At 44.7% G+C, this 72,089-nt stretch overlaps 2 long non-coding RNA genes across 2 annotated transcripts in view; both read right to left on the bottom strand.

Moving 5' to 3' along the window:
* Nucleotides 1-113, bottom strand: part of LOC122928981 — an 18,843-nt gene extending 18,730 nt beyond the window's left edge. Inside the window, exon 1 of the long non-coding RNA XR_006387941.1 lies at nucleotides 66-113. This is a non-coding gene — a long non-coding RNA (uncharacterized LOC122928981). The remainder of the gene's footprint in view (nucleotides 1-65) is intronic.
* A 28,217-nt stretch (nucleotides 114-28,330) lies between these two features.
* Nucleotides 28,331-49,351, bottom strand: LOC122928980. Its single transcript, XR_006387940.1, has 5 exons — nucleotides 49,294-49,351; nucleotides 49,137-49,198; nucleotides 48,926-48,958; nucleotides 30,065-30,240; nucleotides 28,331-28,502 (listed from the first exon to the last, which is right to left on the bottom strand). It is a non-coding gene; the product is annotated as an uncharacterized LOC122928980 (long non-coding RNA).
* Between the last annotated feature and the right edge of the window lie 22,738 nt (nucleotides 49,352-72,089).

Raw genomic sequence — 72,089 nt, 5'->3', positions numbered from 1 at the left:
GATATTAAGATTTAATATTTCAAATAGATTATACACCAAACAAATTTAAAGGATATGCACGCTACCTGTCAGTGAATGATCTTCAGGAGATGATTAAGATGAGAAGATGATCCTTCAGAATTTATAGCTCTGCTCTTCTGACCAGGAGCCAATCAGAATGTTTTTGGAGGCTTCCTCAAGGTGTAGTCCCAACAATTAAACATTTTGTCTGTTTGGATCATCTTATTCCAAGATTTCTCACCAATCAGTAATAAATGCCGATTTTTATGGGCAATTTAGTTAGGCAATCCATATTCAGTTAGGCAATGCATTACCAATTAGGTGTAATTGGACTCTGAGACAAATATTTGCCAAAACAGAATGTGCAAATTCTGTCTCTTCCCTGTACATCAGTAATTACATCAACAAGGATGTGAGAAGGCTGTAGTGCCATTGTTTTCCCCATGCCATTGATACATGATAGTTAGAAGGCTGACACAAATTGACTCCCTCATAAATGTCTTTTGACTTTGCTGGCTTGTTTAGGTCTGCCCTACAAATACCCTGCTGCTGCAGCAAAGTGATGGTTAAAATTTTACGCAATGTTGTTTGTAATCTACTGAAGATTTGGTATAAATATCCGGTCAGTTCCCTCATTCAGGGCCTGACGATCAATGTACATTTCACAAGTGTGTTATTCATCTTTAATGGAGCTGTCTGGCCGTTTGCTCAGGTGGATTTTGCATCAAGCAAAAAAAGTTTCCTGTTTCCAAACCACAAATTGGTCTTTTATAAGACTTAACATTTGTTATTTAACTAAAGTTTAGAGTTGAGCGAACACCTGGATGTTCGGGTTCGAGAATTTCGGCCGAACTTCCCGGAAATGTTCGGGTTCGGGATCCGTACCCGACCCGAACTTCGTCCCGAACCCTATTGAAGTCAATGGGGACCCGAACTTTTCGGCACTAAAAAGGCTGGAAAACAGCCCAGGAAAGGGCTAAAGGGCTGCAAAAGGCAGCAACATGTAGGCAAATCCCCTGCAAACAAATGTGGATAGGGAAAATAATTAAAATAAAAATAAAATAAATAAAAATCATGCTTCACGTCACCCACCACTGGAACAGTCCATTGTCAGATATTTAGGCCCCGGCATCCGGGCAGAGGAGAGAGGTCCCGTAACAGAGAATCTGGCTTCATGTCAGCAGAGAATCAGTCTTCATGTCATAGCAGAGAATCATGCTTCACGTCACCCACCACTGCAACAGTCCATTGTCAGATATTTAGGCCCCGGCATCTAGGCAGAGGAGAGAGGTCCCGTAAAAGAGAATCTGGCTTCATGTCAGCAGATAATCAGTCTTCATGTCATAGCAGAGAATCATGCTTTACGTCACCCAACACTGGAACAGTGCATTGTCAGATATTTAGGCCCAGGCAGCCAGGCAGAGGAGAGAGGTCCCGTAACAGAGAATCTGGCTTCATGTCAGCAGAGAATCAGTCTTCATGTCATAGCAGAGAATCATGCTTCACGTCACCCACCACTGGAACAGTCCATTGTCAGATATTTAGGCCCGGCATCTAGGCAGAGGAGAGAGGTCCCGTAAAAGAGAATCTGGCTTCATGTCAGCAGATAATCAGTCTTCATGTCATAGCAGAGAATCATGCTTTACCTCACCCAACACTCGAACAGTCCATTGTCAGATATTTAGGCCCAGGCAGCCAGGCAGAGGAGAGAGGTCCAGTAACAGAGAATCTGGCTTCATGTCAGCAGAGAATCAGTCTTCATGTCATAGCAGAGAATCATGCTTCACGTCACCCAACATTGGAACAGTCCATTGTCATATATTTAGGCCCCGGCACCCAGACAGAGGAGAGGTTCATTCAACTTTGGGTTGCCCAGCATTATAAGGGTAAAATGAAAATAAAAATAGGATTGAATGAGGAAGTGCCCTGGAGTACAATAATATATGGCTGAGGGGAGGTAGTTAATGTCTAATCTGCACAAGGGATAGACAGGTCCTGTGGGATCCATGCCTGGTTCATTTTTATGAATGTCAGTTTGTCCACATTGGCTGTAGACAGGCGGCTGCGTTTGTCTGTAATGACGCCCCCTGCCGTGCTGAATACACGTTCAGACAAAACGCTGGCCTCCGGGCAGGCCAGCACCTCCAAGGCATAAAAGGCTAGCTCTGGCCACGTGGACAATTTAGAGACTCAGAAGTTGAATGGGGCCGAACTATCAGTCAGTACGTGGAGGGGTGTGCACACGTACTGTTCCACTGTGTTAGTGAAATGTTGCCTCCTGCTAACACGTTGCGTATCAGGTGGTGGTGCAGTTAGCTGTGGCGTGTTGACAAAACTTTTCCACATCTCTGCCATGCTAACCCAGCCCTCAGAGGAGCTGGCCATGACACAGCTGCCTTGGCGACCTCTTGCTCCTCCTCTGCCTTGGCCTTCCACTTGTTCCCCTGTGACATTTGGGAATGCTCTCAGTAGCGCGTCTACCAACGTGTGCTTGTACTCGCGCATCTTCCTATCACGCTCCAGTGCAGGAAGTAAGGTGGGCACATTGTCTTTGTACCGTGGATCCAGCAGGGTGGCAACCCAGTAGTCCGCACACGTTAAAATGTGGGCAACTCTGCTGTCGTTGCGCAAGCACTAAAGCATGTAGTCGCTCACGTGTGCCAGGCTGCCCAGAGGTAAGGACAAGCTGTCCTCTGTGGGAGGCGTATCGTCATCATCCTGCGTTTCCCCCTAGCCACGCACCAGTGATGGGCCCGAGCTGCATTGGGTGCCACCCCGCTGTGACCATGCTTCATCCTCATCCTCCTCCACCTCCTCCTCATCCTCGTCCTCCTCATCCTCCAGTAGTGGGCCCTGGCTGGCCACATTTTTACCTGGCCTCTGCTGTTGCAAAAAACCTCCCTCTGAGTCACTTCGAAGAGACTGACCTGAAAGTGCTAAAAATGACCACTCTTCCTCCTCCTTCTCCTCCTGGGCCACCTCCTCTTCCATCATCACCCTAATTGTTTTCTCAAGGAGACATAGAAGTGGTATTGTAATGCTGATAACGGCGTCATCGCCACTGGCCATGTTGGTGGAGTACTCAAAACAGCGCAACAGGGCACACAGGTCTCGCATGGAGGCCCAGTCATTGGTGGTGAAGTGGTGCTGTTCCGCAGTGCGACTGACCCGTGCGTGCTGCAGCTGAAACTCCACTATGGCCTGCTGCTGCTCGCACAGTCTGTACAGCATGTGCAAGGTGGAGTTCCACCTGGTGGGCACGTCGCATATGAGGCGGTGAGCGGGAATTCCGAAGTTCCGAAGCGCAGACAGGCGAGCAGCGTCAGGATGTGAACGCCAGAAGCGCGAACAGACGGCTCGCACTTTATGCAGCAGCTCTGACATGTCAGGGAAGTTGTGAATGAACTTCTGCACCACCAAATTCAGCACATGTGCCAGGCAAGGGATGTGCGTCAAACCGGCTAGTCCCAGAGCTGCAACGAGATTTCGCCCATTATCGCACACCACCAGGCCGGGCTTGAAGCTCACCGGCAGCAGCCACTCGTCGGTCTGTTGTTCTATACCCCGCCACAACTCCTGTGCGGTGTGGGGCCTGTCCCCCAAACATATGAGTTTCAGAATGGCCTGCTGACGTTTACCCTGGGCTGTGCTGAAGTTGGTGGTGAAGGTGTGTGGCTGACTGGATGAGCAGGTGGAAGAAGAAGAGGAGGAGGAAGCCGAGTAGGAGGAGGAGGCAACAGGAGGCAAAGAATGTTGCCCTGCAATCCTTGGCGGCGAAAGGACGTGCGCCAAACAGCTCTCCGCCTGGGGTCCAGCCGCCACTACATTTACCCAGTGTGCAGTTAGGGAGATATAGCGTCCCTGGCCGTGTTTACTGGTCCACGTATCTGTGGTCAGGTGGACCTTGCCACAGATGGCGTTGCGCAGTGCACACTTGATTTTATCGGATACTTGGTTGTGCAGGGAAGGCACGACTCTCTTGGAGAAGTAGTGCCGGCTGGGAACAACATACTGTGGGACAGCAAGCGACATGAGCTGTTTGAAGCTGTCTGTGTCCACCAGCCTAAATGACAGCATTTCATAGGCCAGTAGTTTAGAAATGCTGGCATTCAGGGCCAGGGATCGAGGGTGGCTAGGTGGGAATTTACGCTTTCTCTCAAATGTTTGTGAGATGGAGAGCTGAACACTGGAGTGTGACATGGTTGAGATGCTTGGTGACGGAGGTGGTGTTGGTGGTACATCCTCTGTTTGCTGGGCGGAAGGTTCCAACGTTCCTCCAGAGGCGGAGGAAGAGGCCGAGGCGGCAGCAGCAGAAGAGGTAGCAGGGGGAGCCTGAGTGACTTCCTTGTTTTTAAGGTGTTTACTCCACTGCAGTTTATGCTTTGCATGCAGGTGCCTGGTCATGCAGGTTGTGCTAAGGTTCAGAACGTTAATGCCTCACTTCAGGCTCTGATGGCACAGCGTGCAAACCACTCGGGTCTTGTCGTCAGCACATTCTTTGAAGAAGTGTCATGCCAGGGAACTCCTTGAAGCTGCCTATGGGGTGCTCGGTCCCAGATGGCGGCGGTCAGTAACAGGCAGAGTTTCTTGGCGGCGGGTGTTCTGCTTTTGCCCACTGCTCCCTCTTTTGCTACGCTGTTGGCTCGGTCTCACCACTGCCTCTTCCTCCGAACTGTGAAAGTCAGTGGCACGACCTTCATTCCATGTGGGGTCTAGGACCTCATCATCCCCTGCATCGTCTTCCACCCAGTCTTGATCCCTGACCTCCTGTTCAGTCTGCACACTGCAGAAAGACGCAGCAGTTGGCACCTGTGTTTCGTCATCATCAGAGACGTGCTGAGGTGGTCTTCCCATGTCCTCATCATCAGGAAACATAAGTGGTTGTGCGTCAGTGCATTCTATGTCTTTCACCACTGGGGAAGGGCTAGGTGGATGCCCTTGGGAAACCCTGCCAGCGGAGTCTTCAAACAGCATTAGAGACTGCTGCATAACTTACGGCTCAGACAGTTTCCCTGGATGCATGGGGGTGATGTGACAGACTGATGGGGTTGGTTTTCAGGCGCCATCTGTGCGCTTTCTGCAGAAGACTGGGTGGGAGATAATGTGAATGTGCTGGATCCACTGTCGGCCACCCAATTGACTAATGCCTGTACCTGCTCAGGCCTTACCATCCTTAGAACGGCATTGGACCCCACCAAGTATCGCTGTAAATTTTGGCGGCTACTTGGACCTGAGGTAGTTGGTACACTAGGACGTGTGGATGTGGCAGAACGGCCACGTCCTCTCCCAGCACCAGAGGGTCCACTAACACCACCACAACTATGTCCGCGTCCGCGTCCTTTACTAGATGTTTTCCTCATTGTTACCGTTCACCACAATAAGAAAAATATTATTTGGCCCAATGTATTGAATTCAAATTCAGGCTTTTTTTTACAGACACCTAACACTATCTGGCTATCTATTTAGGTACCGTATTACACTAAAAAAGGCACAGCAGTAACAACAGATTTAGCTAAATATAAATTTGAGGCCTAGTATTTAGGCGCTGGATGACAGGTATATGTTTACGGGCAGAATTAGACTTGGAAATGCACAGTAGCATGTGAAGTTATTGTGGATGACCCTATCTGCACTTTGAATCTAATATACCCTTTTAATGAATAGAGTAGCCCTGATACAGCAGAAACCACTAATTTAGGAAATTGCTAAGTTGGGAATTGTATTTCAACCCAGAACAAAAACTGTGCTTTGACGGACACTAAATAACATGACCAGCCACAGCAATAACCACAGATTTAGATGAATATAAATTTGAGGCCTATTATTTAGGCGCTGGGTGACAGGTATACGTTTACAGACAGAATTAGACTTGGAATTTCACAGTAGCGTGTGTGTGAAGTTATTGAGAATGACCCTATCTGCACCTTGAATCTAATATACCCTTTTAATGAATAGAGTAGCCCTGATACAGCAGAAACCACTAATTTAGGAAATTGCTAAGTTGGGAATTGTATTTCAACCCTAAACAAAAATATATACTTTGCCAGACAGCAGACAGTATTGCAATTGGCTGGCCACAGCTGAAACACCAGATTTAGGGTACTGCTATTTTGGCAATTGTATTTCACCTCTCCTTAAAATAGCAAGCACAGCCAAGCCCCTGATGTAGGATATAGCCAAAAAATAACCACACTATTGATGGTTAAATGGACTTGGTGACAGCTTGCCCCTGATGTAGAATATAGCCAAAAAATAACCACACTATTGATGGTTAAATGCACTTGGTGACAGCTTGCCCCTGATGTAGGATATAGCCAAAAAATAACCACACTATTGATGGTTAAATGTACATGGTGGCAGCTTGTGCTGGCGCACCACAAGACACAAAATGGCCGCCGATCACCCCAAAAAAGTGACTAAAAAACGCTCTGGGCAGCCTAAAAACAGTGAGCAATTGAATAGCAGCTGTACAATCATCCACAGCTGTAGATCGATCACTGACTTAAGTGTTTTGGACGAGTTAATCACTGCCTTATCTCGCCCTAATAGTCGCAGCTGCAACCTCTCCCTACACTGTTCAGAGCAGAGTGACATACGGCGCTACGTGACTCCAGCTAATATAGAGGCTGGGTCACATGCTGCACTGGCCAATCACAGCCATGATAATAATAGTCATGGCTGTGATGGCCTCTTGAGGCAAGTAGTATGACGCTTGTTGCAGCCATTCAAAAAGCGCCAAGAAAGCGACGAACACCGAACCCAAACCCAGACTTTTACGAAAATGTTCGGGTTCGGGTCCGTGTCACGGACACCACAAAATTCGGTACGAACCCGAACTGTACAGTTCGGGTTCGCTCATCCCTACTTAAGATGAACCCCCCCAATTACAAGTTCATGTAAAATAAAACAGTGTTTGATGCAGTTGTCAAGTAGGATTTTTCCCCCCTGCGTATGTTTTACTGCTATATTTTGTCCTCAAGGGTAAGAGTAAATATGGCAAATTGACACCAGAGCTCAACTCATTTGTAATCTCCCCATTGGCTATAACCTAACATTGGGGACTATTACAGCCAAGCCCCCTGTGTCTATTGATTGATGGTTTCTAGCTCCAGTCCTCCATCATCTTTAGTCTTGACGTCACTAATCACATGATATTTGGTGTATGAGAAGTGTCTCATGCAATGCTTGGATCACTCTCCCGACGTGCACTGCCACTTACGAGTTTTCAGACTTTAAATCTTTACTGCAACTACATTTATACTGATACCCTTGGCTGTCAAGTAATCACTATATAACCATACAAGGGCTTTTTATTTGTTGTTGCTGGAAAAGTGTCAGTTTTTAAGGTACACATAATCCACACATAAAATTAGCATTTTTAATTTTTACAAAAATACAGCTTTTCTTTTTCCAAACCAAAATTTAAGTGTTGGTGTGGCTCAATACAAGTATACAACGTGTGTTTTACAATCCAGAGGGTAGTGTTTTAAATCTGTAAATCTCTGTAAAAACACCTGAAACAATGATTCAGAATCTGGGACAGAACATCTCCAGACAGTTAAAGAATTTTATTTTTGTGGGGGAAGGGAGTAGCAATACAAATATACATCACATGTTTTACATACCAGAGGTAGCATTTTAATTTGCAGTGAAAAAATGACTAAAATAGTAGTCTGAAATCTAGGAGAGAGCATTACCAGGCAGTTTAGTTTTATTCAGTTTTTTTTTTTTCCAGAGGTGTGGGTGTGGCTTGGTAATAGCAATATAAGTGTACAGCGCATGTAGTGGGTTGTGTTTTAAATCACAGAAAAAACACCTAAAATACTTCAAAACATGGGACAGGGCATGTTCATAAAAATAGCAATATATGTGGTCAACATGTGTTTTACAATTCAGAATGTAGCATTTTAAAACTAGGTGAAAACACTGTAAATAGTAGTCTGAAATATTGGACAGAGCATCTCCACATAGTTCCAGTTTTTTGTTTTGTTTTTGGTTGGGGGATAGGAATATAAGTGTATAATGTGAGTTTTACATTTCATAAACTTATTTTTGTTTTGTTTTGCAAAAATTGTAATACATGTGTACAATGAGTGTTTTTCAATTCAGACCTCCTTCTCTCCTCACCTCTTCCCACACTCCTCCAGGATTTCTCCCGTGCATCCCCCACACTTTGGAAATCGCTACCCCAACACATCAGACTCTCGCCAACAGTCAGACTCTTCAGACTAGCCTACAACCAGTGACCCTGCTGCCTCTATACCGCCATGGCCAGCTTCGCCCTCACCTACTGTGTCCTTCTCCTATACCATGTAGATTGTAAGCCCTCACGGGCCAGGGCCCTCTACCTTCTGTACCAGTTTGTAACTAGTCTTGTTTATGATTAGTGCAATTGTCTGTATTATGCACAGTACAGACCAAAAGTTTGGACACACCTTCTCATTCAAAGAGTTTTCTGAATATGAAAATTGTAGATTCACACTGAATTGTAGATTCACACTGTAGATTCACACTGAACTCCTACCTGCATGGGCCGACCTTAAAGGTAGGAGGACCCATGCGCCGGAACCTAGGAGCCCTGACTTACCCTCCGTCCGGTCCCTAGCTAGGAGTCAGGGTAAGACAACCTACTCCTCCTAGGCACGGAGGAGCAGGAGTCTCAATGGCCAAGCTGCTGGAAAAGGGGGAACATAAACAGCTCTATGTATATGGCAGGTGAACAAGGAGTTCCACCTACCTGCCACAGCCTAGCTGACTGGATCCCTGTGCTGGCAAGGAGAAGTTCAGAACGCATCCGCACACAGGGACCCAGATCCATAGCTGCACAAAATCACAAGGAAACATCAAGTAGACATCACACATACCTGGACATAAACTTAAAAGTGACATAATGGTTATGATCACAGGTTTGGCTCTCACTGGCAGGTAGAAAATACAGGAGGCTGCTCCAGCAAAGCATGGCTGAAGCAACCTCCAGACCTGGGAAAACAGTGAGGCTTTATAGGCCAATAAGCCACACCCCACAGTCGGACACACCCAGTGACACAAGCACACACTGGGAAGGGAGTTAACCCTTCCAGCACCAGAGAAGGGAAACACACATTAAAGGGAAAGTGTCCAACTCACTAACACACACTGTGGCTGTTGCCGCAGGCAACGACATGGGTGGCACTCATGTCCTGGGAGTCAGCCCGAAGGCCGGGACACTGGCACCACATGTACAACAACGACCAAACGTTGCCACGGACAACCACAGTGAAGGGAAGGGTCAGTGCACACCACACATAAAACCAAGTGTACACACACACACCTAACAGAAAGGTTGCTAGGTGCAACCGCGTGCCATGCAGCAAGCTGCCCAGCACCGCTTAGGCTGCTCTGCAGAAACCAACTCATACAACAGGTTGCCCGCGGCAACCACAAGTGAGACCACACACCAGCGGCCCTCATCTGTGATTGAACACCAAAAACAAACCGCAGGCAACCGCTTGCGGTTGAGGAGTCACGGTCATGGCCATGGCCGTTACAGTATCACACCTATCGATAGCACACCTATACTAGTGCTTAAAATTACTTTTGTGGCCCTATTAGCGAGCGTTTGGTCTCCCTAACAGCCTGACCCTGATCCACACAGCAACCTCTCCCTACACTGGCAAAACACTGAATGTAAAATGGCGGCCAGATCAGGTTTATTTATAAGGTAGAGGGTATGTCCATGTGCTGAAATGTCTCAATTGGCTGTCCTATACCACCTGATGGATGTGTCATGGGTCAAAGTTTTTCACAATGTAAAAGAATATGGTGGGCGCGAATATCTCCATATGTTCGCATGTTCGGCGAATCGCGAACACGCAAATGTTAAAGATGTGTGAATTTTATTCTATATTTTGTATATCTACGACTGGAGATATGTATATATTATTCACTGCCTATAGAGAAGCACCTCTTTGAAGTGTCACATATGACGTAGGCAGTATTCTTGTTAGAATAAACTCCATTACAAAATGGCGATGGTAACCAGATGTTTACATTAGTTCACATTCCAAAGTAGGACCCAATGCGCAAAAGCCAGGGTGCTATCTCCTCTCTCTTATCTCTTCTTCCTTTTTGACCAATGAAACAATGTTTTAGCCTCAGTGAGGACTGCCCTCTTCTGAAAATGTATATACGCTTACCCCATGTAATTAAAGTTAGAGATTGCCTTGACCAACTTCTGTGTCAGTGTCTAGTCTCTCAGCCACGCGTGGATATTAACCCCTGGGGGAAAACATTGATTTGGAACACAAGAGTGTATCTTAAATGCCCTAATTTAGGGCGGTTTTATCAAAATGGCGACCACGAAGGGACTCCTGAGCGAACGTAGCATCAGACAGCTGAAAAGACGGGCCCCTGAGCTTGACAAACGGCAGAGGAGAGAGGATTGCAACCTCAAAGAAAGGTGAGAAAACTTTTTATCTCATCTGCCTTTCTGATAGTTACTTCGTCATGCTCAGATAGCTCAGTCTGCTGTGAGGTGGTACCCATGTAAGTATAGTAGTCGGCTGTAATGCTGAAAGCTTGGAGTCTATAGAACCAATAGTCTGAAATGATAGATCACTCTGGTGTGTATATGTTTTGTGTGTGTGTGTGTGATTTATGTGAGGAGTGAGTTGAGCACAGACGGTAATACCACAGACAAAGGGAGAGGACAGTAACCTCCTGGTTGGGAAGGGGGCGCTGTAGCGCCGAGGTGTGGGACAAAGTAAACTCTGGCTGACCTGGCAGGGAGACGCGTGGACCGTATGACCCTTAGATCCTTGAGATAAGGGAAGACTGTGGAGATATTCTCCACCTGACCTGACCCCAGGAAGATGCGACGGAGCCCGCCTGACCCCTGGTCTTGGGGAAGACGTGCGGGGAGTCCCAGCTGACTAGTCAGACGTGATAGTCAGATTTGAGCCAACCAGAGGGGAGGGTGAATCCTTTGTCTGCGGAGGAAAGAGTTAAAGGTGCTGATCACTCCTCTGTTTTGAGTGTGTGTCAGTCTGAAATACTGTTATTTTGAGATGGGTCAGTCCCACTCACATGAAGAAGGAAAATTGAAAAGAAAAAAAAATGTGACAAAGACAGTTAAGAACGTGACAAACAAAGTTAAAAATGTGACAAAGAATGTTAGAGAAAGTGTAGACTCGGACAGAGGTCGCTCCCTGGCAACAGAGCTTACAGACTGTGGGCATCAGAACTCCCGTGATTTTGAGGGGGGGGGAGTTCTAATGAGTGAGAAACAGAGCAGTGTCAGGATGTTAATTCATGGCATTAACAAGAAAGAAAGAAAGTGCCCCAGTGTCTGCAATCAGAACGGCGCTTGTGTTAAATGTTCCAAAACAAACCGGTTAAGTTTTGTTACCCTAATAATTTGTGTGTGTTTAAATAGGGAATATCCTAGAGATTACAGCAGTAAAAGATGGTCAGTTAATGGATAGGTGTTGTATCCAGTGTGAGCTACAGAGACTCACTTCCCCCACCTTAACAGAAACATTCCTGAGATGAGGGGAGCAGGTGAAGGAAAAAGGGGGGAGGGAATGAGGGAATGATGCAGAGTAAGTGATGTGTAATATATTATACAAGACAAAGAATTGTTCAATAATTTTCTTTCTTCTTTCTTCTTTCCCAAGCAGGGTACTGTGGGAATCCAGCTTTTAACAAAATGATTGTATGATTATAACATGTATATTGTCTTACAGCGACAGACCATCAGCAATTCTGGGTGTGATGTGGCTATCTGTTTCCAGGAAAGCTGTGTTTGTCTGTGCTGCAAGTTTTGGGATGAAACAATGTGGGTTGGAAGACATAAATGATTCAGTGGAATGTGAATGGGTGTGGCTTTGAGTTGTAGTTGAGGCAAATATGTGTGAAGACTGATGGAGGTTTTTAGCAGAGCTGTGAATGCAATTCATATTTTATGTATGAGGGTGTGGTTATGAGCTGTTTGTGAAAATGAGTACATGAAAATATGAATGCGTATGGAGTACGGTATTTGTTGTTTTTTTTTTTTTTTTAAATAATATACGCATTGAGGATTTTATTTTATTTTATTTTTCTTGGAAGTTTTTGGTTTTTATTGGTGCCAACAGCATTGATCAAGCTGTACATTTTCCTGTGTGGTCAGGTAGTGACGTATACCTTATATTTCGTCCGGTAATTTTGAACTGCGGTTCCCTGATATTTCAGTCTTGCAGGTATCGGAGTACTGTCTGCATGGCCATGCAATTAGAAGAAGTGTAGACAGGTATATGGCGTGAACCCAGACGCGTTTCGGGAGTTGTCACTCTCCCTTCCTCAGTGGTTACGCCATACCTGTCTAAATACGCCTTATATACTTCCCAGGGTTATCTTCAAAGCCTGGATTGGACCTCAGGATTTAATACTTCCGTTTCTACACGGTTAAGTGTCTGGGACTTCCAATTCTCACAGTCTATCTTTACTGTCTGTTTTGTGGTTGGTAATATCCATATAATTTTTCAATTATTCTTCTGTTTCCCTCTTTTATAAAGATCAAAACAGGAGGGAAAAAAGTTATAGGTTGAGTGAAAAAAACTTTTTTCCCTCCTGTTTTGATCTTTATAAAAGAGGGAAACAGAAGAATGATTGAAAAATTATATGGATCGATACCAAAAATGGGATATTACCAACTACAAAACAGACAGTAAAGATAGACTGTGAGAATTGGAAGTCCCAGACACTTAACCGTGTAGAAACTGAAGTATTAAATCCTGAGGTCCGATCCAGGCTTTGAAGATAACCCTGGGAAGTATATAAGGCGTATTTAGACAGGTATGGCGCAACCACTGAGGAAGGGAGAGTGACAACTCCCGAAACGCGTCTGGGTTTCACGCCATATACCTGTCTACACTTCTTCTAATTGCATGGCCATGCAGACAGTACTCCGATACCTGCAAGACTGAAATATCAGGGAACCGCAGTTCGAAATTACCGGACGAAATACAAGATATACGTCACTACCTGACCACACAGGAAGTGACGTAGGTGCTGCTTCGCTAGCATCCAGCGCGGACACCGAGTGGAACAACGTGAGACGCCGGCCTCCTATACCATCTAAGGTGTTCCACGCACTCCGGCTATACTGCAGGATCCAAATATAATACCCTGAAGAGCTCGATCAGAACGCAGGACTAAAGTAACACATGAAGGGGAGGTAAGCGGCTATTAAGTCGGTCATTTCATCTTCACCTCACTTCACTGTATATTACGGGACTATGATCTGACATATGAAACAGTGCTGGAGCCTGTAAAGTCGTACCAACATTATCCCTATGGACTTTTAGGCTACAATCAGAGGACCTTGCATACCACGTGGTCTCAGGATTGTTGGGAAATTGATCATCTCCAATTACAAAAAAGTTACCCCATTGTGGTTATACATATTTTATTGTGTTGTTTTAAGAAGTTTTTATATGCTATATATCATTTTATTTTATTATTTACAATAAATGTGTGCCAAATGGTGCTCGTCCATAAACTTCTGTTCAAATATTTTCTGTTTAACCCTGTTTGTACCATATCATCTGTATTTGCAAATCAGACCGCTATATTCTATGTGTATAGAGTGTATCATCAATTCCCCCCCTAAGGCAACTAAACATATAATTTAATCTTGTGCTGTCCTGTATCTCAATCACGAATCCCAACGTCCATGTTTCAGCATAGTTATACGCTACTGCGGGTTGGTTTCTCACCCTATATAATCCTGTTAGCGGACTGGGCTTATATCAAACGAGGAACTGGTGGCAGTCTACCAGGCTGAGAACGCTCTGTTTCACTGGGGCAGTGAAAAGTAGTGATGAGCGGCAGGGGCAATATTCGAATTTGCAATATTTCGCGAATATTCAAGAATTCGCAAATTCGTGATCTCCAGGCATTATTTTCTTGATTGCAAAAATTAGCATTAAAAAATTGCATTCAAAATTTGCATAAATTGTTTTTAAGAAAATATTTTTTTTTCGCAATTACGAATATATTTAGCGATATTCTAACTATTCGCGAATTCTCGAAATGCCGATATTCGCGATTAAAATTTGCAATTCGAATAATCGTGATCAACACTAGTGAAAAGGCTCTCTCAGCTTGTCAGAGTTGTGAGTGAGTGAAGAGTCATGCTGAAGGGCAGCGTGGACTACCATCGCTCACCCCTCTCTATGCCCGCGTTGACAGAAGGCTTCTGTGCAAACTGTTAACTGTATGTGGAGGGGACTTTACCTTTTCAGTTTCACTTTTTATTTGTTTAATGGAAAAAGTTGGGATACTGACAGGCAGCCTATTAGGCCATACACATACACAGGACAGTTCTGGGGACCTTCAGTGGACCCACAGCTGCTGTGTACAGACATTGTCATCCTGCAATCTCATTTTTGGCGATGCTGATGGCTGATAGAGCCCCCTTAGGCCTCTTTCACATGGGCGTTGCGGGAAAAGGTGCGGTTGCGTTGCGGGAACATGCACGATTTTTCCGCGCGAGTGCAAAACATTGTAATGCGTTTTGCACGCGCGTGATAAAAATCGGCATGTTTGGTACCCAAACCCGCTTGGGATCAGTGTTCTGTAGATTGTATTATTTTCCCTTATAACATGGTTATAAGGGAAAATAATAGCATTCTGAATACAGAATGCATAGTACAATAGCACTGGAGGGGTTAAAAAAAATTAAAATAAAAATTAACTCACCTTAATTCACTTGATCGCGCAGCCCGGCTTCTCTTCTGTCTTCTTTTTTGCTGTGTGCAGGAAAAGGACCTGTGGTGATGTCACTCCAGTTATCACATGGTCCGTCACATGATCTTTTACCATAGTGATGGATCATGTGATGACCGGAGTGACGTCACCACAGTTCCTTCTCCTGCACACAGCAAAGAAGAAGACAGAAATGATGCCGGGCTGCGCGAGCAAGTGGATTAAGGTGAGTTAAATTTTTATTTTTATTTTTTTAACCCCTCCAACCCTATTGTACTATGCATTCTGTATTCAGAATGCGATTATTTTTGCCTTGCATCCGCACTTGCTTGCGAATGCTTGCGATTTTCACACAACCCCATTCATTTCTATGGGGCCTGCGTTACGTGAAAAACGCACAAAGAGGAGCATGCAGCGATTTTCACGCAATGCACAAATGATGCGTAAAAATCACCGCTTGTGTGCACAGCCCCATAGAAATGAATGCGTCAGGATTCAGTGCGGGTGCAATGCATTCTACTCACGCATTGCACCCGTGCGGAATACTCGCCAGTGTGAAAGGGGCCTTACTCTGAAACAAGTTACACACCACAGTTGCTATTGACCACCGCATCTAAGAGGTTAAATAGCAGGGACTGGTGCTTCTGCTGATCATGGCAATTAGAGCAGGAGCTCAGCAGTCATAAGAAAGCTCAGCTCTGACCCTTCCCTTCACAGGAGACCCATGCAGCAGTTAGGGCTGTTTCATATGAGCGAGTCCATTGCGGAAATCATGTTTTCTATGTGAGATCTTGATTCTCCATTCGTGACTTGCAGGAGCAAACGGCCTTATACTGATTTATAATGCTTTGTGCCTCTGCCTTAGCTTACTTCTACAGAATCATACTGACAGCTTCATGTCGCCATAATTCTGTAGAAGAAAGGTCATGCAGCGGCACATGGCATTGTAAATCATGATAATGCTGTGCGCTCCTGCAAGTCCTGAGCAGAGGATCTCGCTCACACACGGAGTGTGATTCCAGCAATGGACTTGCTTGTGTAAAACAGCCCTAAGGCCTCTTTCACACGGGCGTCTTATTTTTGGCCCGGATAAAAGGGGGGTGCGTTGCGGGAAAATGCGCGATTTTTCCACGCGAGTGCAAAACATTGTAATGCGTTTTGCACTCGCGTGAGAAAAATCGCGCATGTTTGGTACCCAAACCAAAACTTCTTCACAGAAGTTCGGGCTTGGGATTGATGTTCTGAAGATTGTATTATTTTCCCTTATAACATGGTTATAAGGGAAAATAATAGCATTCTGAATACACAATGCATGGTATAATAGTGCTGGAGGGGTTAAAAAAAAAAAAAAAGTTAACTCACCTTCTCCTTTTGATCGCGTAGTTCCCATCTCTTTACTTCTTGAATGATGAGCTGTGGGCTAAATGACCTGTGGTGACGTCAGATCACATGCTCCAATCACATGGTCCAGCATGTGATCTGACGTCACCACAGGTCCTTAGCCCACAGCTCATCATTCAAGAAGTAAAGAGACCGGGAACTACGCGATCAAGAGGAGAAGGTGAGTTAACTTTTTTTTTTTTTTTTTAACCCCTCCAGCACTATTATACTATGCATTCTGTATTCAGAATGCTATTATTTTCCCTTATAAACATGTTATAAGGGAATATAATTCAGTGAATAGACTGTCACCTAGCAACCATGCGTGAAAATCGCACCGCATCCGCACTTGCTTGCGGATGCTATGCGATTTTCACGCACCCCATTCACTTCTATGGGGCCTGCATCGCGTGAAAATCGCACAATATAGAGCATGCTGCGATTTTCACTCAACGCACAAGTGATGCGTGAAAATCACCGCTCATGTGCACAGCCCCATAGAAATGAATGGGTCCGGATTCAGTGCGGGTGCTATACGTTCACCGCACGCATCACACCCGCACGGAAAACTCGCCCGTGCGAAAGGGGCCTAAGTGCTGCTTGGGACTACTCGTGTGTAACAGCCTTTAGGCTGGGTCACCTAGTTTAAAAAGTAAACAGCCTAGTCTTCTAGTCTTGCTTAGACTAGGGCTAAGGGCTAATGAAATATCTTTTGATAGATTCTTAAAAAAACTCCACCTGCAACTTTTTGGTAAAGTGTTGTCATAGAATATATTTATAAGCACATTTTTGCTTTTATTTATATTTTGATGGGCAGTTTGTGCACCGGAAATGATAAGGTGGCAATATACTAAGCCATTGTCTCATGGAAATCTCACAGAGAACAGCAATTTTAATTTTCTTCTGATCTCTTTTACATCTGCAGAATGGAGTGGTAGAGTTCAGTGCGCCCGGTATCCTAATGTAGCTGGATCAGTAGGAAGAAAGAGACATAATTTTCACACATGGATTGGCCACCACAAAGTCCAGACCTGAACCCCATTGAGAATATTTGGGATGTGCTGGCGAAAACCTTGCTCAGTAGTCTAAATCTCCCATAAAACATCCTGGGGAAAAATGTATGCAACGCTGGACAGAAATAAATGTTGTGACATTGCAGAAGCTTGTGGAAATGATGCCACAGCAAATGCATGCCATCAACAAAGCTAAAGGCGGTCCAAAGAAAAATTTAAAATATGTGACTTTTTTGGGGGCCGGGCAGTGTAGATTAACAAATTTCCTTCACTTTTTCTTTTCTTAAATGTGTTCTCCAGGCTCTCCTATATTGATGATCTATTTTCAGGATAGGTCATCAATATAAGATGACTAGATGCCGAAGCAGATGTGGCCTTGGCTGTTCTGTGGGAGATACATGGCTTCTGCTCTTTATATCTGCCACCATCGCCCTTCTTCACTGATGTTGCCTCCTCCTCAGCATCCCAATCTGGCTTCCAGGTCCTGTCCAGCACACAATAATCATTGGAGTCCTCACTAGTGGTTGACGAAAATCGACCTGGACGATTCGCGAACGCTAGCACGCAAATGCAATCAAGTGTTTACGGGCCGCGCGTTCGCGGCGAGCCCCATTCATTTTACAGGCAGGCAAACCTGAAAAACCTTCAGGTCATATTTGCAGCCACCAAATTCTTCCTAGAAGTGCACAAATAGTCCCACAACATGGACAGTGACATACCAGAGGGGAATCAATGGCAAAAATTGCCACAAAAAATATGAATTTTAATCAGAGGCCATTTTTATGCGTCTTAAAGGGAAACTCTCAAAAATTTGCTCTGTTGGAGCCTAGAAAAATATATAGCTTAGTTAGATACAGCCTAGTCAGATATAGCCTGGTTAGATATAGCTTAGTTAGGTATAGCTTAGTTAGATACAGCCTAGTCAGATATAGCCTGGTTAGATATAGCTTAGTTAGGTGTAGCTTAGTTAGCTATAGCCTAGTCAGAAATAGCCTGGTTAGATATAGCTCAGTTAGGTATAGCTATATGTAATCGGTATCTGAGCTATATCAATATCATAACTTAGATATAGTGTATATACAGCTTAGATATAGCTATATCTAAGCTATATCACAGACAATGATTTAATTTGTTTTGTTCCTGGGGGTTGCTATTGGTTCTGATGACCAGTGGAAAAGGGCAATGCTAATTTCAGAAGGCTGCCGACACTGGTATGGATCACACAGGAGCCGGCCGTCCAGACGCAGAGGGAGGGGGCGGGCACATCGGTGGATCACAGGGAGGGAGAGGGCACACCAGTGAATATTTTCACAAGGTTGCCGGCACTGGTAAGGATCGTGCATGCGCGATCCCTCACAGGAGCAGCGGCAGCCAGACGCAGAGGGAGGGGCGGGCACACAAGGCTCTGATGTTTCGTGTACAGAGCTGGGCCACTCCCTAAGGCAGGGCTAATCCTTTACACTAAACGTCAGCAGATGGAGCTTGCTGGATGATGTCGCTAGTCACGTTACCCGCATCAGCACAGAAGGAATAAGACATTATAGATAAAGAGAGTGATTTACAAAGTTATTAGTAGATATGTTATAATGCTGATTGGCCTATATTTATATAACTCGGATAACCCCTTTAAGCTTCAAAAAAGCTGGGCCAGGATTACTTAACCCTGGCTGCACCTACTCCATGCATCGACACACTGAGTTCACATTAGCACAGAATAGCATGGAATTACAGTACATTACCAAAGAATTGTACTTACCCCTATACTGAGGAACAGCATTGGCAGCTGCCTAGGGCACCATAGATTGTATGTGTGAAAAGGGATGAGGTGTAGAAAAAATAAGGAATATATAGTAAGCAGTGGGAAAGAGAGGACATGGGGTTGGGAACTAAACTGAACTTCATGGACCAGGGTTGAGGGACGCATCCTGCCTTGGGCACAGAGTTTGTCTCTCTACTGGTGGAAATGATCTGACGGGTGTGTTCCTGGTAAAAGACAGAATGTAAAATGGCTGCTAGATCGGGTTTATTTTTAGGGTAAGGGGTCACTGCCAGGTAGTTTGTTTCCAAAGTGAAGCAGGAAGCCCTCCGCTCTGCCCTCCGCTCCCTGGCTCACTGTTATTCTGAGATCCATATGCAACAGAGGCGCGGTCCGCAAGGGGTCCATTTAAGATGAGATAAGTGTTTTGTTCTGCCAGTTGCAACCAGTTGCAACGAGGCAACAAGGGCACAGGGCGCCTTTTAGTGATATTGTGGATGGTACCCAGGTGTAGGAATGGCCGAATGGTATAGGGTGGCCTATAATGTCCCTTAATGTTTTGTGCACGTGTCACGGTGCTCCTTCCTGGATACACTGGAACCCCAGGCGTTGTCCCTGAAGCAGACAAAGGGGTTAGTTGAATTGTGGGATGAAGAATAAATTGACTGCAGACCTTGTGATGAAGTTGAAAAGCAGCTTTACTTGGCATAAACATTTCTCCAAACGGTTTACAGACTTTGTCTTGGCTCCCAGCAGGCTTTAGCATGTAACCCTAGCAGACAAACAAACTGAACTCTGCTGCATTGGTTTCTCTCTGGCTCTGCTGTGTTGACAGGCTTAAATAGAGTCTCTGCTTCTGCAGGATACTGCAACTTCTCTCTGTAGTCTGACTCTTAAGTTAAACCAGGCAACTTTCTTCCTGGCTTCTGAAGCTTCAAGCTTCTGCCTCCATGTCCAGCTGAGCTAAAGGTGCTCTAGCTGGCTGGCTTGGTTTGGGCATGGGTTCATCCCGAAGAGACGTGGCCCATCACACCTTCACCTAGCTTTGGGTAAGCTAGGACTGACCTTTAACTAACTAGTCTCCACCTTTCCTTAGAGAGAGGGTTAGAATGGAAAGAAGGGTTTAATTCTCTCTAACTGTAGCTCTGCCATGCTTGCTGCCACCTACTGGTGAACCAGGTACATTATAGGAACATATACTGTTGCATAGAAATAGGAAATGCACAATGTAGAGGACTTGGAATAAATGCGTAAGATGACATGAGCTTAGACATTAGAGATTGTAGCAGGGTGTAGGAGTGGTAACACTACTCTGGGGTGTTACACGTATTGCAGCTTTTGTAAACCCTGAAGGACCAAAAGAAGGGGATTTGGCTTATGACTATGTAATACCCCTATGCCAAGCATGTGTATAATTCTGGGCTCCAATGAACAAGACAGACATAGCAGAGCGGGAGTGGTAATAACTGGAATGGGTGGACTATAGTACCCTGAGAGATTATCAAAATTAGGGTTATTAACTTTAGAAAAAAAGACGACTGAGGGGAGATCTAATTACTATGTATAAATATATCAGGGGTCAGTACAGAGATCACTCCCATAATCTATTTATCCCCAGGACTGTGACTGTGACATGGGGACATCCTCTGCGTCTGGAGGAAAGAAGGTTTGTACACAAACATAGAAGAGGATTCTTTACGGTAAGAGCAGTGAGACTATGGAGCTCTCTGCCTGAGGAGGTGGTGATGGTGAGTACAATAAAGGAATTCAAGAGGGGCCTGGATGTATTTCTGGAGTGTAATAATATTACAGGCTATAGCTACTAGAGAGAGATCGTTGATCCAGGGAGTTATTCTGATTAGCTCATTGGAGTCGGGAAGGATTTTTTTTTCCTAACATGAGGAAAATTGGCTTCTACCTCACAAGTTTTTTTTTTTTTTGCTTTCCTCTGGATCAACCTACAGGATACTGTTACTCCTACTTTCCTACTGATGTTGCCTACTGATGTCGCCTCATCACGATGATGCCAGCCTGCACTGAGAGTGAATTAGACCAACGAGTACCTGGGCAGCATGAAAATACTTTAGAAGTGGAAGAGGTTCAGAGAAGTGAGAACAGAGAATTTTATCTTTTTCACTTACTCTGGGCCCGCTGCCACCATTTTTTTTTCCTGCGGGAAAGCCCCTTTAACACTGCAATAGAAGTAATGGGCTTCGGCGGTTACATGGCAGTATGACATGTCATCACCAGTGATGAGCGAGCATGCTCGGCCGAATATCTGTTCGGCTCGAGCATCACTATGCTCGGCAGATGGCGGTACTCGAATGAGTACCACATGTGCTCGAGCACCATGCTTGAGTCTCCACCCTGCACATTTCACCGGTTGTATGCAGCCAATCGAGGTGCAGGTAAGTACTGCCCTCAGTGTAATGCCATAGCCATTAGAGATGTCCCGAAATATTCGCCGGCGAACATCACTTGTTCGCGTTCGCCACGGCGGACGAATATATGCAATGTTTGGTCTGCCCCCTATACATCATCATTGAGCAAACTTTGACGCTGTACCTCACAGTCAGCAGACACATTCCAGACAATCAGCATACCCTCCCTCCCAGACCCTCCCACCTCCTAAAAAAATGCAAGGACGGCATCCATCTTAGATTCATTCTGAAGCTGCAGTGTTAGAGCAGGGAGAGTGCTGCTGCTGCTGAATTAATAGGAAAGCGTTAGCTAGGCCAGTGCTCTGTGTCCACTCCAGTCCTCAAAACTCATCTGCTGTAAGGACAGCATCCTGACAGCACCACAAAAAGTCCTTTTTAGGGTTGATACATCAGTCTGCTTTTATTTTATTTTTTTATATATATATATATATTGCAGTTGCCTGCCCATGTGTGAGAGGCCACAGGCCCACAGACTGTACTGTGTGCACACCACTCATATAGGGTGGCACAGTACCTTGCAGATAAAAAAGTAATTTAATTTTTCCTCTGTAATATAATTGCAGTTGCCTGCCAGTGAGTATCAGGCCCACAGACTGTACTGTGCCCACTGCCCACCATTCATATAGGGTGGCACAGTACCTTGCAGATAAAAAAGTCATTTAATTACCTTCAATGAGATCTGTGAGAACGAGGAATGGGACATGAGTAGCTCGGCATCCAACCTTGTGCAAATGGGGTCTTTCATGCTGTCATGCCTGTTGAGGGACCCTCATATAAAAAGGCTGAAGGAGAACGACCTGTACTGGGTGGCCACGCTACTAGACCCACGGTATAAGCAGAAAGTGGCTTAAATGTTACCAAATTACAGGAAGTCGGAAAGGATGCAGCAATTCCAAAACAAGTTAAAAAGTATGCTTTACACAGCGTATAAGGGGGATGTCACAGCACAACGGGAATCTAACAGGGAAAGAGTTGAAAGTAATCTTCCTCCTACCACGACCACGACGGCAAGGACAGGATGCTTTACAAAAGGGAGAGAAATTAGCAGGTTTTTTGTTCTACCACAACCTTTTCGAAGACCGCAAAGTCCTTTTTAGGACTACTGTGTGTGTTTAACAGCATCAAGATATTTTTATTTTGTACCTATTAGTGAACTATAGTGCACATCATCCACAGACTGTGTATTTAATAATCTGGCCCACATCTAGTGTCCATAGTGTTTGGCTTTGTGTAAAAATACTGTACTACATCAGCAAACAGTGTCTGTAGTGCAATTTCCATTAATCTTGGTCTAATAGTGTCCATATTCTGTGGATTTATGTGACATATACTGTCCGGCATTCCAAAACAGTGTCTGTATTTAAAATTACATTACTCTGGCCATAATAAACTGTCCATTTTGTGGAGTTTTCTGTGACATATAGTGTCCGTCATCCAAAACTGTTTCTGTATTTAAAATTACATTAATATGTGCGGAATATGCCGTCCATTTTCATATATTTTTTTTGGGGGGACATCCGAATACATTGTCTGTATGTAAAATTACTTTAATCTGGCCACAATATACTGTCCATTTCTGGTGGTTTCTGTGACATATAGTGTCCGTCATCCAATTTTTCGGACATTACAGAAATCTGCGCCACATCTTATGACAACACCATTAATATGAAGAAGGCGAGCATTAAGGGACGGGGAAGTGGGCGTTATGCTGATGGTGCACGCAGAGGCCACGGCCCTGCGCAATGAAACTGTGACTCCTTGGGACCCGCAAGCATTTGCCCGCGGTCTGGTATTGTTGTCAACCACAGGTGAGGGCTAGTATCTTGCCCCACGTGTGGTTGCCACTGGCAACTTGTGGTTGTTGGGCAGTGGAGCAGCCTGAGCTGGTTGCTGGGCGGCTCGCTGTCCATGCATGCGGTTGTCTTTGGCAACGTGTGTTTAGGTGTGCACTTTCCTTGTCTGGTGTGCACGGGGTTTATTGTGTGTATTACCCTTTTAGTTGCTGTGTGAGCACTGGGTGTGTCTGCGTGGGTGTGGCTACATGGGCTATTTAACCTCAGTTGAGACCTGAGTTCTGAGGGGTACTCCAGCCTTGCAGTAAGCTGGAGGCACTCTCCTGGTCCCATATACCATCTGCCAGTGAGGTCCACCCTTGTGGTCATAAATTGTCATACAAAATGTTTTTATGTTATGTTAAGTTTATGTCTATGTGGTGTCTGTTATTATTGCAGCTATGGTTCTGGGTTCCTGTGTGTTTATGTGTGCTGTATCCTTTTATGTCTGTGTGTGGACTTCAGCACTTGTGTCCAGGGATCCAGTCAGTGTGTCTGTGGCAGGTAGAGATGGAAGTCTTTCACTCTCCTGCCATATCCACAGTCTGTTTATGTTCATATCCCATTGCAGCTCGGCCAGTTTAGACTCCTGTTTCTCCGCATCCAGGAGGAACAGGTGGTCTACCCAGCTCCTAGTTCAGGGATCGGCGGAGGGTGAGTAGGGATCCGAGGTTCCTGAGCATGGGCCCTCCTACCTTCAAGGTCGGCTCATGCAGCTAGGAGTCAGGGTCGGATTAGGGATGCGTTAGGAGGTGACCTGCTCCCTTATTCTGTTGTCCTGGCCGAGCAGCGACTAACATCTCATGGCATCACACGGCTGAGGGTTTTCCCCATCCTCAGCCGTGACAGCCTGCTGCCAGTGCACCATAAAAAAAAAAAAAATTACCCAGCTTCATGTCCAAATTAGCTGGGCGGCGCAGGACTACGACTACACTGTCAAAGTTGGACCAGTGCGAACAGTTGTTCGGTTGAATTGCTGAAGATAATGCTTCCAGTCGTTTAAGTACCACCCTCTCAGGTCCAGTCTCTGTAGCCAAGAGTCTGGTCAACCCAATCCTTACTCAGATTATCCTTCCTCCCAACATGGAGAGGCCTGCCAAACGAGTGATCCCACACTCGGATATTCAGGACCTCTTTGCAGCCCTACTATTAGAGTTGGCCCTCTCGCCCAGCACGCTTGAAGAGGGAGCTGAGATATTTGTGCCCTGATTCCTAACCTCTTGAGCCTTCACAGTCGCAAGAAGATGATGGTGGTGATCAGCAATCATTCGTTCACGAGGAGGAGGATTATGAGACACAGTTGCCAAACACTCAGGTTGTGGTTAGGTCAAGTCAGGAGGATGAGCAGAGTGAGGAAGTGGAAGAGGAGGTAGTGTATGATGAGGTCACTGACCCAACATGGGAAGGTGAAAAGCCGAGTGAGGACAGCAATACAGAGGGGGGGGGATCCGCAGCACCTCAACAGTCTGGAAGAGGCAGTGGGGTTGCAAAAGAGAGAAGTTGTCCTACACCAAACAGACCCGTAACCATGACACCAAGCACCCCCATGAGTGACTCTACCTTGCCAAGGGGTAGGTGTTCCACAGTATGGTGCTTTTTTGAGGAAAGTGCAGACGACAAAAGAGTGTATTTTTGCAACCTGTGCCGTACTAAAATGAGCCGGGGCGTGAACACTAGCAACCTCACCACCACCAGCATGATCCGCCCCATGGCATCCAAGCACCCTAATAAGTGGGCCAAATGCCTGGATCCACAATCTGGGTCTGCGAGTCACACCACTGCCTTCTTTTCCCCTATGTTACGCACTGCTGGCCAATCCCCTGTCGAAGGCGCCGGCCCGGATGCCCCTCGCCCTGCACCTGGACCTTTAAATGAACCGACAGCAACAACATCCACTTCCCTGTCCCAGTGTAGCGTCCAAATGTCCATAACACAGGCATTTGAACGCAAACGCAAATACCCACCAACTCACCCACAGGCCATTGCTCTAAATGCGCAACTTTCGAAATTACTGGCCCTTGAAATGTTGCCATTTAGGCTTGTGGACACTGAAGCCTTCCGCAGCCTGATGTCGTTGGCCGTCCCTCGGTACGCAGTCCCCAGCCGCCACTATTTTTCACGGTGTGCCGTGCCAGCCTTACACCAGCATGTGTCCCAGAACATCACCCGTGCCCTGACCAACACACTTACTGGGAAGGTCCACCTCACCATGGAAACATGGACAAGTGCTGGTGGCCATGGACGCTACATTTCCCTGACCGCAGACTAGATGAATGTTGTGGAGGCTGGGAATTAGTCGTACCCTGGGATGGCACAGGTGCTACCCACTCCCAGGATTGCGGGTGCTACGTCCATCAGGGTCTCCGCCAGCATCTATGTCACTGGCTCCAACCCCCACTTCTCCTCCTTCACTTCCACTTCCAGCAGCAGTCAGCCATCAGTCGCTAGCTGGAAGCAGTGTAGCACTGCTGTGGGTAAGCGGCAACAGGCTGTGCTAAAGCTGATCTGCTTAGGGGACAAACAGCACACTGCTGCAGAGCTGTGGGAGGGTATAAGGGACCAGACTGAGCTGTGGCTCTCACCACTCAACCTACAACCAGGCATGGATGTGTCTGACAACGGCCGTAACTTGGTGGCGGCTTTGGAGCTCGGAAACCTGACACACATTCCATGCCTAGCCCAGGTCTTAAACTTAGTGGTTTAGAGGTTTATCAAAACCTACCCTAATTTACAAGAGCTACTAGTGAAGGCGCGCTGCTTGTGTGCCCATTTCCAAAAGTCATCCACAGCTTTAGCCGGTCTGTCAACGCTGCAGCAGCGCTTGCGGCTTCCAGCTCACCGGTTGCTGTGCGACGTTAGCACGCGCTGGAACTCTACGTTCTACATGTTGGCCAGGCTTTGTAAGCAGCAGAGTGTAGTTGTGGAATACCAGCTGCAAAATGGTCGTAGCCTTTCGAGTCTACTGCCACTATTTACAAGCGAGGAGTGGGCATTGATGTCATACCTCTGTGAGGTTTTAAAAAACTTTGATGAATTCACAAATATGGTTAGTGACGAAAACGCTATTATCAGCGTAACCATCCCACTGCTGTGTCTACTCAAACGATCGCTGCTCACAATTAAGGAGGACGCTCTGAATGTGGTAGATAAGGAAATTACACAGGGTGATAGCCAGACCACCCACAGTTTTTCTTCTTAGCGCGAATTGGACCATGAAGAGGAGGAGGAGCTGGAGACAGTTGCCTCTGCTACAGAGGGTAGTACCTATGGAACTTTAATTCCATCTGTTCAGCGTGGATGGGCAGAAGAGGAGGAGGTGGATGTGGAGATGGAGAGTCATCCGGATGTCGACATCGACGTCTTACCTGTTGGTACTCTGGCACACATGGCTGACTTAATATTAGGTGCCTTTCCCGTGACCCTCGCGTTATACGCATTTTAGATAACACAGATTACTGGGTGTTCACCCTTCTCCACCCCCGCTACAAAGAGAACTTCTTATCTCTCATTCCTGTGGTGGAGAAAACGAGTAAAACGGTGCAATACCAGAATGTACTTGAGAGATTGTTCCAAAATTTTCTATCTGACAATGCAACTGGCAGAGTCCGTACTTCCATAGGCAACCAAGGAAGGGAGACAAGGAAAACACACAGCAGTTCCAACAAAGGCAGGGCAACACTCTCCAAGGCATCGGGCACTTTCATGACACCCCGCCAGCAACCTCACCCTGAAGCGCGGCCTAGGTGTACAAGGAGGGAAAAGTTTTGGAAGATGGTGAAGGAATGCAAAGCAGACCATGTCAGCGTCCTCAGTGATCCCTCTGTGCCTTACAACTACTGGGTGTCCAAGCTGAACGCGTGGCACGAACTTGCGCTCTACGCCTTGGAGGTGCTGGCCTGCCCTGCCGCCAGCGTTTTGTCTGATCGTGTATTTAGTGCTGCTGGTGGCATTATAACAGTTAAGCGTATCCGCTTATCCTCTGGCAATGCTGGCAGGTTGACTCAGATAAAAATGAACAAGGCCTATATTGCTCCTGATTTCTCAACTCCACCAGAGGAGAGCTGAGCTGATGATGAACATAAAGGCATTTTCAATCTCTTATTTATAATGTACTCAATCTACTGTAGTGTATTCCCATGCACCTTTTCCACCTAAAAAAATGAGTATATGGTTGAATATTGTTTTCTTCTCCTCCTCTTCATCCAGATTGTATATATTCCCTTTTAATAGGGTCAGCTCAACTGCAGACCCTCAACTCGCATCAAATGTTTTAGTGCGTCATTTGAACAGCATGCATTCGCATCTAATTTTTTAGACCGTCATTTCACCTGCAGACACTCGCAGATAATGTTTTAGAGGGTTAGCTCAGCAGCAGACCCTCGCTCCAAATGTTTTTGAGGGTCACCAGCATCCCACCAATCATAATTTTTCAAGGGTGTGTATGATGCCCTCCTTTTTGTGTAATAAAGGGTGTTTTGGAGTGCCGGTTCCTTGTAATTTTTGGCAGCTCTTTCACTTAGTGCATAGGCTTTATGAGTGTAGGAGTCCCACTACATAAACAATTGTGCCACAATGTGAATGAGGCCCTCCTTTATGTGATATACAGGCTGTTTCGGAGTGCCTCTTCCTTGTAATTTTGGGCAGCACTCACACTTTATACACAATTTTATATACAGGATAGAATGTTTCCTAACAATTTTTCTTATACAATATATTTTTTGGGGGGGTTTGGGCATTGTCCCCATGCTGTTCCCGATCCATTTCGGTGTTGTTTCTGTAACTTCTTGACCTTTTCCAATGGACCAGGCACCCTACCCTCTTCAGAGCAGGGGGTGCCTGGTTGTCTCCCATTGACTTCCAGTATACTTGGGTGCTCGGCCGACCACATGAACATAGCAATGTGTTCGGCCCGAACATCCAAATACTTTGGTGCTCAGTCATCATTAGTCATCACCAGTGCAATGTAAACTGAGTCTAGTGTAGGAGGAGCATTGCATTGTAGTGGCAGTGAATTTACCATAGTTGTCAGTTGTCATAGTTGTTGGTTACCACAAGATATGCCAGAAAATATGTGACAGGTGCAAGTCCCACCTCTGTGACCTACACCTATGTGGAGAACAGGCCACCAGAGGTTTTGGTCTTGTCGGCAATGGGAGAGGCGGTTTAAATGACTCCACACTATTACGATGCTATCAATGGTTTATTGGGTATAATAGTTAGAATTGTTACACAATTTTAGTTACAATTTTATTTTATCCATATTTTTTCTCAGGACTAGGAACAAATCTTCTCTGAGGCGTCAATGTCGTCTTCCTTTGATCAGAGGTTTCTTGCCTTCATCTTATTATTTCACCTGTGAGAAGTAGTGCAGAAGTAATTAATATACAGGATTTTTATTTTATTTTTAGGAAGTTAATAACTTATTTTATGTCACTTTTCATAGAAAACAGAGGTGGTGTACGATGTAAATCAGTGGTGGTCGTGCTTGCACACTATAAGAAAAAGCGTCAGCCTCTCTGGGGGCCGGGGCCATGGGAGTGCACATAGGCTAGTGCTTTTTTCCTATATTGTGCAAGCACGGCCACTAATGATGGATTTCGGGGTGGTCTGTAACCATGGAAACGAGCAGTGTATAATGTGATAGTTAATTAAAAATTAATCCAGCCAGCAAAGGAAGCAATATGGATATTAACAATACATTAGTAAGTGGCTTGTATTTACATTCACTACATGATAAATTGATAAATGCCACATCAGAAAAATGGAGTTCTGTTCAATATAATTTATTATAAAATTAATTAGCGCAGAATGTTGGACATTTCACTGACTAATAGAAGGTGAAGGCAAAGATAAAAAAAAGGTATACCTAGAAGCTCATAAGTTCCAGTACAAAAATGGTAACAGGACCCACACCTATCATGTGCATTTACAAGCACCAGAGCCTACACAGCTACCCTGATCAGAAGAATAAGAGAGAGCAGATAATGATGATAGGAAAAAAAGAAACTTATACAAAAAGGAAAAACAGGGCAAAAAAGAGGCCTGATTGAGCAAAACAACAAGAGAAAAAAATAGTAAAAGATATAAAGAAAGCAAAAGATGAGGACAATAGTGAGAAGAGTTAGGAAATGGAGTGCAATGAATATGAAGGAAGGAAATGAAAAGGAAGAAGGAAAAATGAGGTGTTACATTCAGGGGGTGTGGAACTACTTTGTCAACCAACCAGTTTGCATGTGGGTTCCCTGGTATTCATCATTTAATCCCTATGCACAGATCTGGACTTTGCTGCAGAGAATCCTTGAGGCCACTCTAACACCTTGAAAACAGCCTAGCAGCTGCAGAATGTCCCTATTAGACACAAAGCTGGGGTACTTGACATGTGACAGACACAGGATGAATGGAGTGGTGTCTATGCCCTGAAGTAGCAGGGCAGCAGAAGGCATGAACAATATAATGGGATGCAAAGAAGAAACGATGAAGAAGATGGAGGAAATAATAAAGAAGAAGATGAAGGGTAACAATTAAGAGAAGAAAGGATGAAATAGTGTAAAGATGAACATAGTAACATAGTTTAAAATTCTAAAGAACCACAAAATGAGAGAGGAGACAAAGAAAAAGTAGGGGGAAAAAAAGATGAAGAAGAATTAAAAGAAGGAAAAGAAGTTGGAGAAGGACAATGAGGAGAAAAAGAGGAAGAAGAACAATAAAAAGATGAGTAAAAAGGAGAAAGAAAGGAGGACAAAAAAAGAGGAATAAAAGAAAGAAGAGGGAAAAAAAGAATAAGGACCAGAAGAAAAACTTCTGTTCCTTAACAAATGCAGACATTGCATATACTGTAGCTCTACATACTGGCACAGAGCAGATCTTTGATGACATTGAATATATGGATCACATAGAGATCTGGTGCTGGCTTACCTTTGGACAGTCTTCCTTTGGGATACATTTGTTATCAGGACCTATAACATATCCAGCCCGTGTACATTTACAGCCCCATGTACACATTAGGGTACAAACTTGATTAGGTACTACTGGACATCTAGACGAACAACCAGAACACTCTGACATTGCAGCTCCAACAGGGCAACGATGACCTGTGGGAAAAGTCATTAGTTAGTTGACACTGTAGCTATTAAAGAACATGATTATCGTATTACTTAAATTCAACTTGAATCAAAACTGCTCCAATTGGCCTGAAAATTGGTATATGACACTTTGAAGTCTCCTAGGACTTGATTTTTCTTTAGTACTGTCTTTTTCTCTTTAATTTTTTATTTATTTTTATTCTCTCTCTCTTTCTCCCTTTGCAATGACAGCAAAAGTACAGGTTAGTGATGAGCGAGCATGCTCGGCCGAATATCTGTTCAGCTCGAGCATTACTATGGCACATGGCGGTACTTGAACGAGTACCACATGTGCTCGAGCGCCATGCTCAAGTCTCCGCCCCGCATGTTTCATGGGTTGTAAGCAGCCAATCAAGGTGCAGGTAAGTACTGCCCTCACTGTAATGCCAGTAGCCATGTTGGCTGTTGGCATTACAGTGATTGGCTGGCCGTAACACGTCATCACGTATATAGCACCCGATGACGCAGGTTCGGGTCACACGTAGACAGGGAGAGCAGAGAGTAGGAAGGGAAAACCAGAGTAGGGAGCGAATTTCACAGTTTTTCTTATGAGAAAGCTTTTCCAAGACCCAAAAGTCCTTTTAAGGACTACTGTATGTCTGTGTGTGTTTTTGAGCAGCAATCAATTTAACTCCTGAGGAAGGGACAGATAGTGCAGGGAGAGAAATTACCTTTTTTCTTTTACTACCAAAAGCTTTTCAAAGACCCCAAAGTCCTTTTACTACTGTGTATGTTTGATAGCAGCAAGATATTTATATTTTATACCTATTACTGACAAATACTGTACATCATCCGCAGGCTGTGTCTTTAATAATCTGGGCCACATCTAGTGTCCATAGTGTGTGACTTTGTGTAAAAAATACTGAACTACATCTGCAAACATTGTCTGTATTTCCATTTCCATTAATCTGAGCATAATATAGTGTCCATATTCTGTGGGTTTATGTGACATATACTTTACGGCATCCGAAAACAGTGTCTGTATGTCAAATTACATTAATCTGGGGCTAATATAGTGTTCATATTCTGTGTGTTTATGTGACATATACTTTATGGCATCTGAAAACAGTGTCTGTATTTCAAATTCCATGAATCTGGGCCTAATCTAGTGTCCATATTCTGTGTGTTTATGTGACATATACTGTCTAGCATCAGAAAACGATGTCTTTAGTGGACAGTATAAAAATCTGCGCCACATCTTGTGACAAAACCATTATTATGAAGAAGGCGAGCACTAAGGGACGGGGAAGTGGGCGTGATGCTGATAGTGCACGCAGAGTGCGTGGCCCTGGGCACAATGAAACTGTGTCTGCTGCGAGTGCACCAGAAAAAAAAAATCCAACTGTCCAACTTAGCTGGGCGGTGCAGGACAACACTGTCCGAGTTGGACCAGTGCGAACAGTTGGTCGGTTGGATTGCTGAAGATAATGCTTCCAGTCAGCTAAGCACCACCCTCTCTTCCGCCAGGTCCAGTCTCTGTAGCCAAGAGTCTGGTCAACCGAATCCTCACTCTGATCATCCTTCCTCCCGCCATGGAGAGGCTTGCCAAACGAGTGATCCCACACTCGAATATTCAGAGGAGCTCTTTCCAGCGACACTATTAGATTTGGCCCTCTTTCCCAGCACGTTTAAAGAGGGACCTGAAATATTGTGCCTTGATTCCCAAGCTCTTGAGCCTTCACAGTCGCAAGAAGATGACGGTGGTGAACGGCAACCATTCGCTCACGAGGAGGATGATGATGAGACACAGTTGCCAATCACTCAGGTTGTGGTTAGGTCAAGTCAGGAGGATGAGCAGGGTGAGGAAGTGGAAGAGGAGGTGGTGGACGATGGGAAGGTGAAAATCCGTGTGAGGACAGCAGTACAGAGAGGGAGGGATCCGCAGCACCACAACAGGCTGGAAGAGGCAGTGGGGTTGCAAAAGTGAGAAGTCGGCCCACACCAAACAGGCCCGCAACCGCGACACTGAGCACCCCCATGCGTAAATGTTCCTTGCCAAGGGATAGGTGTTCTGCAGTATGGCGCTTTTTTGAGGAAAGTGCAGACAACAAAAGAGTGGTACTTGCAACCTGTGTTAAACCGAAATGAGCCAGGGTGTGAACACTAGCAACCTCACCACCACCAGCATGATCCGCCACATGGCATCCAAGCACCCTAATAAGTGGGCCAAATGCCTGGGTCCACAATCTGGGTCTGCGGGTCACACCACTGCCTCCTCTTCCCCTGTGTTACACACTGCTAAACAATCCCCTGTCAAAGGCGCCGGCCCGGATGCACCTCGCCCTGCACCTAGACCTTCACATGAACCGTCTGCAACAACATCCACTTCCCTGTTCCAGCACAGCATCCAAATGTCCATAACACAGTCATTTGAACGCAAGCGGAAATTCCCACCCACCCACAGGCCATAGCCCTAAATGTGCATCTTTCAAAATTACTGACCCTTCTCGAACCCCGCTACAAAGAGAACTTCTCATCTTTCATTCCTGTGGTGGAGAGGACGAGTAAAATGTGCAATACCAGAAGGTACTTGTTGAGAGATTGCTCCAAAATTTTCCATCTGACATTGCGGCGGGCAGAGTCCGTACTTCATTAGGCAACCGAGGAAGGGAGACAAGTGGAACACACAGCAGTTCCAACAAAGGCAAGCCACTACTCTCCAAGGCATGGGACACTTTCATGACACCCCACCAGCAACCTCAACAGAATGCACTTGCATATCATTTTTTACAGCGTCAGCTCACCTGCAGGCACTCGCATATCATGTTTTTGAGCGTCAGCTGAGCAGCATGCACATAATTTTTTAGAGCGTCAGCTCACCTGCAGGGACTCATATATATTTTCTTACAGTGTCAGCTCATCTGCAGGCACTCGCATATAATTTTTTAGAGTGACAGCTCACCTGCAGGCACTCGCATGTAATGATTTAGAGCGCCAGCTGAACAGCATGCACTCGCATATAATGTTTTAGAGCAGGCATCCTTAAACTGTGGACCTCCAGCTGTTGTAAAACTACAACTCCCACAATGCCCTGCTGTAGGCTGATACCTGTAGGCTGTTTGGGCATGCTGGGAGTTGTAGTTTTGCAACAGCTGGAGGGCCGCAGCTTGAGGATGCCTGTTTTAGAGCGTCAGCTCATCAGCAGGCCCTTGCCCCTAATGTTTTAGAGGGTCACCAGCAGGCCCTTCCTCCAAATGTTTTTGAGGGTCAGCTCAGCAGCAGGCACTCGCCCCTCATTTTTTGGATGGTCAGATCAGCAAGCCCTTGCTCCAAATGTTTTTGAGGGTCACCAGCAGGCCACCAATCATAATTTTTCAAGGTTGTGTATGATGCCCTCCTTTTTGTGGAATAAAGGGTGCAGTGTTGGCTCCTTGTAATTTTTGGCAGCTCTATCACTTAGTGCATTGGCTTTATGAGTGTAGGAGTCCCACTACCTGAACAATTGTACCACAATGTGAATGAGGCCCTCCTTTATGTGATATACAGGTTGTATCGGAGTGCCTCTTCCTTGTAATTTTTGGCAGCACTTGCACTTTATATACAAGTAAATATACAGGAAACATCTTAAATTAAACAAAGAGATACAATCAGTGTTGAGTAAAGTACTATTTCAGGCGAGACTGCTTATACTTTGAAAATGGGTAAACAAAGACCCCCTTCAGTGGGACAGTGGCAGGATGCAGTGCTCAATCTGATTAAATTGGAACGGGTGTCCAAGGGATATAGTGGTAGAGCTGAAAAAAAACGATAAAATATGGAAGAAATGGTTGAACCATTTTTTTTCTCTCTCTCTTTCTCTCTCTCTTTCTCTCTCTCTCTCTCTCTCTCTCTCTCTCTCTGTGTATATATAGGCGTGGGGGTGACACTATTAGTCCTGCTTGATGGGGATGATATACAACAATGCTATTGTTATAGAATGTTGTAGGAATCTACTTACACCTTTTTCTCTTTATTTATAGATAGAGATTTGAGGAAAATAGAAGAACCTTTGTCTTACAGTTGGACCGGACCGTACATGGACTACCCCAGTGTGCAAGCTTGATGGTGACCATGGATTGCTGTTCGGGAGGGGCTACCATGACAAGTCACAAACTGCACGTCAAGATTATCCGACCGGCAATTTTTCCAGAGGAATTGAGAGGCAATTTCTGGCCGGGAATCTGTAAGCCAGACGGCCTCTTTATCTATATTATAGTATTAGGCAGGGAGATGGGAAGGATTCCTCCCTCTATATCTGCATACTAGCTAAAGATGGCAGCAATGATGTTGACAAGGGGGAAGGCACCACTTCGGCTTTATTTGCCGTTTATATGGTGATGACCCCTATTGTATCCATCGTTGCTTTTCCATCCTATGTCGGTCCCTTGATTGTGCTGAGTGACTATGTCTGGTCCCCCTCAGGGATAGCTGTCTATGTCGTCACCTAGGTTACTAACACGCCCCCCAGACGCCTGGTAATGCGATCCGGATGGGTGTCTGCCTTTGCCCTGCCCCCTGTGGCCGCCCCGTCAGCGATGCGTTCCACTGGGCGCTGTTGCGTTCCAGGGAGCGTGCGTGATGACGCGGCCATATGGGGAGGGTGACGCATGACGCTCGTCGCGGCGCATGCGCCTGACAGACGGGGAGACGCTGAAGCAGACACACTGGGCTACGCCATGACGGTTTGTCTCACCGATTTTAATAATAAGATACAGCTGTATAATGATTTTAACTCTTTATGGTTAGTACACTTGTGACCACTTAGGAGATAGTGAACACTGGATGTAATATTTGGAATATTGATGTCTGTACATCGCATTTATGATATGCAACACATATGATGTATGACCCACTTTGATTATTATGTGAAATACGCTGTACGATGATTTTATTATGTGATATAAATAAGATTTGCACTTGTATAGTCATGTGACAATATAGTGTTGGATGGTCATGTGACGTAATTGTCTACACTGGTTTTCATTAATTGCACTGATTTTGTAATGAATTGTGGGTATATAGAGCCCACATTTTAGCATTGTTGTAGCTTGACAAAGGCCTCAGAGAGAAGGCCGAAATGTTGCTGGGAATAAAGTTTGGGGTCGTCACCCTATCACCCATGACTGGAAGTGCTGCCTCTTCATTTGGTGAATATATATATATATATATATATATATATATATATACAGGAAAGAATGTTTCCTAACAATTTTTCCTGTAAAATTTATTTTTTTAGGGGGGTTTTGGGCGTATTTTTGTTAGTCTGTAAAAGTGGCGTACAACTCGGACAGCATGATTCCCAGCAGCGACTTGGGAGTCCAAGATGCATCCAGACATCGTCCCCATGCTGTTCCCGATCCATTTCAGTGGTGTTTCTGTCACTTTCTGACCTTTTCCAATGGACCAGGCACCCTCCCCTCTTCAGAGCAGGGGGTGCCTGGTTGTCTCCCATTGACTTCCATTACACTCGGGTGCTCGGTCGAGCACACGAATATTGCAATGTGTTTGGGCCGAACATCTGAATAATTTGGTGCTCGATCATTACTAGTACAGGTGAAACTTGAAAAATTAGAATATTGTGCAAAGTTAATTTATTTCAGTAGTGCAACTTAAAAGGTGAAACTAATATATTGCTTAATTAAGGGGAGTGGCCTGGGCAACCAGGTGCTATAAATTGAACCACTTAACTCTCCAGGGCTAGCTCTTCCTGAGGCTTGCTCTACTAAGTGGCTTCTAAGTGGAGTTAAAAAAAAAAGGAGTTCTAGTGCTGAGTGTGATTTTGTGGGAGGGATTGCAGGTGGCTGAGTGTGGATTAAAGCAGAGATCCTTGAAAGTTAAGTGTTTGCATTCTAGTACTGCCATTTAAAACTTTTTTTTTTTCTCTGCTTGATTAAGGGGAGTGGCCTGGGCAACCAGGTGCTATAAATTGAACCACTTAACTCTCCAGAGCTATCTCTTCCTGAGGCTTGCTCTACTAAGTGGCTTCTTATTAAGTGGAGTTAAAAAAAAGGAGTTTAAGAAAAGGAGTTGGAAACTAAGGTTGGATATAATTTCCTTGTGAGTTGCTGGCTTAATTTTACGTAGTCCCTCAACTACAGCAGACAGGGTCTAATTCTAAATAATATTCACTGTTTTACTTTTGTACTGTTGCAATCCCCATTTAGTATGTGTTGCACAATTGACAACGCAGTCCAGTGCACATCTTGCATGATGTATGCAGTCCTGGAACTGCCGTTCCAGGGTGTATATCTTTGTTCAAGATGTGAGCAAATTACCCGTTTGGAATCGCAAATCGAGTCTCTAAACGGGCAGGTTGCAACACTGAGAGGCATTGACAATTTGCAAAAGAGTTTGCTTCTCACCGAGCAAGCACTCTTTGGGGTAGATGAGGGGGAGGGTGACAGAGAGGAGGCTGAGGAAAGTGAGGCTAGCTAGCTGGGTAACAGTTAGAAAGCGGGGTAGAGGGAAGAGTGCCAGGGAGGCTAGCCCTGATCTGACACACCCCAACAAGTTTGCACGTTTGGCAGATGAGGGGGATGTCAGTCCAGGGACGGCACTGCTGCAGCCGGACACTTCCTCTGCCAGTCAGGGGAATGTCAGCTCCAGTAAGCAGGGAACCAGGAGAGCAGGGCAGGCCAGACAGGTGCTGGTAGTGGGAGACTCCATTATTAGGGGAACAGATAGGGAAATCTGTCACAAAGACCGTGATCGCCGAACAGTGTGCTGTCTTCCTGGCGCTAGAGTTCGACACATCGCGGATCGGGTTGACAGATTACTGGGAGGGGCTGGAGAAGATCCAGCGGTCATGGTCCATATCGGAACCAATGACAAAGTTAGAGGTAGGTGGAGAGTCCTTAAAAATGATTTCAGGGATTTAGGTCAAAAGCTGAGGGCAAGGACCTCAAAGGTAGTATTTTCCGAAATACTGCCTGTACCACGAGCCACACAAGAAAGGCAACGGGAGATTAGGGAGATTAACAAGTGGCTCAAGAACTGGTGTAGGAAGGAGGGGTTTGGGTTCCTGGAGAACTGGGCCGACTTTTCTATCGGCTACAGGCTCTATCGTAGGGACGGGCTGCACCTCAATGGGGAAGGGGCAGCTGTGCTGGGGAGAAAGATGGCTAGAAGGTTGGAGGAGTGTTTAAACTAGGGACTGGGGGGGAGGAAATTACATTATAGGAGGGGAAGATAGTGCAGATAGAGACCGGGGGCAAGGTAGTGGGACTGGGGAGGAATGGAAGGAGGGACTAGAACAGTTCAGAAGGAAAGGTGTAGGGTAAAAAATATACATAAACCTCTCAAATGTATGTATACTAATGCCAGAAGCCTGACTAATAAAACTGGGGAGCTGGAATTAGCTGATGTGTGAGGAGAACTATGACATAGTGGGAATAACTGAGACATGGCTGGATGATAGCTATGACTGGGCAGTTAATGTACAAGGTTACAGTCTGTTTAGAAAGGATCGTCAAAACCGGAGAGGGGGAGGGGTCTGCCTTTATGTAAAGTCTTGTCTAAAGCCCACACTCCGCGAAGATATAAGTGAGGGACATGAACATGTGGAGTCACTGTGGGTAGAGATACATGGAGCTAAAAACAATAATAAATTACTAATAGGAGTTTACTATAAACCACCTAATATACCAGAGTCCACAGAAAATCTACTACTAAACGAGATAGACGAGGCGGCAAATCATAATGAGGTGGTTATTATGGGGGACTTCAACTACCCAGATATAGACTGGGAAACTGAAACTTGTATATCTCATAAGGGAAACAGGTTCTTGGCAATAACCAAAGACAATTACCTCTCCCAACTGGTTCAGGACCCGACTAGAGGGACGGCCATACTGGACTTAGTATTAACCAATAGGCCTGACAGAACAACAGACGTGCAGGTTGGGGGACACCTGGGAAATAGTGACCATAAAGTAATAACCTTCCAATTATCATTCAAAAGAGCGTTTCTACAGGGAGGAACAAAAATACCAAACTTCAAAAAAGCTAAATTTAGCCAACTAAGAGAGGCCATAGGCCTAACTAACTGGGACAAAGTCCTCAAAAATAAAATACAGCCACAAAATGGGATATCTTTAAAAACATCCTAAAATCTCATTGTGAGAGGTACATACCGTATGGGAATAAAAGGTTAAGGAACAAAAGAAACAATGTGGATAAATAGAACTGTAAAGAAAGCAATAAATGACAAAAAGAAAGCATATAATTCAATGAAACAGGAGGGTAGCACGGAAGCACTGAAAAACTATAAGGAAAAAATAGAACATGTAAAAAACAAAAAAAAGCGGCCAAACTAGAGACCGAGAGATTAATTGCCAAAGAGAGTAAAACTAACCCTAAAATGTTCTTCAATTATATAAATGTTAAAAAGTATAAATCTGAAGGTGTCGGCCCTTTAAAGAGTAATGAGGGGGAAGTCGCAGAGAGCGATGAGGAGAAAGCAAAGCTGTTAAATATTTTTTTCTCCAATGTATTCACTGAGGAAAATAAACTGTCAGATGACATGCAGAATGTAAAAATAAATTCCCCATTAAAAGTGTCCTGTCTGACCCAGGAAGAAGTACATCAGCGACTTAAAAAGATTAAAATAGACAAATCGCCAGGACCGGATGGCATACACCCCCGTATCCTAAAGGAATTAAGTAATGTCATAGCCAGACCCTTATTTCTGATATTTGCAGACTCTATACTGACAGGGAATGTCCCACAGGATTGGCGCATGGCAAATGTGGTGCCAATATTCAAAAAGGGTCCAAAAACAGAGCCTGGAAACTATAGGCCGGTAAGTTTAACATCTGTTGTGGGTAAACTGTTTGAAGGTTTTCTGAGAGATGCTATCTTAGAGCATCTCAACGGAAATAAGCAAATAACGCCATATCAGCATGGCTTCGTGAGGGATCGGTCATGCCAAACTAATTTAATCAGTTTCTATGAGGAGGTAAGTTCTAGACTTGACAGCGGCGAATCAATGGATGTCGTGTATCTGGACTTCTCCAAAGCATTTGACACTGTACCACATAAAAGGTTAGTATATAAAATGAGAATGCTCGGACTGGGAGAAAACGTCTGTATGTGGGTAAGTAACTGGCTCAGTGATAGAAAACAGAGGGTGGTTATTAACGGTACACACTCAGATTGGGTCACTGTCACTAGTGGGGTACCTCAGGGGTCAGTATTGGGCCCTATTCTCTTCAATATATTTATTAATGATCTTGTAGAAGGCTTGCATAGTAAAGTATCAATTTTCGCAGATGACACTAAACTGTGTAAAGTAATTTACACTGAATGAGGACAGTATACTACTACAGAGGGATCTGGATAGATTGGAGGCTTGGGCAGATAAGTGGCAGATGAGGTTTAACACTGATAAATGTAAAGTTATGCACATGGGAAGGAAAAATGCAAGTCACCCAGTACATACTAAATGGTAAAACACTCGGTAACACTGACATGGAAAAGGATCTAGGAATTTTAATAAACAGCAAACTAAGCTGCAAAAACCAGTGTCAGGCAGCTGCTGCCAAGGCCAATAAGATAATGGGTTGCATCAGAAGGGGCATAGATGCCCGTGATAAGAACATAGTCCTACCACTTTACAAATCGCTAGTCAGACCACACATGGAGTACTGTGTACAGTTCTGGGCTCCTGTAAACAAGGCAGACATAGCAGAGCTGGAGAAGGTCCAGAGGAGGGCAACTAAAGTAATAACTGGAATGGGGCAACTACAGTACCCTGAAAGATTATAAAATTAGGGCTATTCACTTTAGAAAAAAGACGACTGAGGGGAGATCTAATTAATATGTATAAATATATCAGGGGTCAGTACAGAGATCTATCCCATCATCTATTTATCCCAGGACTGTGACTGTGACGAGGGGACATCCTCTGCGTCTGGAGGAAAGAAGGTTTGTACACAAACATAGAAGAGGATTCTTTACGGTTAGAGCAGTGAGACTATGGAGCTCTCTGCCTGAGGAGGTGGTGATGGTGAGTACAATAAAGGAATTCAAGAGGGGCCTGGAGTTATTTCTGGAGAGTAATAATATTACAGGCTATAGCTACTAGAGAGGGGTCGCTGATCCAGGGAGTTATTCTGGTGCCTGATTGGAGTCGGGAAGGAATTTTTATTCCCCTAAAGTGAGGAAAATTGGCTTCTACCTGACAGTTTTTTTTTTTTTTTGCCTTTCTCTGGATCAATTTGCAGGATAACAGGCCGAACTGGATGGACAAATGTCTTTTTTCGGCCTTATGTACTATGTTACTATGAGATAGACTCATTACATGTGAGATATTCCAAGCCTTTATTTGTTATAATTTGGATGATTACGGCTTACAGCTTATGAAACCCCAAAGTCACAATCTCAGTTACCCTTTGCTTAGGGGGTATGGATTAATTAGCTGACTAGAGTGTGACACTTTGAGCCTGGAATATTGAACCTTTTTACAAAATTCTAATTGTAAACTGAATTAATGCAATTCCTTTTAATTTGCAATTCTGAAATAAATGGACTTTTGCATGATATTCAAGATTTTTTGAGTTTCACCTGTAAATTGGGCATGGTTAACAAATAAGGATATTTACAAAAACACCACACTTTTGGATCTGTTAGACTTAAAAAAATAAAATAAATGCTCAATAACGTGTCCCTTATTGAAGGCAGATGACTGGTTGCATTTATACACACAGTAATTGGAAGAAGCTGTTGCTTGTTCTGAACAAGCATCCAATTTTTCTCAATTTTTTTAGGGGAGCAGCAATAGTAGAGTGTGAATGTGGAACCTCACAGACGAGGCACAAGATGCACAGTTGTATATGGGAAGTAGCGGCAGTAGTAGTGAGAGCATAGGCAGCACAATATGGAACCAACAAGGTAGTAGATGTGCAGCTGTGAAGAATAGTGGTAGTGGCAATAGAAGCTGCAGCAGTTCAGTATGGGATATGACTACTGTTGAGCACATTGAAGTATCTGATGTGGACTTCGGTCCGAATTTCAGGGAACATTTGATTCGCCACAAAGTCGAATTGTATTGTAACAAATTAAAACCAAAAAACATATGTCAAATCTCGTGCACAGTGACGTATGATGTCACCACGCGTCGTAAAAAGGGCATCTGTCAGCAGATTGTTGCCTATGAAACTGGCTGACCTGTTGCATGTGTTGCAGTTTCATAGGTACAATTCTGTTGACAGAAGCCCTTTAATAATCCACATTTATAAATGTATCATGAATCCGAACTGTTGCTTATGAATTGCGGTATCAGCTTTTAATAAAGTAACGTCAAATCATAGCAAAATTGTCTGTCTCATGTCTCTAAATGCTCTTTCTGGGACAGATACGTCTTATCACATAAATGGCTGAACTTAGACTGGCATTTCTGCTTAGAAGCTAACACAGCGCCTGATAGACCTCCCAATATACTTCCTCTTGATTGGCTGTCAGGCTGGCTGCAAGGTATTGAGGGCAAACCCACCAGCCAGGACCCCTGCCGAGGGCCCATGTTATCTTCCAACTTCATTGTTACTTTCCTCATTAGTTTATTGAACTTAAATCGTAAAATTGTGGTCTCTTTTGCATAATTCCAAAACATCAGCTTCGTTTGAAAGGTGATTTTTTGTGAATTTCATAACAAATCCAATTAGTTGTTAATTCGATTTACTTTTCTCTACTTTTTACAGAGATTGACTAGTCGATACATAGAAACATAGAATGTGTCGGCAGATAAGAACCATTTGGCCCATCTAGTCTGCCCAATATACTAAGTACTATGGATAGCCCCTGGCCCTATCTTATATGAAGGATGGCCTTATGCCTATCCCATGCATGCTTAAACTCCTCCACTGTATTTGCAGCTACCACTTCTGCAGGAAGGCTATTCCATGCCTCCACTACTCTCTCAGTAAAGTAATACTTCCTGATATTACTTTTAAACCTTTGCCCCTCTAATTTAAAACTATTTCCTCTTGTAGCAGTTTATCTTCTTTTAAATATTCTCTCCTCTTTTACCTTGTTGATTCTCTTTATGTATTTAAAAGTAGTAAAGGACGGAAATCTGCCGGAACGGTTAGCGAACGCCATCAAATGTTCGCGAACCGCAAGTTTGCGGCGGGTCCCATTCATTTTAATGGCAGGCGAACCTGAAAAACCTTTAGCTCATATTTGCAGCCAAGAAATAATTACTAGATGTGCACAAATCATCCCACAACATGGACAGTGACATACCAGATGTATTATTCGAATTTGCAATTTTTCCAATGCGAAATATCGGCAATATAATTTTCGCGTACGCGCATGCGCAAATGCACTATACAGTACCCAAATGCACTATAAAGAAAGTATATTGGTATATAACACCCGCTTCAATCAGTTTTTTGGGGGGCGACTGGTATATCACACCAGTAGAAATTATTTGTTCCAATAACGCTTGTCCCTCTATATACCTGCAGTATCGCAGCAGAACCGCACACAACTGCCGCACAATACAAATGCACTATAATATACTGTCTAACATAGAAAGTATAACATTGTACAAGGAAGGCAATCCATTAGAATATACATAAAGAAAAAATGTGACCTAAATAATGTTACTATGAGGGTCCATTCACACGTACGTAAGCGTTTTGCGGATCCGCAAAATACGGACACCGGAAATGTGCATTCTGCAATTTGAGGACCGCACATCGCCGGCACTATAATAGAAAATGCCTAATTTTGTCTGCAATTGCGGACAAGAATAGGACATGTTCTATTTTTTTGGCGGAAACAGAAGCACAGATGCGGAAGTGCGGATCCGAAAATGCGGATCCACAAATGTGGACAGCACATTCCGGCCCCATTGAACATGAACATGAAATAGCGGAACGGATGCGGACCCATTTTGCGAACGTGTGAATGGAAAAGATCCCTCAAAATGAAAATAAATTATATTATTAAAGGTAAATGGGTTCTGCACTTTGTTTTAACTGATGATCTATCCTCTGGATAGATCATCAGCATCTGATCAGCGGAGGTCCAACACCCAGGACCCCCGCCGATCAGCTGTTTGAGAAGGCAGTGGCACTCCAGCAGCGGCGAGGCCTTCTCACTGTTTACCGCTGGCCCAGTGACGTCACAACTAGTATCAACTAGGTCAGGCGGGGCTAAGCTCCATTCAAGTGAACAGAGCTTAGTTGATACTAGACAATTAAAACAAAGTGCAGAACCCATTTAAGCAAAAAGCATAGATATGGTAGGCAATAACAAGTGCTCGGTGGCACTATATCAGGTGCTTGGTGGCACCAAATCAGAAACCATATGTCCTACCACAATCCGGGGGGTTCCAGTGCACATCCATGAATCCCGGAGGGGAAGCGAAAACTATCTATCCCTGGGTTAGATGATGATGTGGTATTGAAGGACAGGGTGAGCAAAGAATTGTCCCTGATATTGCCCTACAGGGGGATGCTTTTCTGGCCCTGATAGCCTAACCACAGACTACCCGCCCTGATAAGAGCGACCACGTATGGCAGGCGCAAATTTCTCCATATGTTCGCATGTTTGGCGAATCACGAACACGCAAAGTTCGCCGCGAAACGACCGCCGGGTGAACTGCAAGGCCATCTCTATTTAAAAGTTTCTATCATATCCCCTCTGTCTCGTCTTTCTTCAAAGCTATACATGTTAAGGTCCTTTCATCTTTCCTGGTAAGTTTTATCCTGCAATCCATGTATTAGTTTAGTAGCTCTTCTCTGAACTCTCTCCAAAGTATCAATATCCTTCTGGAGATATGGTCTCCAGTACTGCGCACAATACTCCAAATGAGGTCTCACTAGGGCTCTGTAGAGCGGCAGGAGCATCTCCCTCTTTCTACTGGTAGTGCCTCTCCCTATACACCCAAGCATAATGCTAGCATTTCCTGCTGCTCTATGAAATTGTCTGCCTACCTTTAAGTCTTCTGAAATAATGACCCCTAAATCCCTTTCCTCCGATACTGAGGTTAGGACTGTATCACTGATTTTATATTCTGCTCTTGGGTGTTTACACCACAGGTGCATTATCTTGCACTTATCAACATTAAATTCTAGTTGCTCCTTTTCCATTTGGTGAATCCCTTCAGGAACATCAACCCTGTTAAAAATCTTTGTGTCATCAGCAAAAAGACACACCTTACCATCGAGACCTTCTGCAATTTCGCTGATAAAGATATTAAACAATATGGGTCCCAGAACAGATCCATGAGGTACCCTACTGGTAACAAGACCATGGTCTGAATATACTCCATTGACTACAACCCTCTGTTGTCTGTCCCTCAGTCACTGCCTAATCCATTCAACAATATGGGAGTCCAAGCACAAAGACTGCAATTTATTGATAAGCCTTCTATGTGGGACAGTATCAAAAGCCTTACTAAAGTCTAGATAAGCGATGTCTGCTGCACCTCCTCCATCTATTACTTTTGTCACCCAATCAAAAAAATCTATAAGATTAGTTTGACGTGATCTCCCTGAAGTAAACCCATGCTGTTTTTCATCTTTCAATCCATGGGATTTTAGATGTTCCACAATCCTCTCCTTAAGTATGGTTTCCATTAATTTCCCCACTATTGATGTCAGGCTTACTGGCCTATAGTTGCCCGATTCCTCCCTACTACCTTTCTTGTGAATGTGCACAACATTTGCTAATTTCCAATTTTCTGGGACGACTCCTGTTACCAGTGATTGGTTAAATAAATCTGTTAATGGTTTTGCTAGTTTACCGCTAAGCTCTTTTAATTGCTTTGGGTGTATCCCATCAGACCCCTGTGACTTATTTGTATTAATTTTAGACAGCTGACTTAGAACCTCTTCCTCTGTAAAGACACTTGCATCAAAAGATTCATTAGTCTTCTTTCCTAACTGAGGTCCTTTTCCTTCATTTTCCTTTGTAAAAACTGAACAGAAGTATTCATTGAGGCAGTCAGCTAGTTCTTTATCTTCTTCCATATACCTTCCTTCTTTTGTTTTTAATTTGGTAATTCCTTGTTTTAGTTTCCTTTTTCCATTTATGTATCTGAAGAATGTATTATCGCCCTTTTTCACTGACTGAGATAATTTCTCTTCTGCCTGTGCTTTAGAAGCTCTTATAACTTGTTTGGCCTCTCTCTGCCTAATCTTATAAATTTGCCTGTCGTCCTTGTTTTTTTTTTTTTTTTAATTACTAAATGCTATCTTTTTGTTTTTAATGATTTTGGCCACTTCTGCTGAGTACCACAGTGGTCTCTTCCTTTTTTTGCTTTTACTGACAAGCCTAATGCAATTAACTGTTGCCTTCAATATTGCCACTTTTAAGTAGTCCCATTTCTCCTGGACTCTATTGAAACTGCTCCAATCTGATTGGGACTCGTATACAACTAATCTAATTATAGAAAAGTCAATTTTTCTAAAATCTAAAACTTTTGTTTTTGTGTGGTGTGACTCAGTCACTGTACTTATAGTGAACCACACTGACTGGTGATCACTAGATCCCAAGCTTTCCCCTACAGTAATATCAGATACCAAATTCCCATTTGTGAATACTAAATCTAAAATGGCCTCCTTCCGGGTTGGCTCCTCAACTACTTGCTGTAGAGATAATCCCAGTAGGGGATTTAGAATATCTGTACTCCTGGCAGAACTAGCTATTTTGGTTTTCCAGTTTACATCAGGAAGATTAAAGTCTCCCTTAATGATAACTTCCCCTTTCAATGTCATTTTAGCTATTTCCTTAACTAGTAGATCATCTAATTCTTTGACTTGGCTAGGTGGTCTATATATCACACATGCACAAGTTACCTTATGATTATCAAGCTGCTAGATAACCCAAACTGACTCTAAATTGGTCTTGCTAAATTGTATTAAATTAGATTGTATGCTATCTTTCACATACAGGGCCACCCTTTCCCCTTTCTTGCATTCTCTGTCTTTCCAATATAGAGAGAACCCTGGTATTGTTATATCCCAGTCATTACTCCCATTGAACCATGTCTCAGTAACAGCCACTAAATCTATATTCTCAGATGCCATTATAGACTCAAGTTAATTGATCTTATTCCCTAAACTGCGAGCATTTATAGACAAGACTCTGATCTTGTCATTTTTTAACCTCTGTACTACTGGCATCTTCTGGCATTGTTCCAGGGGGGTACTCGGACTGCTGGATTATTACCCTTTTGCCCCACTTTCCTAGTTTAAATGCTCCTTAGCAAATACTTGGAACTGTTCACTGAGGACATTTGTTCCCTTGAAAGAAAGATGCAAACTATCTTTCTTGTACAGTTCTAATGTCTAATGTGTTATAAAAGTATAAGATCCCAAATTACTGAATTAAAAATCATGACATAATATGCAAGGTGGGGTCAAGATTTAAGTTAATATACAGGTCCTTCTAAAAAATTAGCATATTGTGATAAAGTTCATTATTTTCTGTAATGTACTGATAAACATTAGACTTTCATATATTTTAGATTCATTACACACCAACTGAAGTAGTTCAAGCCTTTTATTGCTTTAATATTGATGATTTTGGCATACAGCTCATGAAAACCCCAAATTCCTATCTAAAAAAAATAGCATATCATGAAAAGGTTCTCTAAACGAGCTATTAACCTAATCATCTGAATCAACTAATTAACTCTAAACACCTGCAAAAGATTCCTGAGGCTTTTAAAAACTCCCAGCCTGGTTCATTACTCAAAACCGCAATCATGGGTAAGACTGCCGACCTGACTGCTGTCCAGAAGGCCATCATTGACACCCTCAAGCAAGAGGGTAAGACACAGAAAGAAATTTCTGAACAAATAGGCTGTTCCCAGAGTGCTGTATCAAGGCATCTCAGTGGGAAGTCTGTGGGAAGGAAAAAGTGTGGCAGAAAACGCTGCACAACGAAAATCTAAAATATATGAATCTAAAATATATGAAAGTCTAATGTTTATCAGTACATTACAGAAAATAATGAACTTTATCACAATATGCTAATTTTTTTAGAAGGACCTGTATAGTAATACTCATTAAAGGTGTTTTCATGGCATGTTCTTAGGATAGGCCATCAATATCAGATTGGTGGGGGTTTGACTCAGCATCATTATTGATCAGAAGTTTGAAGTGTTCTTGTATAAACACTGCAGCCCATTCAATTTTTATTATGGGTCATCTACTAGCATGCCTTCTTAGTGGCAACGGTGCAACGTATTGCAGCTTTGTCGTACTCACATGATACCCTGCTCTGTCACTACAGTATGTACGATGTGCAAGTAGACGGGCCAATGTAAACAATAAAGCTACTGTATCATGACTCATATCAGCTAATCAGCGAGGAGTTCAAAGAGTTGCACCCTACATATCTGATAATAATGGTCTATTCTAAGAAAATGCCATCAATATGCTGATCCTAGAAAACCTCTTTTCCAAAGATCTGTAGATAAATTTAGGAAAAATGTTCCAAAGTAAGGACAAGGGAATTTAAAGGGGACAGGAGTATTACACTTTTCTCTGTCTGCCAGATTCTAAGAAGCTGAAATTGAATTTAACGCCATGAAAACCATTTCTCTTATCGAAGTAAGTCCAAGCTTCTGTACAGTTTTATTTCTTCCTATTTGTTGTGGCTGGAATTTTGTACAGATCTCCAAATCCCTGCAGAGAGCAATATAATATTCTCTCTTTCTGGTGCCACCACTAGGGGGAGCTAAGGAGCTTACTGTATACTGATTATCCATTTAACAAACAAGCCTACGATATATAACCTATAATGATATATTAATAAATAAATCAACACAGCTATTAAACTTACATTGGGCAACACAATATAAATTTAGGATTGTTATTAATTGCACTTTTCAAAAAACATTAGCATTTTTCAGACCTGGTCAACACGTGCCATTCATCTCAGGCTAAGAGAAAAGGTAAGGAGGTATACCACTAGGAACTTGCTAAATGACAATGCTCAGATTCTTTTCCAAGGTAGAACTATACCACATCAGATCTATGTAGGGGTCCCTACACACGCAAATTTGCAGTGGCATTTTTTTGCTTCAAAATTGCCTGAATAACCTCAAGAATTTTTTGGGCACTAGTGTTTTCTAGCACTTTTGTTTTGCTTTTTTATGTTTTTTTAAACAGTGGCCCAGATTAACTAATATGTCTGCAGCAAAAAATCTGTCTAAAATTGAAACAAAATGGCATAATTTGGAACATGCAAGGTTTCTACACTTTTTCCGACATGCTTGACAGCGTGTGAGGCTTCGTGGGAAAGGGTCATGACATGCACCATTTTGCATTAAACTTGTGCGACAATTTTAGGATGAAATCTCTGCACCAGATTTATCATCGAGCCTGAGGTCTAGACAACATTTCTAAACTTATACCATCTTTAATATCAGTAAATCTGGGCCAGTCTGCCTTACATTTTCCTGATGGCATTTTTCCTCTAAAGTAAAGGTGATTTTAAAAAAGTGCTGCATTTTTCTAAAATAAATAAAGCCATAAAGAAAAAAAATACCATTTAATGAATAAAAATTAGCAAAAAGATTTCTTATGTTTCTTGCATTTCATATTTGTCATAGACATGCAACTAACAGTTGAAGCTAGCGATTTACCCCCCAAGAAAAAAAAATGCAGGTGCAGAAAAAACCTTTTCAACCAGTAAATACATATTTAACTTCACTCACCTTGTACACCGTAAAGGAAGCCTAAAGTAATAACTAAAACAAAAAAATGAGGTTAACTTTTTTGTCAACATTTATGTTTCCAAAAAATTACTAAATAAAATCATGTCTAGAAAGTTATAATAAAAAAAAATATATAATTGTTTATTAATATTTATTGTAATACACATCTATGAATGTTTTCAAATGTTATTTTTTTTTATTCTTGTAATACCTGAGCAAAATAACAGAAGAGTCGTCATGGTGGCCATCACTGCAGAAGTTGTAAAATTGCACCTTTTGAATTCAAAAAGTTAAAAAGTATAAGATATTAAGATTTAATATTTCAAATAGATTATACACCAAACAAATTAAAAGGATATGCACGCTACCTGTCAGTGAATGATCTTCAGGAGATGATTAAGGTGAGAAGATGATCCTTCAGAATTTATAGCTCTGCTCTTCTGACCAGGAGCCAATCAGAATGTTTTTGGAGGCTTCCTCATCTATCAGTAATAAATGTCGATTTTTATGGGCAATTTAGTTAGGCAATCCATATTCAGTTAGGCAATGCATTACCAATTAGGTGTAATTGGACTCTGAGACAAATATTTGCTAAAACAGAATGTGCCAAATCAGTAATTGCATCAACAAGGATGTGGGAAGGCTGTAGTGCCACCGTGTTCCCCATATGAGGAAACCATGCTATAACTGATACATGATAGTTAAGAGGCTGTCACAAATTGACTCCCTCATGAATGTCTTTTGACTTTGCTGGCTTGTTCAGGTCTGCCCTACAAATACCCTGCTGCTGCAGCAAAGCGATGGTTAAGCTTTTCCGCAATGTTGTTTGTAATCTACTGAAGATTTGGTATAAATATCCGGTCAGTTCCCTCATTCAGGGCCTGACGATCAATGTACATTTCACAAGTGTGTTATTCATCTTTGATGGATCTGTCTGGTCGTTTGCTCAGGTGGATTTTGCCTCGAGAAAAAAAAGTTTCCTGTTTCCAAACCACAAATTGGTCTTTTATAAGACTTAACATTTGTTATTTAACTTAAAATGAACCTCCCCCCCCCCCCCCCGCCAATTACAAGTTCATGTAAAATAAAACAGTGTTTGATGCTGTTGTCAAGTAGGATTATTCCCCCCCACGTATGTTTTACTGCTATATTTTGTCCTCAAGGGTAAGAGGGGATATGGCGAATTGACACCACAGCTCGACTCATTTGTAATCTCCCCATTGGCTATAACCTATCATAGGGGACTATTACAGCCAAGCCCCCTGTGTCTATTGATTGATGGTTTCTAGCCTCAGTCCTCCATCATCTTTAGTCTTGACGTCACTAATCACATGATATTTGGTCTATGAGAAGTGTCTCATGCAATGCTTGGATCACTCTCCCGACGTGCACTGCCACTTACGAGTTTTCAGACTTATAATTCTTTACTGCAACTACATTTATACTGATACCCTTGGCTGTCAAGTAATCACTATATAACCATACGAGGGCTTTTTCTTTGTTGTTGCTGGAAAAGTTGCAGTTTTTAATGTACATAATCCACTCAGTAATTAGCATTTTTAATTTTTACAAAAATACAGCTTTTTTTTTTCCAAACCAAAATGCAAGTGTTGGTGTGGCTCAATACAAGTATACAACGTGTGTTTTACAATCCAGAGGGTAGCGTTTTAAATCTGTAAATCTCTGTAAAAACACCTGAAATAAGAATTCAGAATCTGGGACAGAACATCTCCAGACAGTTAAAGAATTTAATTTTTGTGGGGGAAGGGAGTAGCAATACAAATATACATCACATGTTTTACAATCCAGAGGAAGCATTTTAATTTGCAGTGAAAATGACTAAAATAGTAGTCTGAAATCTGGGAGAGAGCATTACCAGGCAGTTTATTTATATATTTTTTTCCTGAGATTTGGGTGTGGCTTGGTAATAGCAATATAAGTGTACAGCAAATGTAGTGGGTTGTGTTTTAAATCACAGTAAAAACACCTAAAATACTTGTCCAAAACATGGGACAGGGCATGTTCATAAAAATTGCAATATATGTGGTCAACATATGTTTTACAATCCAGAATGTAGTATTTTAAAACTAGGAGAAAACACTGAAAATAGTAGTCTAAAATATTGGACAGAGCATCTCCACATAGTTCCAGTTTTTTTTTTTTTTTTTTTGGTGGGGGGGGGGATAGGAATATAAGTGTATAATGTGAGTTTTACATTTCATAAACTTATTTTTGTTTTGTTTTGCAAAAATAGTAATACATGTGTGCAAAGAGTGTTTTGCAATTCAGAGGGTACTGTTTTAAATATCTGAGTGAAAACATTGGAAATAGCAGTCAGAAATCTCTAGACAAAAATCAGGAATAAAAATACAAAACATCCTGCATAATATGTTATTAAATATGCGGATGTGCATGGCTACATTTATAAAATCATGGAAAACAATGCACTAAAACAATAGATGCAAACATAATATATGGACTAAGCTATCACTCTAATGATAAAATCTGAGACACTTAGCCAATATATTTTGATCAAAACACATCTGTGCCCACCTACCAGCACCAAGGTGTTCTCAGGTCAGGCAGGTCCTACTCTAAACCTACCTATGCCGTATCTTCACAAGACCTCCTTCTCTCCTCTCCTTTTATCACCTCTTCCCACAATCGCCTCCAGGATTTCTCCCGTGCATCCCCCACACTCTGGAACTCGCTACCCCAACACATCAGACTCTCGCCAACAGTCACACTCTTCAGACTAGCCTGCAACCAGTGACCCTGCTGCCTCTATACCGCCATGGCCAGCTTCACCCTCACCTACTGTGTCCTTCTCCTATACCATGTAGATTGTAAGCCCTCACGGGCAGGGCCCTCTACCTTCTGTACCAGTTTGTAACTAGTCTTGTTTATGATTAGTGCAATTGTCTGTATTATGTATGTGCACCGCTTATCATATGTACAGCGCTATGGAATGACCGGCACTTTAATAATAATAATAATAATGGGTATCTATATTCAGGAGAGCAGACCCTACACATATAGCGTGCTGCTCCTAGTTACCTCTGTGTGCATTAAGCAACCCATGAGAGGAGGAGCACACACAGCTATATTTACCACCTAATCAAGGTCACCTGTTAGATATGAGGGTAAAAGTGCATAGGAATGCTACTCAAAAATTACTCAAAAACATACAAAACATCCTGCACGATATGATAGTAAATATGTGGATGTGCATGGCTACATTTATAAAATCACAGAAACACTGTAGTGTGCTGCCACACTGAAATATTGTGCAAAATGGCCGATACTTCTGGCCATGTGCTACTGCCACTATTCTGTTGCTTCCTCTACTGCCAGTCCCACAAATGGGCTTCTTGGCCTACTGATATGTATTAATTTTATGCACAGCACTTTACAGACATTAGCATGAGGCTGTCCCCAATGGGGCTCACAATCTAAGTTCCCTATCAGTATGTCTTTGGATTGTGGTAGGAAACCAGAGTACCCTCAGGAAACCCACATACACACGGGGAGAACATACAAACTCCATGCAGATGTTCTTGCTCAGACTCAAACCTAGGACCACATTGCTGCAAGGCACCAGTGCTAACCACTGAGCCACCGTGCTGTACATGTTACATAAAAAAAATAAAATACATGCATCCACTGGGCCTTGTTATGACACTGGTTCTGCTACTACTGTGATCTGCCACCATCTTGTGCTGTATGCTACTGCTGTTGCCTTCCCCACTCTGTTATATGACCACTATTGTCCCTGTTACTGTCACTGCCATTGACCTTCTCACTCCCTGTTACTGTAACTGCTGTTGGCTCCCATACTCACTATGTTATGGGGTCACTATTGTCCCTGTTTGTCCCTGATGACATCATAGTTTATTTGTCCCTTCTTATAAACCACCTGAAGGGCATGAAAAAAAAAAAAAAAAAAAAAAAAAAAAGGATCCGTTATTTTGAGCATCCGTATGGTTTCTTTCAGACAGTCAGAATTTGGTCGGTATTTGATCAGAATTTGTAAGTCAAAATCAGGAATCAGTCCAAAACACAAATGGGGTGAAAATAATTCCCTTATCATTTATCTCTGTTTTCGACCCACTTCTGTTTTTGGCTTACTAATACTGATCAAATAATGATCCAAAACACTGACTAAATACTGACTGTCTGAAAGAGGCTTTATGGATGCTAAGAATTCAGGATTTTTTAAACATTTTATTTCGTTTTCTGTTCTTCTGATGGATCAGAACAATAGAAAAATAAACAGTGATGGTAACACAGCCTTACAGGGGCGTTACTAGGATTTCAAAAGATCCTGGGCCAAAGCCCCAATGTATATGGCCCAATTCTCTAAGTTGACACCCCGCCCCCTTCCCGCACACTCTAGCACTAAAGACATTTGTACTTACTATACAGGAGCCAATACCTCTCACATCCAGTGCCTCCTAGGTGACGTCTGATCTTCTCTTTTCCATTTGATCCCGACAACTTCTCTCATCCGTGCCTCGTCTCTGCATGTTGTCATACTTACCTATGTTTAGATAACCAGAGTTATAGTACCACAAATAAATCATCCCCCAATCTGGAGTCCCCACAGTGTTATCCTACTGCTCGCTGTGCTCCCCAAAACCCTCAAATACTCTCCTGAAGAAAAATGAGTGCCCCCATAGTATTAGTGCTCCTCATCGTCACACCAATAGTAATTCCCTTCTAGAATGCCCCCTACTGTGCCCCCAACAGTGAAAATGCTCCCTAGGAGTGCCTCCATTAGAAGAAGAGCCTTCCAGTATTAATAATGCCTTAACAGAGCCCCTAGTTGAAATAAAGACCCCTTATTGTTCCCCCAGTGGTAATAAAGCTCTCTACAGACCCTTCAGTAGTAATAAGGCCCCCATAGTGCTCTTAGTAGAAATAAGGAAGATTTATAAATCCCTCCAATAGAGCCCCCAGTAGTAATAAGATGCCTAATGTCTCCTGTATTTAAAATGCCCCTACAGTGTCCCCAGTATTTATACTGTTCCCTACTCTTATAAGGGTCTCCCTGAAGTGCCCCCAATATTAATAATGCCCTCTGCAGTGCCCCCTGTAGTTATATTCCTCCCTTTAGTGTCCTCAGAAATTATAATTCCTCAGCTCCTCCACCATACAGTCACAAGTAAATAACACTATTTCCCTCCCATTTAAATAACATCAAACCATCTCCCCTGCCCCCTCCAAGATACAGTCCCATGTAAATAACATCACACCATCTATCCTGCCCCCTCCAATATACAGTCCTGTGTAAATAACATCACCCACTCCCCAGCCACCTTCAACATACAGTCCCATGTAAATAACACTATTTCCCCCATATAAATAACATCAAACCATCTCTCCTGACCCCTCCAAGATACAGTCCAGTGTAAATAACATCACCCACTCCCCAGCTGCCTTCAACATACAGTCCCATGTCAACATACAGTCCCATGTAAATAACATCACCGCCTAAATATTCAGTCCCATGTAAATAAGATCACTCCCTCCCTCACCGCCTTCACCATACAGTCCGAGGTAAATAACATCATCCACTCCCCAGCCACCTCCAACATGCAGTCCCATGTAAATAACATTACCTCCTCAACATTCAGTCCCATGTAAGTAACATCACTCCCTACCACAGCCGCCTCCAACATGCAGTCCCATGTAAATATCATCACTCTACAAATCTCCAACATACAGTCCCATGTAAAGAACATGCCTTCCTTCTAGAGATGGCATTGTGGTTCGCCCGGGGCGGTCATTTCATGGTGAGCTTTGCTTGTTTGCGGTTCGCCGAACATGCAAACATATGGCGATGTCCACCGGTGCCATATTCTTTTGCATTGTGTCGAACTTTGACCTATGACACATTCATCAGGTGGGATAGAATAGCCAATTGAGACATTTCAGCACATGGACACACCCCTACCCTATAAATAAACCCGATATGACAGCCATTTTTCATTCTGTGTTTTGCCAGTGTAGGGAGAGGTTGTTGTGTGGAGCAGAGACAGACTGTTAGCAGCTAGATAGAGGGACAAACACTATTGGAATAACTAATTGCAACTGGTGTGATATACCTGTTGCCCCCCCCCCCCCAAAAAAAAAAAAAACTGATTGAGGGGTGTGATATACCTATAATATACCTTCTAACATAGAAAGTATATTATAGTGCATTTGTATTGTGTAGCAGTTGAGTGCAGTTCTGCTGAGATACCACAGCTATATAGAGGGACAAACGCTTTTGGAATAACTAACTGGTGTGATATACCTGTTGCCCCCCAAAAAACTGATCAAGGGGTGAACTATACCTGCTTCTACAAAATACTGATTGAGGGGTGTGATACATCGACTTCCACCAAATATTGATTAAGGGGTTTGAGATACTGGCTTCCAGAAAATACTCATTAAGGAGTTCTATATGCCTGCACAGGGATCCAGTCAGCAAAATACTGATAGAGGAGATTGATATACTTGCTTACACCAAATATTGATTGAGGCCTGCAATGCACCAGCTTCCACCAAATATTGATTAAGGGATTCTATATATCTATTTCCACAAAATACTGATTATACTGTCCTCATACACGTTAGCACGGTGTAGAATCTGACATGTAGCTGAACCCCCTGTCTTCATAAGAAAAAGGCTGTGCAGCTTTAATCTTCTCTTTTATTGCTAGTAGATTGTGACAGGAAAGGTGAAACTACAGAATAAAAACAGTAGTATTTCAGAACATATACATCAATAGTACATTGTATAGTCTTTTTATGTGGCATAAGGGTCTTTGGGCCCCTTCAGACTCCTGGGCCTGGTAGCGACTGCTACCTCTGGACCCATTATGGTGACGCCCCTGGATACAGAATAATCTGCTATACATACAGTACATGAGGTAATAATGCAATGACAATGCCATAGATAGTGCCCTTACCGACCATGCTAAAAAACAGACTGTATAACAGATCATGGGGCAGAAAAACCAGTGAGAGTGTGGCTCCTCAGACATAAGATGGATGCTGCTTCTAAACAAGAACAAGACCACAAAGAACCAGGAACTACCCACAATGCCCTGGAAACTCCTGCAGAGCATAGGAACACAGGCTAGACGAAATACACTAAACTCACCAGTAGATGGTGCTGTTACCAGAGAATATAATGCAGATGGAATACAGACACAGGTAATAGCAAGGTCTAAACTGGTAAACACACAGAAATAACTAGATTTGCATCTGACAGAACACTGATAGAGGGGATTGATATGCTTGCTTACACCAAATATTGATTGAATCCTGCGGAACACCGGCTTCCACCAGATATTGATTAAGGGGTTTGATATACCAGCTTCCACCAAATATTGATTGAGGCCTGCGATATACCTGTTTCCACAAATAATGCTCTTCTATAGGGTCTTTGTCACAGGGTAATTTTGTAAATGACAGGCAGAGGAAGAAGCAGACCATTCCGCAGGGATGGTGAGGGTAGAGCAGGTGCACCAGGCCGGAGCCTAAGTGCGAAGTGGTGCTTGCGATCATGTAAAAGGACGCACCAGAGTTGGATGAGTGGCTCACTCAGCCTTCCGCTTCTGCACTCTCCTCATCCTCTGTATCTGCACCCTTCTCACTCTCTGCTGTGCGCAACCCCAAAGACACCACCACCACCATAGACCCTCCACTCGAGTCAGAGGAAATATTTTCCAATCCATTCCCAGACCTTACCGATGTGCATCCATTCTTGGCATCGGATCAGGAAGAGGATGTAGCAACGGCTGCCACCCAGCAGTCTGAGGACAGTACCCAGATCATCCCTAGGATTGAGGTCCCCGCTGTTGCTGCCTACACCGAGATCTCTAATGTCAGTGGTGGTGAAGGTGACAATGATGACGTATTGATGGATGTCACATGGGTGCCCACAAGAGAGGAAGAGGAGGGGAGTTCAGAGAGAGATAGACAGAACAGCAGATAGGGGGCAGAAGGTGGAGAAGCAGGCAGAACTTGCAGTGCACAGGAGGCAAAAAGCAGACTGCAAATGTATCTGGAGCGAGCCATCCACCATGCACGGTCATATACGCCGCTCGAAGGACGCTGGCACATGGCTCCTCAGTGTGGGCTTTTTTTAACGTTTCAGCTGCTGACAATAGTGTTGCCATTTGCAGCATGTGCTGTCAATGCATAAGTCGCGGTAAGCCCAACACTCACCTAGGGATGACCGCCTTAAGAAGGCACCTGGCCTCCCATCACCAAGCCCAGTGGGAGCAACGCCGTCAGAACCCACAAAGCCACACTCCTGACGCTTCACGTCCTGCCTCTTCTCCTTCTCTTCTTTCCTCCCAGTTGTCCATCACTCCACCTTCCACCATGCCATTGTCGCGTTCATCTGGCAAAACGCAGGCTTCGGTAGCCCGAATGTTCAAACGTAAAAAGTTGATGACGCTAGAAAATCCTCTTGCCCAATGGCTGACCGCTGGCTTGTTGGAACTGCTAGCCCGCAAACTACTGCCATATAAACTGGTGGACTCGGAGGCCTTTATAAAATGTATGGCCATTGGAACACTGCAATGGAAGGTCCCCGGAAGGAAATATTTCTCCCAGAAAGGTATCTCAGAGCTATATGGCCATGTTCAGAGGCAAGTAAATTCATCTCTGGCACACAGTGTGGGTGCCAAGATACATCTAAGCACAGACACGGGGTCTAGCAAACACAGGCAAGGAAGGTACGTACATAACTTTTACTGCCCACTGGGTGAACCTTCTGATGGCTGTCAAGCATGTAAACCGTGGCAGTTGTGTTGATTTGGTGTTACCGCCATGGATTGTATGCAGGCCTGCCTCTTCTTCTCTTCCTCCTACTCCAGCCTCCGTCTCCTCCTCGGCTGACTCCTCTTTTTTTCACTGATACCGCCTCTTCCACTGCACCCCCCCAAGCTCCCCAGAACCTATTCGACGTGCCAGGTGAGACGTTGCCATGTGGTTATGTGGCTGTTGTGCCTGAAATCCAAGAGCCACACCGGTCCTTCACTGCTTTCAGCTCTGGCTAACCCCGCACAATTTGACAGTTGGTAAAATGGTGTGCGACAACGGTGCCAACCTGCTGAGCGCGCTGAACCAGGCTAAAATGGCACGTCATGAATTTAGTCATGCAGCGATTTCTTGCCAAATACCCTTGGGTCGAGGACGTCTTGCGGCAGGCCAGGGAAATCTCTGGCCATTTTAGAAGATCTTACGCGGCAATGGCTTGCCTTGCTAACATTCAGCGGCGACACCACCTGCCCGTCAGACGTCTGATTTGTGACTGCCCGACATGCTGTAACTCCACCTTGTATATGCTTGATAGACTGCTCCAACAGCAACATGCCTTTAACGACTACCTCTACAAATTCTGCAGCAGGACAGGTTCTGGGGAGCTTGGTTTCTTTTTACCGTGCCAGTGGCTGCTAAGGCGCGAAGCATGCAAACTTCTGCGGCTATTTGATAAGATCGCCAAACTGGCGCCATCAGTGACATCTTACCTTATGCCTTCTTTCTGGAGCATGCATTGCGTCGTGTCATTGATCAAGCCATAGAGGAGCAGGAGCTGGAAGATGAGGCAGTCAATGCTTAATGAATTCCCAGAGGGGGCTACTCCATCTGAGACAAGTCGGAGTCTGAAGAGGAGTCAGAGGAGGATGGTGGTAGGGGGAAGAGGAGGAGGAGGAGAAAGAAGAGCAGGCTTTGAGGGGGACTTTATACTTTTCGGGGATCGCTGGTGTTGACCGTGGCTGGGGGAAGGAGACCGAGGACAACATTCTCCTGGGCGATGTGCAGAAGCTAGTGTGCTCCTCCGCCTCCTTTTTAATGCAAATGGGGAGCTTCATGCTCCAGTGTTTGAAGAGGGATCCACGTATAAAAAGCATAATGTCACAACCATGTTTATGGCCGTGACTCCTTGGGAGCCGCATTCACTTGCCCGCGGTTTGGGTTGTTGTGTCAACCGCAGCTGGAGGCATTTTGCTGTTTGCCTCAGGTGCGGTTGCCGCGGACAACAGTTATGTGTGCGGTTGCCTTGGAGTTTGTGTACGTGTATGTATGCACTTTTGTATGTCTTTGTGCACTCGGGTTTATGTTTGGTGTGCACTGACATCTTCCCTTCACTGTGGTTGCCCGTGGCAACGTTTGGTTGTATGTGTACATGTGGTGGCAGTGTCCCGGCCTTCGGGCTGACTCCCAGGACATGGTTGCCACCCATGTTGTTGCCTGCGGCAACAGCCACAGTGTGTTCTTGAGTTGGACACTTTCCCTTTAAGTTGTGTTTTCCCTTTTTGGTATTGGAAGGGTTAACTCCCTTTCTCTGTGTGTGAGTCAAGGGGTGTGTCTGACTGTTGGGTGTGGCTTCTTGGCCCTATAAAGCCTCAGTTGAAGGCAGTAGTCAGAGAGGGTGCTTCAGCCATGCTTGCTGGAGACAGCCTCCTGGTTATTTACCAACTGCCAGTGGGGGCCTCCCTTCTGGTCATAAAAATAATGTCGTTTGGAAGATGTGTTTGTCTTTATGCTTCTTTATTGCAGCTTATGGATCTGGGTTCCTGTGCGTCATACTGTCATGGCTGAGGATGGGGAAAACCCTCAGCCGTGCGATGCCGGAAGATGGTCGCTGCTCAACCAGGACAACAGGATTAGGGAGCAGGTCACCTCCTAAAGCGTCCCTAACCTGACCCTAACTCCTAGCTGCATGAGCCGACCTTTAAGGTAGGAGGACCCATGCTCAGGAACCTCGGATCCCTAAGTCACCCTCCGACTGGTCCCTGGACTAGGAGTCAGGGTAAGACGGCCTGTTCCTTCTGGACACGGAGGAACAGGGGTCTCACTGGCCAAGCTGCAGGGAAAAGGGGAAACACAAACAGTCTTACGGATATGGCAGGTGAACCGAACAAGTTCCACCTACCTGCCACAGCCTTGCTGACTGGATCCCTGTGCTGGAAAGCTGATGTCCACACAACCTGAGATGAACCCAGCAACCACACATCCACGCACAGGAACCCAATTCCATAAGCTGCAATAAAGAAGCATAAAGACAAACACATCTTCCAAACACCAAACGACATTATTTTTATGACCAGAAGGGAGGCCCCCACTGGCAGTTGGTAAATAACCAGGAGGATGTCTCCAGCAAGCATGGCTGAAGCACCCTCTCTGACTACTGCCTTCAACTGAGGCTTTATAGGGCCAAGAAGCCACACCCAACAGTCAGACACACCCCTTGACTCACACACAGAGAAAGGGAGTTAACCCTTCCAATACCAAAAAGGGAAAACACAACTTAAAGGGAAAGTGTCCAACTCAAGAACACACTGTGGCTGTTGCAACGACATGGGTGGCAACCATGTCCTGGGAGTCAGCCCGAAGGCCGGGACACTGCCACCACATGTACACATACAACCAAATGTTGCCACGGGCAACCACAGTGAAGGGAAGATGTCAGTGCACACCAAACATAAAACCGAGTGCACAAAGACATACAAAAGTGCATACATACACGCACACAAACTCCAAGGCAACCGCACACATAACTGTTGTCCGCGGCAACCGCACCTGAGGCAAACAGCAAAATGCCTCCAGCTGCGGTTGACACAACAACCCAAACCACGGGCAAGTGAATGCGGCTCCCAAGGAGTCACGGCCATAAACATGGTCGTGACACATAAAGGGCAAAGACCAGTACTGGATGGCAATGTACTTAGTCCCCCTATACAAACACAAATTGCCGGACCTTTTACCAGCATCACAGAGAGCTGGCAAAATGCAACATTTCCAGGCCTTGCTGCAAGAGATGCTGCATTCTGCTGTTGCGGGCGCTGGCAGAGGAATTTACACCCACAGAGAAACAGGTGCGGGTACCAATCCTACTGCGCATGCAAGAAGAGGGCGGTTTGAAGATGTGTTTGTCACTTCGGATATGAGATCATTCTTGCAACCAACCCATCGACAGCCACCCTCAGGATCCAGCCTTAGGGAACGCCTAGACCGACAGGTGTCTGACTACATTGTGTTATCGTCCGATGTAAACGCTCTGAGAAGCAAGGAACCCCTGGACTACTGGTTGTGCAGGCTTGACCTGTGGCCAGAGCTGGCACAATTTGCCATGGAACTGTTGGCTTGCCCCTCGTCGAGTGTCCCGCCTGAAAGGACGTTCAGCGCAGCAGGGGATCGTGACCGATAAGCGCACTCGCCTAGCCCACAACAGTGTGGACTACCTCACATTTATAAAAATGAATGAGGCATGGATCTCGGAGGAATTCAACACCTGTGACAACCACGTTTAATTGAAAGTTCTTATGCCAGCCCACACATATCCGCCACCACCTAGAGCAAATAATGGCCCCTGTCTTATGTAAATACAGCAGCATAAAAGGTCTTTTCTGTCCGGTGAATGTCTAATGTTTGGGGCCTGTACTCCACTGGCCTTCAGTAAAACTGTTATCCAATTACCGTCTAATATACCTCCAGCCACATAATCACTTGTTATTTTCTGTACGGTGAATGCCTAATGTTTAGGGCCTGTACTCCACTGGCCTTCAGTAAAATTGTCATCCAATGACCGTCTAATATACCGTACCTCCAGCCATATAATTACTTGATCTTTTCTGTACGGTGAATGCATCATTTTTGGGGCCTGTAATCTAACTGGCCAATAGTAAAATTGATATACAGTGAACGCCTAATGTACCTCGAGCCACGTAATCACTTGTTCTTTTCTGTATGCTGAATGACTATTGTTTGGGGCCTGTACTCCACTGGCCTGCAGTAAATTTGTTATACAATGATCATCTAATATACCTCTAGCCACATAATCACTTTATCTTTTCTGTCCGGTGAATGCCTAATGTTTGGGGCCTGTACTCCACTGGCCTGCAGTAAAATTGTTATCCAATGACCGTCTAATATACCTCCAGCCACATAATCACTTGATCTTTTCTGTACGATGAATGCATAATTTTTGGGGCCTGCAATCTAACTGGCCAACAGTAAAATTGTTATACGGTGACCGCCTAATGTACCTCCAGCCACATAATCACTTGTTCTTTTCTGTACAGTGAATGCCTAATGTTTGGGGCCTGTACTCCACTGGCCTACAGTAAAATTTTGATCCATTAACCGCATAATGTTCCTCGAGCCACATAATCACAATTTCTTTTATGTCAGGTGAATGCCTCATTTTTAAGGCCCGTACTCCCGTGGCCTAAAATAAAATCTTTCTAGGTTCCAGCAGGGCACATTTTTTAGAATTTCCCTTTAAGACGCATAAAAATGGCCCCTGATTGTCGCCCAGGCTCCAACATACCATGGCAAAGCTTGACTTGACAGATGTGATAGGAAAGAGGGAAGTGGGAGTGGCGCTGCGCCATGCTGCTGTTGGGGTGGAGGGGGAGATGGATTAGTGCCTCGTGTGGGAGCCATACTGACACAATTATAGGGGTCAAAAGGACCTGGCCTTATTGCTGGGGTGCTGCTTCCCATCTGCCACAAAAAATATTGATCCAGTAGGCTGTAAAAAAATGTCCTGTCCCTGCCCTTGACAGCTGCTTTGCATGTCCACCGTGGTGTCCACATTGCCACACAGTAACAATCGCAAGGCACAAGGCTGCTATGGCTTTTTGAAAGAAATAATCTTCCAGCGGGGCTGAGCGCACACCAGCAGCTCTGCAATGAATGCAACGCAAGCAACTTGGCCAGGAGAAAATTAAGCTTGAGCACCATGGGATTGCTGGGTGTGTAGAGTTGTTTCCTGGCTGCGCATACCATTATCAGTGGCTGACAGGGGAGTGTAGGAGGAGTCTGAGTGGGAGAAGCAGAAAGTGATGACAATGAAAGCCACCATACTGCTCGTGGATGCAGCCTTGTTGCTACAAAGGAGACTAGGAGGAGGAAACACTTATTGCAGCTGGTGCTTCATGTGGTTCAGTAGAGTTATGGTGCCTATGTTTGTGTTTGACTGCCCATGGCTTATTTTACTCTTGCAGAACTTGCACTCTTGCAGAGCCTGCAAAGGGCAATGCTTTAATCTTGCAGCAGTGTGGAAAAAACAGATGGGAGAGACTCATGTAGAGCTAGAGACAGCCAAGCTTGTTGTAGCTCTGAAATGTTTTCTGAACTAGCGCACCAACAATTTCAGCAACATCACCAGTTCCTGAAGCAGATCTGGCGGTTGCAATTTTTTGGGAAGTTCTGGCTGTACGTTGCTTCGGATCTTTATTCCTGCCACTGCCACCACCTTCCTCCTCTGATTTTACCTCCTTCTAAGCACCCCGATCCGGCTCCTAGGTCCTGTCCAGCATACAATCATCACCAGAGTCCTCACCCTCCCTGCCACTTTGATCAGACTGTCATATATCATGGTTGGATACTTGGCCTCCCTCCCAATTCCTTGCTCACTGCCAATACCATGGCTACAGGTGCCACTATTACCACCACAGTCACCACAGCTACCAGAATTGTGGTCCCCTGCCTCCTCCTAAACCTCCTTCTTAGAGTAGCTCAAACACTGACTGCTCTCACACAAGTTGTCAACAGGGAGATTATCTTGACTATCTGTCATAGGGTTTGGTGGCATTTTGTTGTGTCTTCTTAGTAAAAAAGAAGGTATCTTACGAGAAAGGGGCCAGGAAGGCAGGGAAGACTTTTTTGGGGCTGCAAGGAGGAGAAAGAGGAGTAATGTACTGAATAAAAAATATGCACCCATTGTCCAGCAGTCAGCGCTGCAGCATAATGCTACTGTAATGGGGAAAAACTAGCAATAAGAGAATCTTCAGGATTGCAAAAACAAAAACTGCTGTATTTTTGTTCAGTTGGGAAAAAAATTGTTCTTGCAGGTAGCTGCTTTAGAGGTTCTGCAGCAGCTGCAGCTGTTTTCAGAGATGGCAATTGCAGCTTGAGGACATTGCCAGACATACCCAGCCTCAGCTCCTCACTTCTCACTCCCTCGAAGACAGATTTCCCTTCCTTTCCCTATTCTACTCAATTTTTCTTCTTTCTTGTCTTTTCCTAAACTGTCCCTGACACTAGAATAGAAGCTTGATTGTGTCTGTAATCTGTTCCTTAGATCATTTTCTGCCATAAAATGCTACATTCACCGACCCTCATTCACAGCCCAACACAGAAGCCCTTCCCCCTCCTACTTCCTCTCAAGGTCATGTGAGCATCCCTTTTCCTCCCTCATGGTGCTGTAAAATTTAAATTAATTGACACTATTATGATTTAATCAAATATGGTATTTATTGGGTATAATAATTGCAATTGCTGTACAATAAAGTTTTATTTTATCCACTTTTTTATCTCAGAGTTAAGAACAAATCTTCAAATCTTTTGTGAGTCTTCAATGTCATGTCTTCCTTTAATCAGAGGTTTCTTGCCTTCATCTTATGGTTTCGACTGTGAGAAATAGAGCAGAATGAATTAAAATACACGACTTTTACTGATATTTTTAGAAAGTTTAATGAATTACTTATTTTATATCACTGTTCCTAGAAATCAGAGGAGGTGTTATATGTTATTGTTCTATTTAATTGTACAATTTGAATAACATAAAATTGATCCTCAATCTATGGCTGGAGTGCCATAGATTTGCAAAACCATAACTCTACATCAGCATCTGTTAGGACATGCTAGAAATCATTGTTTCACTACATTCAGAAAACAATAGGGAGGAGATCACCTAACACAGTTATGGTAATCCACATACATAGTAATTCAATAGAGAAAAGAGGGAAAATTTAATGTAGAGAAGTAGTTATAGTGGTTCACCCATCTTAATTTCTGGTTATAGGTCTACTGTTATAGGCCTACCCCACAGCTTTTTGGTAATGATTTTCTGTATAAAGACCTTATACAGACAATATTTATAAAGATTAAATTGAATATCTACTTACACAAGTACTGATTTTAAAATTCTTTACAGATAAATTTTTGTGATTTAGAGCTCATAATCCTCTGCATAGACAATGACTGTGAATCATAAAATTCAGACTGCCTACAGCCACCACTAGGGGGAGCTTAGGAGTTTACGGCATCATTAATGAATTCAGTGTATAAATGGTAAGTTGTCTGTACCCTAGCTCCCTCTAGTAGGGATTGCAGAAATCTAAGCAGTCTATCATTGAAATGCATAATTGAACATGAGATTTGGAACTCAAGCTCAAATGCCCGAGTACAAATTCTGTATCAGGGCCCACACCTATAATAATAATAATAATAATCTTTATTTATATAGCGCCAACATATTCCGCAGCACCTTACAATTGAGGGGTTCATGTACAAACAGTCATAAATAACATAGCAACAGACAAGTCCATTATAATGACAAGAGGAATGAGGGCCCTGCTCGCAAGAGCTTACAATTTAGGAGGGGATAGAGGTGACACAAAAGATAGAAGTGCTTGTTATGTACGATAGTCCAGCCATCTTGGAGAATAGGGGAGCAGATATAAAGCCACATGAGCCGGTCAGCAGCCAATATACAAAGTGTGCATTATGTTTTTGAGCCCTTACAAGCACCGGAGTATGTGTAGCCACACTATTAAGGAGAAAAAGAGAGGAGTATTGTATAAGATGACAGGAATGACAGAAAATGAGGTAAATAAGAAGCCTGATGAAGGAGAAAAAAAAAAAAAAGGAGCGGTAGATATGAAGAAGACAAAATATAAGAGAAAGATAGAGGGAAAAATTAGGAAATGGAGTGTAATGAATAGGAAGGAGGGAGAAGGAAAAGAAAAAAGGAGGTCTTAAAATCACTGTTTCAACCAACTGGTTTGACATTGGCCAAAACCTAAGGACATTATCCTGTTAGTCCCCTGATAAGCTACCTTCAGGAGCACTTCCACTGTGGTTGACAGCTAACTCTCGGGGACAGATATTAATGGTGCGGGGCACCGAGGGTTCAGGCAAAACTCATGAAACAGGTCAAGGTCAGGGCAGGCAGCGTAAGTGTTAATCCGTGAAACAAGTCTGAGGTCAGGGTAGGAAACAAAGGGTCCATACTGTAATCAGGTACAGGTCTGGTCAAGCATCAGAAAGTCATAATCCAGTAAACAGGTAGAAGTTGGTACACAGACAGACAATGAGATATAGAAGGGACTAGCAAGCTAGATAAGCTAATTCTCAGGCAGAAAACAAGATAAACAATGCAGCATATATAGAAGAAGCTGATTAACACATTTAAAATAGCTTAGCAGCTGCACACAGAACTACATGAGGGAATAACTCCTGCAATACTAAAGAATGAAGTGAAGTTCAATGAAGAATATGCTCAACAGAAACACAGGACACCAGAGACTTGACTTGCTTCCAGAGCCCTGGACCTGTGATAGACACAGGGTGAGTGGAAGAGTGCCCATGTCCTCCTGAAGTAGTGGCATTCATGGACCGCTAATGTAACAGGATGCAAAGAAAAAAAGATGAAGAAGATGAAGTCCATGATAATAAAAAGGAAGAGGAAGAAAGATGAAGTAAAAAAGGAAAGAAACAAGAAAATAAATAATAGTGTGAAGATAAAGGAACAAAGAAGAAGTAGAAAAATTATCAGGACCTATGACATATCCTTCCTGTATACATGCACATCCTTCTTTACAAACTTGGCCTTAATACCTGATACTGGACAGTGAGACAAACAACCAGTACAATCTGAACATGCAGCTCCTTCAGGGTAGTTTATGCCTATGAGAAAAGATATTTAGAAGTTGACACTGTTGTCATTAAAGAGAAGGAGAAGGAGAACTTGCTTGTCCACACAAAATGTGGAGAGACTGACCTTTGTCAAGATGAATCAGGCGTGGATCAGCCAGGATTTCCACCCACCAAATCCAGATGCATCATCTCTGCTGTTCCAGGGATTATGTGCAAGGCATGGTATTACAGGGGGAATAAACATCTACACAACCGTGTAGGTAGAGTGTGATATATTATATATATACAGGACCCATATAGAGCGTGATATATATACACAGGACCCATATAGAGTGTGATATTATATATGTATTAAGGCAGATTGCCTGGATTTGTGGGAGGGGCTGAGGTCCGCCTCCAGCCTATTTAGGGCACTCCCCTTACCTGGCTCCTGCATCATTGAGGTCTGAGCTTTTGAGAGAGGAGGTCGCTTATGGAGTGTCTGGAGAGTTGCCTGCGAGTCGCTGAATTTCTGGGAGTTTTTCGTTGCCATCAGTTCTGGATTTGGAGCATTTCGGTTCTATTTTTCCGGCTTTACTCAGGTTCACTGGGGGTCACGTTTTGCCCGTTAAATTGCGAGTCATCCATACGGTGCAGCCGGGGCCTCACGGTTGCCCCCTGTACCGGTTCAATTCATTTCACCAAACGCTGCACCATGTCACTGTGTTCTCATACAAGTCACCAGTATTTCATTTCTGTCACGCCTTGTTCATGCACAATTTGTCTACACCGTACCACTATTCCGGTCAGCACCCCTGCGGCAAGCATGCAGTCGTTTCCTGGGCAATCCCCCATTTCTGTTAATTTCATTTCACCAAACGCTGCACTAATGTCACAGCTTTCTCGCCCAGGTCACCAGCATTTCATTTCTGTCATGTCTTGTTCATGTATAAATTTACCTACACCGTATCACCACTCCGGACAACACCCCTGCGGCTGCAGGCAGTGGTTTCTGAGTCATCCATACGGTACAGCCGGGGCCTCACGGTTGCCCCTGTACCGGTTCATTTCATTTCATTTCATCATACGCTGCACCAATGTCACGGTTTTCTCATACAAGTCACCAGTATTCATTTCTGTCACACCTGTGCATGCGTTCTCATTCACAATCTGCACCAACATTCCGGTCATACACTCTGGCGGCATGCGGCAATGGTTCCTGGTGTAATCCCCCTTTTTTCTGTGGGGTTTTACACACGCTGCACCCAGGTCACGGCTTCTCGCAGCAGTCACCGCCAGCTCATTTCTCAGGCATTCTCACGTCTCCCCACAAGATTCCGGTCAGCTCCCCGTCGGTCCCAGCCCCACTCCCCGTTGGTTCACCCCTCAACATCCTTCATTCAGGCCCCCCCCCCCTTTCCCCCCCGTTCATGTCAACTTCGCTGGGCTTGCGCTCCCCGCCGCCTCCTGCCTGTTGCCGCTCCTCCCGCCGCGCGGCCGATGGCGGCCGGCCGCGTCCTGGTGCCTGGCCTGCGCATGCGCGGCCGGGGTTCTGCGCATGCGCGGTGTCCCGGCGGCCGTGGGCGAACTCCGGACGCATGGGTTCACCAGTAAATGGGTGTTCACGTGCTCCCGGTGTCGCTCCTCACGGTCACAATCTCCAGGCATGTTCCATGGCCACGCTCACCACACCCACTCACGTTCATGGCCCCCCGGTCATTCACGTTCGCAGTCACGGGGGCCGGCGGCGGTGCACCTGCACACCCCCCATTCATTTCACCTCCACGGGGCTCCCCTCTCCGCTACCTCCTGCTTGGTCACCGCTCCTCCTGCCGCGCGGCCGGTGGCGCCCGGCCGCGTCCTGGTGCCTGGTCTGCGCATGCGCGGCCGGGATTCTGCGCATGCGCGGCGATTCCGTCGCCGCGTGCGCGGTGTCCCGGCGGCCGTGCGAGCCGCATCTGGTGCGGGGGGCCCGCCGTCGGGCGACAGGGGAGCCTCCCAGCACGCCCCTCAAGTCACACTCCCCAGCAGCCCCACAGAGGCGGGGAAACACATCTACACCCTGGAAATAAACATGGCAGATCATGAGCAGGCCCTCTTGTCCAAAAAAAAATAAAAAATCACAATTGCTGCATCATACTCAATGGATAGGTGGAAATGGGGCGCAAGCTGTCATTTCATGAACAACCGCCATGATCCTCCCGGTCATGCATGTACCACATGCTTTACACATTTCCTCACACTTTATGTCTACCTACCCCCCCCCTTTTATTTTAGGCGGTCAACCTATACTGTTTACACTACCGTGTATGCGGAGAATTTTCTTGGTACCAGGTACGTTCACCTGCTCATTTACCAAAATCTTCCTCACATTTCGGACTGTCCCGTTAGGGTCAGCGTGCTGGCTTTAGGGGCACTATCATCCCACTAGGTACCCCCCCCCCCTTCTTTGGCTTCGACAGCAGTTAGTGGTCCCGCATAAACTTCCAAGCATGATCCACATGATTCACACAACTTCGCCAGCAACGTTCATGCCCCCCCCCCCCCGTATTCACGTGCACAGCTACAGGGGCCAGCGGCGGTGCAACCGGCACACCCCCTATTCATTGCAACCTCCTCTGGGCTGACCGCTGCACAGACATCCCCTCCCAAACCGCCTCCTGCCTGTTTGCCGCTCCTCCTGCAGCGCGGCCGATGGCGCGCGGCCGCGTCCTGGTGCCTGGTCTGCGCATGCGCGGCCGGGGTTCTGCGCATGCGTAGCGATTCCGTCGGCGCGTGCGCGGTGTCCCGGCGGGCGTGCGCGCCGCATCTGATACGGGGGGCCGCCGTCGGATGGTCCGGCCCGGCTGGTCGGCTGAGATCAGGGGGCTCCGGTCATACAGGGGGAGCCCTCCTGTGCAGGTTGAAGGGGGGCCTTCCAGCACGCCCCTCCAAAGTCAAACATCACCACAGCAGCCCCACACAAAAAAAAAAAACTAATTAAAGGACACAGACCAATACGTTCCATTGGATTGCAAAATACACATTCCCACTTGTGCATGGCCATGCGCCACGCGCTGGTCTCTTCTCACACCAGGCGCAAGCTATCATTTCATGAACAACCGTCATGATCCTCCGGGTCATGCATATGTACCATGTACATTGTCACATTTCATCACACTATCTTATGTCTACCCTCCCCCTTTTTTTCAGGCGGTCAACCTATATTGTATTTTGCACTACCATGTATCCGGAGAATTTTTTCTTACCACCAGGTATGTTCACCTGCTCATTAACAAAAGTCTTCCTTACATTTCGAATAATCCCGTTAGGGTCAGCGTGCTGGCTTTAGGGGCACCATCATCCCACTAGGTTACCCCCTTCTTGGCTTCGCCAGCAGTTAGTGGTCCCGCGAGGCCGACACCCCGCCTCAAACGTACAGAGGCACCCGCCCAACGCGCCACCTCGTTAGTAAGCCGCCTCGCGTGTTGCATAGAGAGGGCCTCACCTGTCACTCCCTTCCCCTAGTCCTGTCTTACAGTCACCGAGAGGCCAACGCTCCTGCCACTACCACAAGTGGCCTCATTAACCCCTCGCGCCAAATCATAGGTAGAGCCTCTCAAGCCGCTTGGCAAGTTAGCAGGGCCTCATCTGTCACCATGCAAGTATAATTTTTCGCCATCCGGCCTAGCTAGCTTGCCAGCACGATCCTGTGTTTCCCCAAGCTAATCAACTGTTTTGTTTTACCATGTCTCTGGAAGGGATAGAGAACTTCTCCCTACCTGGCACCCCTGCTAGATCCGTCACTGCTACCCAGGGAGACGGTCTAGCCAGTCCAGCACCCATCAGATCCTGGACAATCCCGCGCATAACGACGGAGTTAAGGTGACGGCATGTTCCCTTCCCCGCCACGGCGAGGGAAGCAGAGCTTTTCCGGCTGCTGCGCACGCCAATCGATAACAGGGAGGCAGGGGAAGGACCTAGCCAGTCCAGCACAGGGGATATACATACCATGCTGTCCTCCCTAAATGTCATCCATGTCTAAAGTCAACGCCAGGTTGGAGAGGCTGGAATCAGTCACCGCGACCCTCTCCTTGGCAGGGTCACCACCGGCAGCGTCACCGGCGCCGGCCGGATTGCCAGTGATCACGTCGACCGTTAGCCTGGAGGACCAAGAAGTCAGCCCGGCGCACATAATACCGGAGGAGGAACCTGGGGTACCCATCGCCACCAAGAAGACAGAAGGGCCAGACACGGTCATCACGTTTCCTGGGTACCCAGTAGGATTCAGCCTCAATGCAAGCCAGTTTGCCATCCGGCAAGATCCAGGACATTCTCGCCCACATAGACAACTACCTTCAACTCAGCACCGGCAACCGCAAAGAACTGCAGTCCCTGTTGGGCTCCCTGATCTTTGCCATGCGCATCCACCTCGGGGTCGCTCATTTATATCACGGCTCCTGCACCTCTCCCCTTTCTCCTACACGACTCGCACGGGGTGTCCCTGGATGCCCACGCTGCAGGCAGCTCTGGGCATGTGGGGGAGATTTCTGTCCACCTGGAGTGGCGGGGGCTTGTTTCTCCCTCAGCCGTCGGACTCTTCCCCCTCTATCTGGTCAGATGTGGCATCTACCACAGGCCTCGCGGCCATTTTTGGGAACGATTGGCTGTGGGGCAGCTGGCCTCCTGCGGTCCGGGTTTGGAGGGATTCTCCGCTGCCTCAGCGCTTTTCAAGTTCTACCCCATCGGGGCGGCTGCCGTAGCGTGGGGTCATTCAGGGGCAAACATGTCGGTCCGGTGCTATTCAGACAACCATACGACCTGCCAGTTCATCAACAGGATCGTTCCAAATCTCTCACAATCGTGAGGTTTCTGCGGAGACTTCCTTGGTTGGCCGCTTGCAATAATTTCTTCTCACATTGTTTCCATGTCCCGGGGGTTTGCAATACGGCAGCTGACAGTCTGTCTCGCGTCAAATTTCAGGCATTTCATCAAGCTCTCCCATCAGCGTCACCCACGGCCTCCATCACTCCATCATTTCAAACAGCTCATTCTGGATTAGAAGGCATCATGCGGCATAGCCAGTCTTTGTCCCGCTTAGCACTATCAGACGATACACATAGAACACACGACAGAGCGTTCACACTATTCAACAGGTCCTGTTGGAACACAACATCACGCACCCTTTTGTCATGACGTCTCTTCCGGGGTTGGCTTCTTTTTGCCACCTCAAAATCATGTCATATAACACCATCAAACTATATCTCACTGGCATTTCAACATCATATGCTAATCACACACCCCAATAACATCAGCTTCATGTCCTCGCACCAGATCAAATCCATATTCAGAGGTATTCAGGAAACGGAACCCGCACGTCCAGCCCAGAGGCTACCCATAATCATATCTTCAAAGCATTATCCGACTTACTGGACGCCACGCCTCTTGAAACAGATACCAACTCCATCATCAAAACGGCAATTTACTTGGCCATCTACGGATTCCTGAGTTCCTGGAAATTCCTACAGCCTCC

This window comes from Bufo gargarizans, chromosome 2 (assembly GCF_014858855.1).
Source record: "Bufo gargarizans isolate SCDJY-AF-19 chromosome 2, ASM1485885v1, whole genome shotgun sequence".
NCBI lineage: Eukaryota > Metazoa > Chordata > Amphibia > Anura > Bufonidae > Bufo > Bufo gargarizans.
This window is presented reverse-complemented; position numbering and strand designations above follow the sequence as displayed.